This window comes from Myodes glareolus, chromosome 20 (genome assembly GCF_982192425.1).
Source record: "Myodes glareolus chromosome 20, mMyoGla1.1, whole genome shotgun sequence".
Taxonomy (NCBI): Eukaryota; Metazoa; Chordata; class Mammalia; order Rodentia; family Cricetidae; genus Myodes; species Myodes glareolus.
In genome coordinates this window covers 15,039,069-15,111,157 of record NC_142045.1, presented here as the reverse complement: position 1 = coordinate 15,111,157, position 72,089 = coordinate 15,039,069, and positions in this window count along the sequence as shown.

Below are 72,089 nucleotides of genomic sequence, written 5' to 3'. Positions count from 1 at the left end.
ATTTACTAACTTAGATATTACTCAAAATATATTAAACTCTCAGACCCAAAGCTTTCCTTCTAAAATGTGGCCATAACAATTTTCTCAAAATGTGTTTTAGATAAAAACTAAAAAGACATATACTATCACTTTGACTATTGTTATAGTAAATAAGACAAATCAGATAGAAAGATGAATAGATAGATAATATAGCTATAAATCAGTAATCAGTTTCTTCATTAATAGAATAACTAGTATTAATAAAATATATATTGCTTCTCGCAGAACTGTATAAACTAATGCTAAATGCATCTATGTATTGCTCCAATGCCATAGTCCTTGGGTCCAGAAGTCACCGAGGGATTCAAAATAAATTGATATATCTTACCAAGCTTCAATAAGACAATTGCCCTCACATCTCATATGTTCAATTATAATTAGCCATTGTCCTATCAATTTTTGTCCTTTCATCTACACATTAATCCCTAACTTCAATGCTATTAATGTTCTGGTTACTGGCTACAGAATTTGAAACTTTCTGCCTGATTTCCTGTGATATTTCTCTAACTGGTTCTTAAATTTTGACTGATACAACCTTTTAAAACGCATGAGAAAAGCAATGTAAAATTTAAATCCCATACTAAGAAACCTACATGGGTATCTACATTGAATCAAACGACATGGTGCCCTGCAGGGTAAACAACAATTGCTCATGACTCTAAGTAACATGACCGTGCCAACTGGCAGAGTGTCTCGCTTGAGGAACCACTCTAAAACTTGATGTGCCAGAGCCCATCAGAGACTGTTGGGATGGGCAAGGAGTAAAGAGTTTAAAAAGTTTAAGATCCAGGAGTCACTTTAAACTTTCAAACTCTAACATCTGGATGGCAATCCACACTGTTTTTTAGGATCATGTACTCATTATCTTGCTACTGACTCAAATGCCCATCTAGAACGTTGTTCCAGAACATGTAGTATTTAAATGGTTACTTGACTCAAACCAACCACGATGGTTTATGGTTAGTTACTTTGTTGTTTAAATAAGAGGACAGTTTTCGTTCACTAGGTTCATGTCTCAGGCAGGATTGTTTTTGTCCCCAGTAAGAGAATCGGGGGACAGAAACTCATACAAACAATTCCTCACTGTTGCGTCAGCCCATCCCTGCCCATTACATCCCTATTTTCACAGGTCCCTTATTTCTCATATTTCGTTTGTCTTTTATTTCGAGGCAAAATGTCTTTCCATGAAGTCTGATTTCTCTAAATTTTCTCTACGAAGTTGTCAGTAACTAAACGGACTTTTTCCAGGGACTGAAGATTCAGTGTTCTGATTAGAACAAAGCCACTGTTTTCCTGGTACTTAATCTTGGAAGTAGCATCTTTTTCATTTCTAATGTATTCTACTAAGTAGAAGTGAGCTGGTAAGCCTCATTTGAACACAAAAGATGAAGGTATCACTGAAGACATGGGTACTAGTAGCAGGGTCATTGGTGGCCATTGAACAAGCAGCGTTCCCTAGTGCTCTATTTCTTTAAGTGTACGCTATCTCCTTGAAATGCTTACTCTGAGTCACCTGGGGAACGGGGAGTGCACAGGACAAAATATGAATGCAAAAATCATGTTTTTAAACATATATTGAAGCTGCCCTGAAAGGCTCATACGAGGTAGGAGGAGAAATTCTTTAATCTTTAAGAAGTAAAAGTGAAAATAGGTTTTGGAAATGCTCCACATTTTAAAAGTGCACAGAGTGTGTAAAAGTTTCCAAGACACAACACCCTGAAGATAATGACGGCAATGTCCCTGAAATGTTTACGCTACATGAAGAAAACAGCATACACATCACATAGACCCATTAGGAGTTCATAAAAGGCAGCTAGAGAAAACCTATTGATTTTTCTTTCAAACTGGTAGGTCATATATGATATCTTGATTTCAGAAATAAAACCATGCTTGCAAAGATGCTCTGCTTCCTCCTATTCTTTTTCTCCTCTCCCTCCTCCCGTCGTCCGCCTTTTTGTCCTCTCATTTCTCTTCGTCTTCTTATTTTTTCCTCTCTCATCCTTCTCTTTTGTTCTTATTTGGTTACGGGGATATGTTATTAATAATAATACCATGATTTGTGTTATTAGTTATAACTACACTAAAGACTAATTAATAACATTAATTAAATAATTAATAAAATATGTGAAACATTAGTGACAAAAGTTGACGATTACCAATATACTGATATATTTTTCTTTTTTATTTTATATGTATGAATGTTTTACTAACATGTATTCCCACATATCAGATGTGTGCCTATTTCCCACAAAGGCCAGAAAGGGGTGTTATATCATCTGGGACTCGAGTTACAGACTACTGTGAGCCATCAAATAAGCACTGAGAATCAAATCTGGGTCATCTGAAAGAATAGCAAGTACTCTTATTTGTTGAGCCATTTCTTCATACACCTAAAAAATGCTCATATTAAAAGCATGGATCTACTTCAAATGCTTCACATTATATTTAAATTGTAGAAATTTTATTATAATAGGTCTTTTTTTTTTTTACATGGATATAGTTGACCACATTGGAGAACCAATTTGTTGTAGGGAGGTTGCTTGTTGATATCCTAGCTGCCCAGCAGCTCAGACCCCAAATAACTACACAGAAACTGTGTTAATTAAATCACTGCTTGGCCTATTAGCTCTATCTTCTTTTTGTCTAGTTCTTACATATTAAATTAACCAATCTCCATTAATCTGTGTATCACCATGAGACTGTGGCTTACTGGGTAAAGTTTCTTCATCTGTCTCTGGCAGGACTACATGGCTTCTCTGACTCCACCTCTTTTCTCCCAACATTCAGTTTCATTTTCTCCACCTATCTCTGTTATTCCCTGCTATATGTCCAAAGCAGTTACTTTCTTAACCAATGGTATTCACAGCATACAGAGGGGAATCCCACATCAGCTCAGTGCTATCAGAGTTTAGAAGAATAAGTTGAATACCCAGGGACCTGAGTTCTGGATTGCTTTGGAGCATTGTGTGGGTACTAAAAATTGAACCACAGTCCTCTGCAATAGCAAAAAGAGTTTCTAAGCAGTGGACCTCCTCTCCAGCCACCAGACCTTCTTTTTATTATGAATTTCAAGGAAAGAAATATTAAAAGTTTGAGAACACACCTACTTAATAATAGGTTTTTTTTACAACTTATGCTCACAGACATAATTTCTAGTGCTATTAATATTACATGTGCATTTGTCCTGATCATTATGCATATTTGGAAGTCTGGGGTGAGAGTATGCAAATTGTTCAACATGGCACTTGTTCCTACAGGAAAAGATTTTATCATTTGAAACAGGAAGTGAATTAATTGACTTGACCATGAACGCTCACCTATAGTAGAATGAATCTTTAATAAGTCTGCATTATAATGTAGAAACTTTTTATTTATGAGTCATACAACTTTCTCCTTTATTCAGAGTGCTCATCTTAACGTTCACATCCCTTAATTTTGTGCTTTATAATAGCGAGTCACAATTTTTAAAAATTATTTTATGACTTTCGCCCCTAAATTTCTTTCAGTTTTTCATTCAGTATTTTGAGGTTCTTTTTGATTTAAATGTGAATATGTTTCACAAAAAACCAAACAGATTTATAGTCAACAAGCTTGCAATCTTAGCCATTGGTGGATAAGTTAAAATCATATCACAAGAGAATTACCAGAGAACATAGAAAACATTGTCTAGTGAGGGTTGAGACAGAGAGAGCTCTGTCTATATACTGTTAGCTGCAGAAACATAAGGACATGAGTTTGATTCCTTTATTCCAAATTAAAAAATCATAAGCACTATAGTTTTTATCTCAGATAGGAGAGGGGGTCAGGGAGAATCCTGGGACTCATTGACATCTAAGCTTGCTGAATTGGTAAGTCCCAAGCAGATGGGAGACAATGTCTCAAAAATATTCAACATAGATCCTGGATAATGACTCTAGAGGCTGTCATCTGTTGTTAACACTTATCGGTGAGGCTGTTTTTTTGGTTCCAGACTGCCCTAATAGCTTAGACCCAAAATAATCACACTGAAACTATATTAATTAAATCACTGCTTGGTCCATTAGCCCTAAGTTTTGATTGGCTAACTTTTACATCTCATTTTAATCCACTTCTAGAGTAATCTGCATATCACCACTAAGACGTGGCCTACCAGCAGTTTCAGCAGTCCATCTCAAGTGGCAGATCCATGGTGTCTCTCTGACTCCACCCTTCTTTCTCCCAGCATTCAGCCTTGCTTTCCCTGACTACCTAAATTCTGACTTGCTCTAGGTACAAAGCAGTTTCTTTATTCATTGATGGTAATCCCAGCACACCAAGGGGACTCGCGCATCAAACACTCAAGAATACACACAGATGTACACAAGCTGACACACATGTGGGTGTACAGCCACAAAACAAACAACTGAAATATTTAGGTTTTGAGCTATTATAGAGATTATATTGAAACCTATATAAGTATTTAAAAGATGCAGCTGGGACCTTCTTGCAGGCATTAGAGCCATGAATATTTGTGAAAAAAATAATCATCTTTAATTTTCACAATCAATTTTCTCTGTGCTTTGGGTCTACCATGTTATTTATTTCTCACAATTAGTGTTTTGGATCTTAGTTTGTAATAGCAGGGTACCGAGGCAAAGAATACTTACTTAATTCTCAAGACTATGGCTTAGAACAGTGGAGAAGAGGATTCTCCAGGTGTCTGGTCTGATTCCAATACATATTTTACAAAAATTTTCTTTAAAAAATATAATGATAAAATGTGGTATTGCTGGGTAGAACTTATTTATTTCTTGTTAATAAAAAATGATTATTGAGTTTATTCTACTGTTATTTTAGGAATAGCAATCTTAACTCTGCTGGACTCTTTGCTGCAAAAAAGAAAGATTAGATATCACTGTTCCCCCACGGTGCCTCCCACTACTGTGATAAAGAGGCTGAGAATGCTCAACTTACAGAAGAAAACCTTCATTTTGTCTCATGATCTCATAGTACTAAGTCTATACTTGTTTGACTACCTACCTCATGGGCCTGGCATGAAGGACCATGCTATAGAATGAAGCTGTTGCCTCATGGTTGCCTAGAAGCAAAGGAGAAGAGGAAGAGATGAGAATCTCAGTAATGATTTCAAGAACATAAATCCCAGTTTTCCAACTACTCGCCTACCCTTGTTAATTCTTGTCTTAATTCCCACAGTGTTCAGCCAGGTAATAGAACTTTTAACAGACCAACCTCAAGAGATAACATCAGAACCAAACTGTGGAATTTGAAAAGTCACTACCAAGTTTCTTTAGTATTAGGTTAAATAAATATAAATGAAAATTAAACAAATTATGTGGAAACTATTTAAATCTTACAGTTAGCTATCCATGAACACCAAAACTACATCAATGAAGTGTTAAATGAAAGAACTTTTGCCCCGCAATGCTGCCCCTCTGAAACTCCTAGACAGTACATGTATTCTATTGCCATGTTAAGGTCTCAACCTATTTTTAAATATATTTAATTGTTGGAATATAACAGTGAAAGAACAAAGAGAAACACAAGAATGGTGAGAAAAAGAAAGAGGCATTGTGTAGCATATTAATAATTTATAAGTAAGCATTTGAGTATAAAATGTTCCAGTGGAGAAAATAAATGGCATAAGTCAATTCATTTATTGAGAAAAATACCCCAGCATGTCAAAAGAGTATATTAATAAATATGACTGAATAATGGGGAATGTGTCTGTATTAAGAATTTGAGAGAGGAAACTGAGGGCTAATAACTCATGCATTGTCAGTAACAAAAATGTCTTTTGTACTATAAGGTTTTTCATCAGATGTCCTACATTTATCTGGAAATAGCAACAGCATTGACTATTGTCACTCAAAACTATAATTTGAATAAATCAAAAAAGAAAATGAGTAGAATAAAGTTAAACCGTTCTTAGAAAAGAGAAATTCACTTTTATACAATGAAATCATTCATAAAACAATGTTATAATTGTTCAAGGACTCTTTTAAAGATCATGGCATTTGTTTCCTAACACCCTAACATGACATGCACAAGAGTTTCCAGAGGTATCTGGTGTACTTACATTTGTTGAATAGAAGTTGAACAATGTGTTTATAAATTGTGCTCATATAAATGACCTCCAAAGTTTTAAATTTATCTTCTCATAGAAAGAACCTATTAAAAAGTTTAAGAAAGTTTCAGAATAGACATTCCAATATGGCAGCACTAAACAGTTTCGGTGTATGAATATTGATAATGTCCTCATCTTACTTCACTAAGTAGTATGTTCCTTCACATATTACAGTTTCCAGATTAGTGGAGTTTTTTGTTTGTTTGTTTGTTTGTTTGTTTTTTTAATGGGATTCCTAAGTGTGCAAGCAAATGGTATTCTGATTCTTTTGCCTTCTCTGGGCTCTTTTGTGTCTCTTAGTTTGTCTTGCCAAGCTTCAGTGAGATAATTGTTGTTTTCTCTCACCCTATTTTCTTGTGTAATATTTTTTAAAAACTGAATAAATGAATATACGAAAAAATAAATCAATGAATAACAAGACACTGGGTAAACATTACTAACTGAGATGTGCTTATCTCTTCTGGGTGAGAGAAAGCCAGTTTTTTCCAATAGAGTGACACTGGTTATATCAAGACTCCAGGACAGGCCTCATGCTCAGCAGTACTCTTGGTAAGGAGTAGTGGACCAAAATTTATGGAAGTGATTTTGATTTTTTTTGTTTTGTTTTTGGCTTTTGGGGTAGTTGTACCTGTACAGGGTTTTTCTTTGAATTTTGAGAAAGAGTATATAGTTAGTTGGGTAAAGAGTTGGATAAGGTCTAGAGTGATTATGGGGAGGGAAAGATTATAATCAAAACATATTTGAGCATGACCTTAAGTGCCTTTTGGCCATTCGAAGTTCATCTGCTGTGAATTCTCTGTTCAGTTCAGTACCCCATTTTTTAATTGGGTTAATTAGAGTTTTAGTGTCTAGTTTCTTGAGTTCTTTGTATATTTTGGAGATCAGACCTTTGTCTGATGAGGGGTTTGTGAAGATTTTCTCCCAGTCGGAAGGTAGCTTTTTTGTCTTACTGACAGTGTCTTTTGCTTTGCAGAAGCTTCTCAGTTTCAGTAGGTCCCATTTATTCATTGTTTCTCTTATTGTCTGTGCTCCTGGGGTTCTACTTAGGAAGTGGTCTCCTTTGCCTATATCTTGTAGGCTACTTCCCACTTTCTCTTCTGTCAGGTTCAAAGTGATCAGATTAATGTTGATGTCTTTAATCCATTTGGACCTGAGTTTTGTGCATGGTGATAGATATGGATCTATTTTCATTCTTCTACAGGTTGACATCCAGTTATGCCAGCACCATTTGTTAAAGATGCTTTCCTTCTTCCATTGTATACCTTTAGCTCCCTTGTCGAAAATCAGGTGTTCATACGTTTGTGGGTTAATACCCGGGTCTTCTATTCAATTCCATAGGTCGACTTCTCTGTTGTTATGCCAATACCAAGCTGTTTTCAATACTGTTGCTCTGTAATAGAGTTTGAAGTCAGGGATGGTAATGCCTCCAGAAGTTCCTTTATTGTATAAGAATGTTTTGGCTATCCTGGGTTTTTTGTTTTTCCATATAAACTTGATTATTGTTCTCTCAAGGCACTTAAGGTCATGCTCAACCTCCTTAGTGATCAGGGAAATGCAAATCAAAACAACTTTGAGATATCATCTTACACCTGTCAGAATGGCCAAACTCAAAAACACCAATGATAGTCTATGCTGGAGAGGATGTGGAATGAGGGGAACACTCATCCATTGTTGGTGGGAATGCAAACTTGTGCAGCCACTGTGGAAATAAGTGTAGCGGTTTCTCAGGAAACTGGGAGTCAACCTCCCTCAGGACCCAGCAATTCCACTCTTGGGAATATACAAAAGAGATGCCCTAACATACCACAAAAGCATTTGTTCAAGTATGTTCATAGCAGCACTATTTGTAATAGCCAGAACATGGAAACAGCCTAGGTGCCCCTCAATAGAAGAATGGTTAAAAAAGGTGTGGAACATATACACATTAGAGTTTTACTCAGCGGTAAAACACAATAACATCTTGAATTTTGCATGCAAATGGATGGAAATAGAAAACGCTTTACTGAGTGAGGTAAGCCAGACCCAAAAAGAGGAATATGGTATGTATTCACTCATATGTGGATTCTAACCATAATTAAAGGTCTTTGAGCCTATTATTCATGATCCTAGAGAAGCTAAATAAGAAGGTGAACCTGATGAAAATCATGTAGCTATCTGCCTGGAGATTGGAAATAGACAAGAGTCCCAGAACCTTCATCTGGCGATGGATGGAGATAGAGACAGAGACCCACATTGGAACACTGGACTTAACTCCCTAGGTCCAAAGGAGAAGCAGAAGGAAAGAGAACGTGAACAAAGAAGGCAAGACCAGAGAGAACCTTCATCCGACGATGGATGGCGATACAGATGGAGACCCACATTGGAGCACCGGACTGAGCCCCCCAAGTTCCAAATGAGGAACAGAAGGATGAAGAAAATGAAAAAGGAAATAAGGACTGCGATCACCCACTGATACAAGGGGACGGATCTAATGAGAGTTTACCAAGGCCAGTAGGACTGGGACTGAATGAGCACGTGATCCAATCAGATTCTCTGAATGTGGCCGGATTCTCTGAATGTGGTTGGCCCGGTGTCTTTCTGAAAAGCCATTGACAATGACACTGGGACTTGTTTCCTCTGCATATACTGGATTTTGTGGATCCAGTCTGTCTGGACACTCAGCTTCCTGGACCTGGAGGGAGGGGGGAGGAACTTGACGTTCCCACAGGGCAGGAAACCCTGACTGCTCTTAGGGATGGAGAGGGAGGAGGAGAGGGAGTTGGGGGAGTGGGAGGGTGGTGGGAGGAGGGGCGGAAATGGAAACTTTTATAATTTAATAAAATTACTTTTAAAAAAACCATATTTGAATTTGAAAATTATTTTAAATAGTTAAAATTTAATAATAATTAAAAAATAAAATTTTGTCTGCAGTTATCTTTCCCCAAGAATGAATGTGTAACAAAAGAGTGAAACCACAAATACTTCTTAATTAGTTAAAACATTTATTGATAAAATAAAATCAAATCTTGATTATATAAGAATGCACTTTATTTCTTATAAATGGTTCTATATGTTTAAAATTTTGAAATTAATATATCTTTTTCTATTTTAGTGTAGTACTTAATTCAACTTAAATTTTGATAATGCAAACAAGTTGGAGACCTTTTATCTGAGGTATTAGACATAGAGGGGAAGAAAGGAGTGGAAACTCGGCTTCCATTTAAACTATGTAAAATGGAGATATTGCCTAAATGAATGGAGAGATTAGTAAATAAAAAGCAATGATGAAATCATGACAGAATTTTTAAAACTTACTTAGAAATACATGAAATATGTAAAAATATGAAATCAGATGATTATGGAGTAATAACAAATATTTAAGTAGAAGTATATTAAATGTCAAACTGAACAGAAGTCCAGACTGCTGAGTACACACACACATACACACACACACACACACACACACACACACACACATACACACACACACACACACACATACACACACACACACACAGATGGACAAGTGAGGATGCTTACAAAGATCTGAAAGCAATAATACATGATGTCTAGTGTATGAAAAGTTTTCAAAAGCAAGGTCTTATGTATTCCAGGCTGGCCTAAGGCTTACCAGGCAATTTAGAATGACAATGATCCAGATCCTCCTGCATCCCCCTCGTGAGTGCTGGTACTACACAGTGCTTACAATATTGCCAAGTTTATGTCTTGCTGAGGACTGAACCAAGGATTTTAGACATGGTAGGGCATGTTCTACAACTTGAATTCCATCCACAGCTTTTTAGGATTATCAATACAAAGACAAATCAGTAAGGATTTGTATCCAAATTTTAATATAAACTTTTAAACACTCTAACAATTTTTAAATTATTATTAAATATAAGAGTAATGTTATATAAGTATTTATTGCATCAAATGTATAAATTATTAGACATTAAAATAACTTTATCTGTTGCTTGTCATACAGGTAATATTAATTATAGAATATAAACTGTGGAAAGAAGGAAAAACCACTTCATTTAGCATATCATCAGAGGTACTTCACAGATACAGGTCGTGATGGAAGATACAAACACCATTAAAATTCTGCCATCAAATACAATGTTGCAAGAATTAATCATTTGTTATAGTAATGACGGTGAACAAGAGCCTGGAATGTGCCATACAGACTCATTCAGCATCATAATTGCACAATGTTTGAATGGAAAGTGAACACAAATTCAGAACAATGCATTTATAAAATGACTTTATATGGACAGAAACCAAGACTGAAATGTGTTAGAATGAACACATGTAGAAGACATGAAGGTATAGTCAGAATTGAAATCTCAACTAACCATTGCCAAACAGAATCTAGATGTGTTTGGTATGTAAGAAAACCAGACAAGTTATGTCTTTTTAAATTTACCAGTCAGAACTTTCTAATTGTTCATGATATGAAAAGTACACTACAGACTGGCATTTCAGGCTAATTCAGGGGAAAACATTAATGGAAATATACTTTATTTCTTAAGTAACAGCAAAAATCGTAATTATTATAAAATCAGTAATCTGTAAATTATAAGTGAAAACTATGCTCCATTAAATTGAAAAAAATCTAAATTAAATTGACAATCCCTTGATAGATACCACTTACCAAAATTAAATAAAGATCTGATAAACTTTTAAATAGACCTACAACAAAAATAGAAGTCCTTAAAAATTACCACCCCCCCCACTCCAAAAAAAGAAAGAAGAAAGAAGAAGAAGCTCACAGTCAGATGGTTTTAGGACCAAATTATATCAGACATTCAAATATAACTTAATACCAATATTCCTAAAATTATTATGCAAAACAGAAACAGAAGGAACATTGCCAAAATTATTTTATGAAGCCAGAGGCATCCTGATACACCACTAAACAAAGATTCAACAAAGAAAGAGAAAAACAGAACAATTTCCCTTGCGGAAATTGATGCAAAAATACCCAATAAAATACTCGAAAACTGGATCCAAAAAAGCATATGAGAGATCACACACTGTGGTCGAGTGGACTTCAGCACAGAGATGTAGGAATTGTTTAGCATACAAATCTGTCATTGTAATCCACCATATAAATAAACTGAAAGGCAAAACCACACAATCATCTCTAGATGAAGACAAAATCTGTGACAAAATCCAACACGCTTTCATGATAAAAAGTCTTAGTGAAATCAGAGACACTGGGGACCTATCTAAACATAATAAAGGCAACTTACAGCAAGCCTATAGCCAATATTAAAATAAATGAAGAGAAATTCAAAGTAAGTTCATTAAAATCAAGAACAAGATTTGCCTCCCTGTTCTCTGTCTGTATGTTCGATACTCTAGCTAGACTAATAAGACAACCAAAAGAGACCAAGGAGATACAAATTGGAAAGGACGACGTCAAAGCTTCATTATTTACAGATGGTACGTTAATATACATAAGTGATCACAAAAATTCTACCAGGAATTTCCTACAGCTGATAAATTCTTTCAGTCATGTGCATGGATACAAAGATTTAACACTGGACACTGGCTGGAAGGCCAGAACCAGTCTGGGTATCCCGGAGACCTAGGATAGAACCAAGCAAGACTGTAAAAAAAAAAAAAAAAAAAAAAAAAAAAAAAAAAAGCCAATGAAGTGATTCTTAGTGATACTCTGCTATACTTGTCGTCAGGAAGCTACCAAAAGCATCTTCAGAGAGGTTTCCTCCAGTAGCTGGAGCAGAAGCAGAAACCCACAGCCAAACTTTAGCAAGAGCTTGGGGAACACGGAGGAGGAGGGGAGAGAAGGGATTGTGTGACTTTTAGGAGTCAAGGATACCACACGAGAATGAGCCAAAGAATCATCCAATCAGGATTCACCAGGATTCACAGGGGCTCACAGAGTCTGAACTGACAACCAGGGAGCCAGTGCGGGTCTGACCTAGGAACTCTGCATAGATGCTGCAGTGGTGCAGACTGGTGTTTCTTTGGGACTCCTTACCGTGGGACCGGGCCTGTTTGATTCTTTTGTCTGCTTTGAGGATGCTTTTCTCCTACTGGATTGCCTCATCCAGCCTTAACATGACAGGATGTGCCTAGGCATCTTTTAACTTGACGCGGCATGCTTGGTTGATATCCCAGAGAGGTCTCAGGGAGTGGGAGAGGGGAGGTTGGAGGGAGGGGAAACTGCAGTTTGGATATAATATAAGAGAAAATAATTTTTAAAAAAGATAAAAAGCGAACCCCATATGTAAACAAATGTACACACCTCTGATAGCTCCAAGAGAAGCTACTTAAGACTTATATAATAACACTGATAAATTCTGTCACATAGATTGTCTATAAACACGCTTTAACAAGATATTTTTGCCTTGTTAAAATGTTATTTTGTTCATAGTTATGCCTGTTTAAATAGCACCTATTCACCTCATCTCCCACTAGGAAGCCATAGGATGTACTAATGGTTTGTTTGACTATATCTCTCCTTTCCATAGAAACTTTAAAACAAGGATCACTGACACAATATTGAGTACGCACTGCCATGGATTAGGAGATCTACCATCCTGAAATGAATAAACATGTGCTCTAAAAGCCTCACAAAATATTTAGTTTTTTGACCAGATGAAGTCTAGTTCTAGGTAAACTAGAACTAGAACGTGACTAACTCATCAGCTAATAGATTCGGCAAAGACTTTTGTTTATATAAAGACGGCATCCTTTGCTTTGTAGCCTGAGGTTTTTTTCTCTTGCTAGACCAAGAAAACACCTTCAGTTACTGTTCTTTTGTGTATTTTGTGTCATCATGCCTCCCGTCGTATGTTTTAAAGGTCACAAGCTTTAATAGATACATTTTGTACTTTAACATAATTGGACAGCAATTTCATAAGGAATATTAGGTACTCCAATTAATGACCCAACTACATGCTGTTGTACTCAGTTGGATGAGAAATATTTAGAAGTGCAGATTTTAGCATTGGTATTTTTTCCATTAGTATTGTTATTTTCATGCAGGTAAGTGAAGAACTACTTTTGAAAATCTTACGGAATACCCTAAGGAATTGTGAAGTAGTTGTCTTTTCTGTTTACTTTTCCACTAAAAAACATGAAGAAAATGCTTGTGTTTCAGTAACAGGTCAAGGCTGACTTAAGGCTGTCATTCTTTCTCTCTCCTCACCGCTACATATGTGCACATGTATGTTAGCAGTAAACATAAACACAGTTTTAAGTCTTACTGATATTTCACTATTTGTCTGTTTTATAAGCTTAAGGTAAAAGTATTACCTATACTTCCTTTTCAGGTAAATGTATGAATTGTTACTATTGCTCTTAAAGTTCTTTTCAGTTATGTTTTAATTTTCAGAATCTACTACAGCAACATACATGTTACAATTTTTTTTACTTTACTAGAGATTATAATACCATTTAGAAAAAAAAGTATTTCTGTATTTTCTTGGGGCGCAATGTCACACATTGTGGCATGATATTCTATGATGTCAATAATGATCTTATCGTAGGCTTATGAACTCCTAGGTCCTGCTACTCCTTATTGCAGGAACTGCATCATATATACACACTGAAATATTGCATTCACCTCATTATAAGAAGTACATATATATATATATATATATATATATATTTAAAACCATTGTTGATTTCAGTGAATCTAAGTCCTCATCAGAGGGATGTTGCAATCAGAACTTTGTGAATTAGGCCACAGCTTTTAAGCAGACCACAGTTTTGGTGACTGCTGCTGTTGTTGCTTTCAAGTTACAAAATATCTGGGATGCAGTCACTGTTGATTTTAGGTCCTGACCAAAATGTCCCTGCACTGTTTTTGCAGTTTATGTATTTTTTAACTGTGGTTCAATAGATTGATCTACAACTGGCAGTAATTGTGAGGAAAGACTAGCCAAGTTTAATTTTTCCAAATAAAGAAACAATGATTCTCCAACTGCAAGTTTATATCACCTACCAAAAGTGAAACGGTCTTTCTTTTTGGAGCTTACTTTTCCTTACATGACAACGAGACAGAGCATTCACACTTTGAAGAAAGGAAAGCCTGGATTTTGAATTTCTTTTATGTCTTTGTGCATTAAATTCCCTAATAACTCAAAGCCCTCTCTCTTCTGTGAATTAAACACAAAGTCTTTCTTTTAAGTCATTATGAATTAAAAGTCTGAAGAAATAAGGAAAATCCTAGTCCAGAACTGGCCTTGTTGCAGCTGTAGAAGATGAATGACTGGGTTTGATAGGCACTGGGAAGTTTCAGATAGGGTCTGTGCACAGATAGGATGATCTAATTCCATTTTGTTCATTTGTCCTAATTCCGGGCCCATGGTAAAAGTTATTGTCTCTACCATTGGCTCAAACATATCAGAAACTTGTCCATGATAGAAGCTACCTAGGCAAGTCTAAACATCCTTTTCAATGTTAAGAAATTATTAAATCAAACTAGAATTGAAAGAAGTTACTAAATCTAAACACAAACAAGATGGTTGCCATACATTATCAAGCTGATATATCTTCATTAAAATGTATATTACATTAATCAATTCTTTAATTCTAAAGAAACTTCAGCAATGTTCTGACATTGAAAGGATTTCCCCCCTTTTTTAATCTTCTTAAGAATGCCTTATTGAATGTTAACTAAAATGAAATAGTACTTTTTTTTCCAAAAGCTCAATTTGTTTGTTAAAGGGCACATTCTTGTATTCAGATTTCATTCAGACCAAATTTTTTAAAATCCTTCAAATATTAAAACAATGAATAAGGTTTAAAAACATATTCTAATGTCTTTAAGTAAGAGGGACAGTGAAGAAAAGCAAATTAATCAAAGAAGGAAAAATTTGAATAGAAAAATTCACACAGAATAAGCATGGTAAGAAGATATGCCTATAAATTATTTAATTTTTATTTATTTTATTACCTTACATTTACTATTTATATATATATACATTTACATTCATACATATACATACATTTATATATGTATATTCATACACATATACATATATTATATATACACAATGGCTTTCTATGTTATGATTTCATGGGATTTTGGTGTGTTGGAAAGTTTGTTTCTCTGTTGCTGTATGTATTTTTTGTGCCTTTCCTTTGTTTTTTTTCCTGTTCGTTTATTATATTCCAATGCTTGCATTTGTTTTATCTTACGTATTTTTTATTATTCTTTAGATTTCACACTGTTTCTAATGAGAGATAAAATTAGAGTCGATTAGGATGGAAAGAAAGATTGAGAAGATCCTGAGGAGCTGTGGGAGGGCAACTGTAGTCAGAATATATTGGATGAAAAAAATCTGTTTTCATAAAAATGACTAGAAAATAAGAAGAATCATTTTTGGCAGTTTCCTTTGTGTGACACAAGGATGAGGATCCTGAAAAGTGTCCTCCACAAGAATGATGTCACAGAGAACGTGAGTAGTGATTTTTCATTTAATAGTTTCCTCTATATATTTACAAAATCTTTCTGTGCTTTTTTTCTACTCCTGAAGTTTTCCAAGAAAATTTTGGTATGTTATTAGATTAGCTATTACTCCTTTGAAAGTCCTCAGGCAATCCATCAATCCTGCAGCCTCTTTAGGTCCTATAGAGTTGTTCTCTGGAATTGTCAGGGATATAAATTCTCTACAATTTTCCACACAGAGTGAGTCAGCTCTCTAATTACTACGCTCAAGCATAGCTCAGAAGGAACCCTAATATATTAGTATTAGAGAAAGGCCATCTTTTCTGTTAACATTGCCAAAGACCAGCCTTTGAGATTTTTCTTAAAGATATTCTCTTCATCCTTGTAAAGCAATTTTCTGTTGACATAGATATTGTTTTTTTTTATGTTAAACAATATTCATGGTCATGTTTCATGACCGCTCCAATAGTAAATTTTTAAGGGTAGGCTGAACCATATATATCCATGAAAAAAAATTTAATTTTATTTTTGAGACTCTAATAACATTTTTCTATTCTCTTACCTCCTTCCAAACCCTCCCATAGTGTCCCTCTCTAATCTCCTTCAAATGCCTAGGCTCTTTCTTCACTAATTCATATATATATATATGTGTGTGTGTGTGTGTGTGTGTGTGCGCGTGTGTGTATGTGTGTGTGTATTTGTATATATACACATTTAAATAATTTAAATGTGTATATGTACTTGTGTTTTTAACAAATGCAAGTATAATCTGCTCATTCTGGTCAATGTAACTTGTATGTATGCTTTCAAAGTTAAAAGTCATAATTAGTCATAATTTACTGTGGTGTAGCCCAGTGTCAGTAGTTACGTTTACAAAACCTGTTCATAACTAAAGTTCAGGGAAGCTGTTGAAAAGTGGACAGAGAGATTGTAAGAGCCAGCTAGGTATTACTAACTTTGCTGTTAGACTGTGTCCTCTAGTAATGTCAGAAGCTTCATACATTGTTACAGTTTCACCAACTTGACTTTCCAAAAGTGAGCTCTACAAGAATGGCACCGATCAACATGCCAAGTGGACAGATAAAATCCTAGGAGGTTTCAGCCATGTACAGAGAGGGTTCTCTTGGATTGTTTCCTGACGAGGCTGTTACTTCTTTTAGGGGGTGGGGTAAAGGTAGAAGTTGTTACTGATGCCTTTTATGTATCCTCTTTCTTCACAGTGAGTCTGTAGTGACTGATAGCACTGCAAAAGTGGCTTCCCTGCCTTTCCCAATTAGCAGAAACACAGATCACGGACTTGCAAACGGTATCTGGCAGCAGCAAAGGTCACAGACCCCCACACTTTAACAACAGGGAACTTTAATATTATAACAGGTGACAGAACAAATAAAAGTCAATTAAGCTTGAAATTTTTTATTTAATTCTTACATTCTTTTAAAATTATTTTACTTAGTGACCACAGTTTTTCCTCTCTCTCCTCCTCCTGCTTTCCCCCACATTCCTCCAATCCCATCCACTCCTCAGAGAAGATAAGGGCTCCCATGGGTAATCAACTAACCTAGCACATAGAGTTGAGGCAGACATAATGCCCTCTCCCACTGCATTAAGTCTGAACATAGTACCCCACCATAGGGAATGGGCTCCAAAAAACCAGTTCATACACCAGCGATACCACTTTCAGGAGTACCACAGATAGCCCAAGACATATAACTGTCACCCACATTCAGAGGTCCCATGGTAGGCCAAGACATACAACTGTCACCCACATTCAGAGGTCCCATGCATGCTCCCCAGCTGTCAGTCCAGAGTCCATGAACTCCTACTAGCTTGGGTCAACTGTCTCTGTGGGTTTCCCCATCATGATCTCGACTTGCTCATATAATCCTTCCTCCCACTCTTTGACTTGACTCCAGGAGCTAGGGCCAGTGGTTGACTGTTGTTTGTTGCTTTTGCATCCATTGGTTACTGGATGATGTTCTATAAAGACAACTAGCATAGTCATTAATCTGATTGTATGAGAAGGTCAGTTCAGGCACTCTCTACATTATTGCTAGGAGTCTTAGCTGGGGTCATCCTGTGGATTCTTGGGAAATTCCTAGCACCAGGTTTCTTCCTAACTCTATGATGGGTCCCTCTATCAAGATGCCTTTTTAATTGCTTGCCCTCTTTGTCCCTCTCCGAACTAAATTATCCTGTTCCCTCATGTTCTCATCCCTCATCTCCTCCCCACTTCCTCCTCACCCTTAATTTATCCAGGAGGTTTTATATTTACCCTTTCTAGGGCAATCCATGCGTGTCTCTCTTAGGGTCTTCCTTGTTACCTTGCATCTATTGGGCTAAAGACTGTAGCCTTATTAAAATGTACTTTACATCTAATATCCTCTTATGAGTGAGTACATAATGTGTTTGCCTTTCTGGGTCTGGGTTGCCTCACTCAGAATGACTTTTTCTAGCTCCCCAATTTTCCTGCAGTTTTTATGATGTCACTGTTTTTTTTACTGCTGAGTAATGTTCCATTGTGTAAATATACCTCATTTTCTTTATCCCTTCTTTGGTTGAGGGGCATTTAGGTTGTTTCCAGGTACTGTCTATTATGAACAATGCTGCTATGAACATAGCTAAACAAGTGTCCTTGTAGCATGATTGAGCATCCTTTGGGTATGTGCCCAAAAGTGGCATTGTTTGGTCTTGAGGTAAATTGATTTCCAGTTTTCTGAGAAACCGCCTTGCTGATTACCAAAGTGACTGTACAAATTTGGACTCCCACCAGCAGTAGAGAAGTGTTCCCCTTACTCCACATTCTCTCCAACATAAGCTGTCATCAGTGTTTTTGGTCTGGAAAGATGGTTCTGATGTTAGAGGCTAAGCTAACAACCAAAAATATAAGTTTGAAAATTGTTAACAAATGTTCTTGAAACTATCAGCATATTTGGTGACTTTTAGTTAAATTCTTATCGTAAGTACATAATGAAAATTCACTGTAAATGTATTAAGGATTAAGTTTTTAAAGAAACCAGTGAAAACTGTGAATAATAATAATACTATTAGTATGAGATTATAGAAGTTTGTAATTGGTGAATGAAAAAAATTGGAAGCTAGATGATAACCAAACAAAGTTAATAATTATATACCATGTAGCTATGAAAATTTTTATTATCCACTGCTTTTCTATAAAAATAAATTAATAAAAATAAAAAGGTAAAGAAAAACAAATAAAAAAGTGTGCATGGCCATTTAAATTATGGTACAAACTAATTAATAATTCAAAAACATCTTAAATATTTTAAGAAAAAGGCTATGTTGTTCATATGCTTTCTGCCCAACATTGAGGAATTGAGTTTAGATCCCTAGGACTCACATAAAAAGTCAAGTGCAGTAGCATGTGACTGGATTTCAGTGCTGTGTACAAAGACAAAATGATCTCTGGAGCACATTAAACAACCACTCTAATTGAGTCTATGACCCCTAGGTTCAGTGAGAGATCCTGTCTGAGAAACGAAATGAGAATATCTAAGGAATTTTGACCTCTTACCTCCACACACACAATTATAAACACAACATTTTGCACACACATTCATAGGCATAATCATACCCATACATATTTATGTATCCACCCACATACCCACCATCCTCATACACATATGTGTACATACCCATATGCATATCACACACACATGAATAAACAAGTAAGTGCAAATGTGAGAGAAACCCATCAAAAGGTAACCCAAAGAACAGGAAGTAAATACTGTAAGTGTGTGAAATAATTTATAGTCCCACCATTAATATTGTGCTTACATATCAAATCAGAAGAAAAGAATCTGAATTTCACTGTGTTTGAGAAAAGCAGTGTTAGCCTATTTCCATTTCAGTTTAGCAAAGTAGAAAGACATTGGTTGTCTGGGTAAGAAACAAATCTTATTATTCACAACAAAACGATTCTTCAGGGCAGTGTTTTGTGTCAGTTCTCATTGCCTTTGCAATAAGATGATTCCAAGAGGTAGAGACAGGAAAAACTATAGCATTCAGTGAGAACTGGTTACAGAGAGAGGTCCTGATTTAAGAAACCCTGACCTGGCAGAGAGTCTCCAGCAAATTTGTCCATCCTCTTCTGTTAAGACAGATATTCCTACCAGAATGTAAACAAATGCCTCATAGAGAAAAAGGAACATCCTTGATTTATGAAACTGAGAGTCCCTAAGAAAGGCATCTTTAAACTCTGAGGATGGGGGTCACTGCTATTACCTTTACTACCCAAATATGTGCCTGCTTTCACTCCAGAGGATTATTGGTTCTATCCACCGTATTTCAAAGTAATTGTAAAATCTTTGTATAAAGAATAATTTTAAAGCAGAAGGAAAAAGGTGTCTGTATTTATACTGAAATCATTGATAATGGAAGACTGTCTTTCAGAGTAAGTGACGGTGAAGACCAAGAAACTGTGACATTTCCATCATTTTATCCTCAAAGAAACATACACACACATTTGTACACTGGAGTACAATCACACAGATACCCACTATTGATATGTACTTAGGTTTCTTGCATGCGCATTGTATTCAGAAATTATTACAAATTTTGCTGATATCATGTTTAAAACATGAATAGATATCAGCACGATTAATATTATTTGAATTAGTAGGTTCATATAAATACAGGCTAAATAGAATGGTATTTAAAGTTTTATAAACCAAATTGTGCTACCGTTTTCCAGTGGTTATGTCATATTTAAAAGAACATCTTATATAAAGTAGGAATAATGATTAATACATTTATAATATCTACACAATAGAAACGATGAAGAAGTGTTGCCTAGTAAACAAGTTCTAAGACTATGTTAGTTCATGACTTGTACCAAATAAAGCTGGAAAATTCATAGATATAGGTATGTGTGAAGATACATATGTTTAAACACATAAAGACAAATACTGGTCTGTAACTAGAGTAATACGAGAGGAAGAAGTGTTATTAAAGGATTACACTCTTTTCCTGGTCAATCTTTGGCTAATCTCAAATACTAGGATTATAGGTATGAGCCACATCCAGTTGATTCTTCATTTTTATTTGAGAGAAAATAACTAGTCCAGACTAAACTTGAATTTATGGTCTTCTTTCCTCAGTCTCCAAAGTAATTCTGATTTCAGCTGGGCTACTAAGTTATGCTAAGGAATTAATTTTTATGATAATCTTTATTATTTGAAATTATAATTACATTATTTGTCACCCTTTCCTTTTGTCCCTCACTCTCTCCTATGCTGCCTTTCCCTTGCTTTTTATGAATCTCATTGTCTCTTTTTCATTGTGAACACACACACATACACACAAGAAAGAGGTGTGCCTAACTATGAAAAAAATTCTAAAGGAAATCAAAAATTAAAATGTGTTATATTTTAATCTGAAAGTATCCTACTGTTTTGGGTTTTCTTTACCTTGCACTTTGCACTCATTATGTGTTCATGTTCTGCAATGCAGGATATTGTAATTGGTTGCATATTTGTGTGCTGATTTTTTTGTTACAGTTTATTGATCAGGAATTTAGAAAACTAAACTACAGGAGATGTTTATACCCAACCTAACAACTTATTACAGCAAAGGACTTCACTCCACTTCTATGTTCAGTCACTCATAATGTTCCCTTTCTTGTGATAGTATTTAGTCAGATGATAAAAAAAACAAAACAAAACAAAACAAAGTCCCATTGTTCCTGTGGAGAGTAGCAGGAAGTTTAAAGTCTAAGGCCCTTCAGGTGAAAAGTAGAACCATTAGCCTTTAATCTTCTAGGAATCTCCACCCACTTTCTCTGCTCAGGTGGATGAACTTTGTTTATCACTCTGCCCACAGCATCTCTCATTTGGTGAGTGTTGTCATTTGATTACAGAACGTTTCCCGTATCCTCATGTGCTTGGCCGCTTGGCTTCCAGCTAGTGCTGCTGTTTGGGAAGGTTATTGAAGGAATAGGAGATGAAGCCTTGTGCTGAAGCCAGGACTTGGGGTTTAAGAGTCTGGCCGCGATTACTATTTGTCTTTTTCCTGACTTCAGAAGCAGTATAATCAACCGGGGCCCCACTCCTGCTGATTGGTTAACTTTGTCATGATGGATTGATCCCCTCAAAAGATAAGATAGAATATATCCTTCCTCCCTCCTTATCCAATTCTTGCACACAGCAATGAAAAAAGAAACCAGTACAATGAATAATTTTCTGTCCTTTTGAGAAAAATTTAAGAGTATAAATCTGGGCATCCACACCAATTTTGAATGGAGAAACTTGATTCCCTTCTCCATGTATTAAGTCAAAATTGGTTTCTAAGTAACCACTTTTTTGTGTGTCAGTTAGGTTTGCTTGCAACAAACAGAGGGAGTGCTCCTTTAAGAAATGGCTTCCAGTTCTATAGGCTGTCATTTTGTCTTGTTGATGATGCCCTTTGTTTTACAGAAGCTTCTCAGTTTCAGGAAGTCTCTTTTATTAATTGTTGCTGTCAGTGTCTGTGCTACTAGAGTTACATTTAGGAAGTGATCTCCTGTGGCAATGTGGTCAAGTGTACTTCCTATTTTCTCTTCTATGAGGTTCAGTGTGGCTGGCTTTATGTTGAGGTCCATGATCCATTTGGACTTGAGTATTGTGCATGGCGATAGATATGGAAATATTTTCATTCTTCTACCTCCTGATATCCAGGTATGACAGTACCATTTGTTGAATATGCTTTCTCTTTTCTAGTATATATATTTTTTGCTTCTTTATCAAAAATTAGGTGTTCATAGGTGTGTGGAATGACATCTGGATCTTCAATTCAATTTCGTTAGTTATACTTTTGTTTCCACAGGAAATGGGAGGTTTTGGATTCATTCTGGGCTAAGAAAAATTAGGTCTGATCAAGTAAGACCCTCTGAAAATCTCGTATGATAGCAGAACGCCCAGAAGATCCACCGTTACAAAATGTTTCTGATGCAGTTTCCTCTGAGTTCTACATCCAGAACAGCTTCAAGACTGCTGGCTGAGATAATCCAACCTCACAGAATTCTTTAGTCAGGACTTTACCATAATCCTGAATTTTATCAGGGCCCCACAAACATTACCAGCACCCCCAATCATTAGGAATTAGTAGAGAGAACTACACCTATATTCCCCTATTCCCAAAAGATGGATCATGGGTATTTATTATCATTTGAGGGCTTTCAGTTGGCACTCCTTAACATCTACCCCATCTGTGACCAACTGGGGTATGTGAAGGAATTGGTTCTGGAGAACTATATTCATAGTATCTCCATGACTGGAGCAACAACTGTATATGTATGTATATATATATATATATATATATATATATATATATATATATATATATATATATATGGGAAAGTATCAATTACGGTCATTGGTGTAATACCAGAAGTCACAAGCCTTGAACTTGACCAACAGCACATTGCACAATGAACATTTGCAGATGGAGCTGTGTGAGCAAAAGGATGTATTGAATGATGCACAGTATCTCCCAGTGCCACTAAGATAGATAAAGAGGTGATCGGAAAGATGGAGGAGCAGAGTTGTTTGTTTTTTGTTGTTGTTGTTGTTTCTGTTTTTTAATTAATATTCTTATTTGAATTTTTACTTATTTTAATTTAAATGTTATTATTTCTTTTTAAGTTTCCTTTTAGGCAGGCTGCAGGGGTGAGGGGAGGGTTGGATATGAAGGGACTAGGAGGTCTCAATGCATGAATTGGGATGCATGACTTGAAATTACCTGTGTCAAAAAGAAATGTTTTTGTTTTTTTTTAAATAAGGTGCTTCATAAACTAAGAAGAAAATGGAAGCCACTGTCTTAAATTACGTTTTCTCTCTCATTACTCAAAGAATACAGTAGCAGTAGCAAGTTCTATTATGCTTTATCTTTCAAATAGTTTCTTGTATCAGTTTCTTTTCCCCAACCACTAATGCCATCATACCTGTTCTGCCCATTTTCAACACCAACATAAATTAGTTTCAACTTCTGAAGTGGCCTCATATCTGAAAAAGGACGCTTAAAAGAAATTCCACACTGGCTCAGAATTGAATAAAATAGAGAGTTATTTATTTAGGGGTAGACTCACAGATCACAATCCTCTGCTGGAACAGGAAACATCAACTGAATCCCGCAGCCGGAAAAGAGGCCAGATGCATGCTTTACATGACATTTATGGTATAAGAGGCCACGCCCAAGTGGGCAGGTAACTTAAGAGCTATTGACGCTAGGAAATTCTATAGCACATATCTGCCCATCTTACCTCTCTCCTATTTCCTTAAGCACACTGTCGATTGAAAACCTTTTAAAATATCAAAACTCTTTTCCATTAAAGCAATAATGAGAATTCGCTTATTCACAGATTATAAGGTTTCAGTGTTTTATAAACATAGCTTCTGCTTCGCATGCTTTACTCCTCACCTCTCCTTCCTATTCACTTCTCCTGGTTCTTAAACTGCTTATCCCATCTACAAATTAGACACAGTACAGTGATTCCGGGTGATGTTCCATGTGCTTCAGGACTGGTTTGTGAAATATGAAATACTTCCAAACCCACTGGTGAGTTGCCCCTCTTCTGAAACCTTCTGGTGCTCAATTCTTGCTTCTGACCTTCTCATCAATTCTGATGCTTCTTCCTAGCATCTTCCCTGCTTTCTTCAATTAACAATTAAATAATTCATACTTATAGAAATAAAACTCTTCACGATTAGTATATTGTTCTCAACTAAAAGCTGATTTTATTAATATTCATAACAAATATACCACTTTATAGGTAATGCCATTGGTTAATTTTTTATTGATTTATATTGAGCTCTACATTTTTCTCTGCTCCCCTCTCTGCCTCTCCCCCTCTCCCCTTCAGCCCTCCCCCAAGTTCCCCATGCTCCCAATTTACTCGGGAGAACTTATGTTAATGACAGCTGAGATGGTAGTCTTTCAGCACCATAAATGCCACATATCACCTATAAATTCCCAACTGTGTGTCATAAAGATCTTTGACACATGTTTTCTATTATCCAGATGTTCCCTATATATGTATACTCAAACAGACTTCTCAATCACCACATGCAGCGTAGACGTATGCAGTGTTCCTCACTAGCGTAGTTCATTTGTTTCCACGATAGGTCGTTTGTAAAATCTGCTGTCACTACACTTATTTGTATTCTATATAAAATCATTCTTTTTCTGTATCTTTAAATTTCATGTTTACCTCTCTCCCATTGTTTCTTCCAGTACATGGCATGTGTATTAGATACTTTCAATGAGTTTAATCATCAGTTGATTATGCCATTGTATAAAACCATCCCATTTTGCTATCTTAATGCAAGAAACATTAGCAATATTATTACCCTCAGCAAAGAGTGGTGGGGGTGGTTGCACCACTCGTATTATTGAAGTTCAACTGAGAAAAGGAAGTGTTACTGGAGATTTTAAAGAGTGCAGCTTTCAAAAATTCAGTTTTATTCGATCCCTTTTCAATGGCTGGATTTTTCTACCAGTTTTGTTCTCCTACAGCAAATAAACATTCCATAAATGAGGAAGAGAGTGAACAACTTTTTTTTTCTTTGGAATCTGTGTACAATATCCATATTTTCTTATTCAATCACATTGGATTAAATAAGCAGAGAGAGTTGTTGTTTTTTTTTAAGAGAATGTGAGGTTCAGAAAGATGGCTCAACAGATAAAGGTACTTTCTGAAAAACCTGAAGATCTGAGTTCATTCCCAAAACACACATGACAAGAGAAAATTGATTTCCACAACTTGTCCTCTGATTTCTACATTCATGTCATAGAATATGAGTGCATGCACACATGTACCAACACACAATCAGTAAATAAAACATAATAAAAAGAAAATATATTTGTCTACCAATATCTACTCTTCTTGTAAAAAAAATCAAACTCAATTTGTTTGACTATATGTCTACTCAGAATATAAACTACCATTCCCTGTGTATATTATACAAATGTGTGATAATGTTTCAACTCTAACCAATGTGCATAAGGAGAAACTATATATGCCATTTACAGGTAGAGTAGATGCCAAAATTTAATGTGGAAACAAAAGCAGAAATAGTTATGGCTTGGTTCCTCTGTTTAAAGAGCTCAGATTTTTAAATGCAATTTGATACATCATTGTTTCACGCATGAAGTAAAGCTGAGACTCCAATAAAATTGGCAAAGAAAATTGTTTAATATTTTCCACCCACCGGTCCTAGTTGCACAGATCTGTTTGCCTGACAGTCAAGCAACTGCTGGGAGATAAATTGCAGCGTGCACATTCTATACCCAGTTACTTAGAGAGGTATTTACCGGAAGCTCTTTTGGTAAACTTTGATGGACACAGCACAAGTGACTGACATAAATTCAGCATTTAGGAGTCCTGCAATTCCTAGGAGTAAATCCACTGTGGCTAAACGATAATGGATCCAAGCAAAAACGGATTTGGTCCAAAACAAAAGCCACCTCTGACCTCATAATGACTGTCCTTGACTTGCCTTAGATATGACCACACCATGCTGTATTTGTGAACATGGTTAACTTCAACCTGTACTCAAGAGATTTTGTACTGGTAACGCAGATGGAAATAAATAACTTGAACAACTACTGGTTGTGTAACACTTTTGAATCCTCGGATAAAAGACGGGTGAAGGATGGTGACCAGTACTAGTAATGTGACGGGGCAGGAGAAAAACTTGCTGAGTAGAGCCAGGGACATCATATACAAATGTCTTTGCCTTCGTGCAATGAATCTAGCATGATATGTAACATTAGGCATCTCAAATGTGAAAATAGTATATTTGACAGAGACAAAATTGAAGGAAATGCCTATGCAACAATGTGTTAACAACTGGAATCTGGATTAGAGCAAAACAGCGACCAATAATAATTGAATGGGATGGCATATCAAGGGTATTGACTATATAGTGGCTTTCAAGGAAATGTCTGACGCCACCAGAGCATCAGAGAATCTCTAACTAAAATCCATATTCTGGAAACTGGTTAGCATGAGAAACTGGGAGTGTATCTGGGCAATATTAAAGAGTCTGTGACTTTAGGAGTACAAGTTGCTATACCCATCAATCAGGAAAACCTGCAAGACTCTTAGAGAGTTGTGTGCATAAAAAAAGAGGGGAGTTGAAATAATCATGTGGGGTTTGTGATTTGCATCAGTGAAATTAAGAGTCATTTAAATATAGACTTATCTTTAAGCAAAAATAAAATCTACCCACTACTTTAGAAATTTCAGTGCTTCCTTGATAATGTAGAAGAAATGAAGTTTGGTGAAGAAAACATTGAAGTAAATGTTATGTATTTTGAAATTTATTTTCTTCCAACTATAGCACAATGAAGTGAATAACTATAATACAAATGAATAACTATAATACAAAACAGTGTATTTAATGATTTATCAAAATATAAATATAAGTAATCATTAATCTGAGCCAAATTCAATTCCTTGAATTTTTTAATTAAAGAATAATTATAATAAAATATAAATATCTGAAAATTAAAATGAATCAATTATACAGTAAATCTAAGTATAATTTTGTATGTAAAGAACATACATAAATAGGACGCCACTCTAAACAATAGCAAAAGTTTACTGTCTTATCAAACAAAACACTATGCCTGATATTTTTAGTCTTGTTCCATGATAGTGAAGGGTATCCTCATAGCGTGGTGGCTTCTGAAGCAGGAATTGGAAAATCTCCAACTCATTAAGACTTTGCAACAAAGCAGTTACTAGAATTTTATTTCAAAGGAAGAAAAAAGGAAGGAAATAAAACAGTAATAAACCCTGTAGACTGTCTTTTTAACAGACTTATGCAACCTAGCTTTGATTGGGTCTAGTGGCTTTGAGACCTTGGGAATTTTTCTGATCTTGTCTCACAAAAGCCCATTACCTCTGAAAGGCAGATTGGCATCTTCTGAACTTTCCTTAAACTCTGATTGTAACAAGACCAACAGCTGCGCTCTGTAGGTGACGTCATCACTTATTCATGTAAAGGAAGAGTGTCATGGGAGCCGTCTTTCAAACTCAGCTTCCCACCTTGGACAGGCTTCTGGAATTTCACTAGTTTCAACAGATTTCCCCTGAAATAAAGGAACCATGGATTGTTCTTTTAAGATACCATTCCATCAGATCAATGAAATTCATCACTTTCTGCTCCTGATGGAGAACACAATATCCCACATCTATGCTTCCAATCTCACTCTATTTTATCCACTCATAATCATGTTAGTATACTCATATCTTGATATTTGTACATTCTTCTTCCCTTCTAGACTATACTCTAAGGGCTTTACAAATGACATAAAATGTTGATTTGGTGGGTCCTTATTTATTTGATTTGGTTCATACCACCATGCTATATTACTTCTTTTCTTATTTATTTCCCCTGAACCTAAGATTGTGGATATCACAAATATATATTTTTGTAAAAATGAGTGGACATCTTCTAATTTATCAAATACAAACAGCATAGAATATTGTATCCTTCTTTTCCTAATAAAATGAAAGAATTTTATTACCAAATGCCATGGACACAAATAAAGTATGTGAGAAATTATATAGATATGCATTACACTGCCTTATTTTAGAAACAAATGCCAGTATAGATACATGCATATATAAACTACAAACTAGAAAAAATGAAAACAAAATGAAACAAAACATATGCATATGAAGGAAAGATACTAACATTTAAATATAACACATTTTAATATAGTGCTTCAATAAATGCTTTGAGAATTTTATACATTCATGCAATGTATTTTGGTTACATTCACCTCCAATTCCTCCTCTCTTCTCCCTGGCCCATACTCCACCTCCCTACACTCTCCCAACTTTATGTCCTCCTTTTTAATAAACTACTGAATTAAATTTGTGCTACTTACATACTCATGGGTGTGTGGTCATCCAAACTAACCTGGGTGACTATGACAGGATCAGGATCAGATCACACTGTGATCATTGGTAATATCTTTGGTTTAGGGGGTGGAGCCAGCAACTAGTTGACAAGAATTAGCCATAAAGAATACAGAAGCCCCAGGGAGATGGATAGAGAGAAGAACAGGAGGGGCTAGGGAAGGACTTAGAGACTCACTGTCTATTTGGTCTGTGAACCCTGGACAGGTGCTCTTGTTGGGTCTCCAGTAAAATATCAGAAAATTTAATGGGTCACCTCTTCACCACTTCCTTCTTCTATGAGGTTTCACTCCAATATCAGACTCCTGAGGCAAAGGTAACGTATTAGGAACCATACCCTTAAATAAAGTTGAATCTTTACTCCAGAATTGAGGAAAAACATGATACGTCACCCTCTTCAACTTAGAATTTGAAACCCAATATGAACAAGTACAACAGAACCGCCATATTTGAGCTGCCCATGTATGCTACAGTATCATCAGGGCATAAATTTCATTTTTTTCTTTCCTCTACAAGGCATCAACTGTAAATATCTCCTTAGTTAAGGGTCAAGCTTGGTGAACCTCTTCATACTTAAGCTATGAATATGGACTTATGTATGCAGGACTTGTACACACAAACATCGTTGATGAGAGTTTAGCTCTCCTTTATATCCAGAAGACACTATTTCATTCAACTCCTCCATGACCTCTTGCTCTTACAATCTTTATGCTCACTCTTCTGCAGTGGTCTGAACCTTAAGGTAATAAGGTATGATATAGATGTTCTATTGGGACTGAACAATTCCCAGAAACTCCCTATACTTTGAACATTTATGAATTTGTCTATTAACTGACACTACTGCACACATACCCATACACACAAAACTTCTCAGAGTCTGAGAGCTGCATTAATCTTGGGTATAGAGATGTTAATTTAAAAGGATGTTTTATATTTCTGTGTAATAGTTTCCTCCACAATAGAAATCCAGACAGAAGGTCCTTAAGCAGGAAAGTAGTCAAATCAAAATAGCTTCAGTAAGTCCCTGTAACTTATTAGATTCATGAGACTCCTCTCTACTGGAGTAAGATGACTGCTGGGCATCATTCTCAGACAAACAGTGCTGTAAAGGATACTCTCTGATAGGCAAGCTGAAAAGAAGACTCTGAGACTAAGCCAGCAACCTGGAAGAGGTTCAGACCAAATAAGGCACCTTGAAAGGACACTCTCCAACATGTTCAGCTGCTTACAGACTGTGCAGTATGCTCCAGGTTCCCAGGTTTTGTGATCTGCCACCCACATTGGGTGGGCTTTGGTGATGCTGATGTCTCTGAGTCATTTATGATCTTGTGAGTAACTTCTTGCCCATAATCTTATAGTTCACTAAGTTGGATGATACCCATACTTTGGTTGGTCATAGGCTCCTTATCTGGGGCATATACAGATGCGTACACATACATACATGTATACACACACACATATGGAGAGAGAGAGAGAGAGAGAGACAGAGACAGAGACAGAGACAGAGACAGAGACAGAGAGAGAAAGAACAAAAAGTAATAAGCTTCCACAGGGCTTTTAAGACATTCTCAGTGTCAGCCTTCGTAGTGAGTGAGATGACCCAAATTCAGAAAAACAAAAGGCACAAATTTTTCTTTATGTGTTGAGAACAATTAATAAAAACTTAGGATCAGAAATTGGGGTTCACCCTGAAGATCCAAAAAGCAAATCAACCAGTCATTGGCTCTTATCTCAACCTCAGTCTGAAATAGTTATCTTGCCTGCAGGAATCTCAGAATGAGCCTGTACTTGAGAACTATCTTCCCCTTTCTTATATTCCTCTCTGGGGCTGGAAACAAAGGTGTACACCAGTGGAATTAAAAGACGTGCACCATGCAATTTCTATGGCAACTAGTGTGGCTACTGGGATTAAAGGTGTGTGTTACTATAACCTGTGCTGTAAGCTGACAACTGGGTCTGTTTTACTCTCAGATCTTCAGGCAGTCTTTATTTGAAATACATTTGAAATGCTACTACAATGTGTGACTCTACCATGGGTATATGTTTATCTTGTGATGCCTATAGTTTCCAAGAAACTAAATTCTGAAAGTGGGGAAGTCATTTTGCCTCAATTATAACAATGGTCAGTTGATATGATATGAGGAATGAAAGAAAATCACTCTTTTCAATAAATCTTTCTTTTTCTTTTCTTTATTTTTTTCTTTTTTTCAACTGTCTAAAATTTATTAAATTATAAAAGTTTCCATTTCCGCCCCTCCTCCCAACACCCTCCCACTCCCACCACTCCCCCTCCTCCTCCCTCTGCATTCCTAAGAGCAGTCAGGGTTTCCTGCCCTGTGGGAAGTTCAAGTTCCTCCCCCTCCCTCCAGGTCCAGGAAGGTGAGTATCCAAACAGACTGGATCCCAAAAATCCAGTATATGCAGAGGAAACAAGTCCCAGTGTCATTGTCAATGACTTTTCAGAAAAACTCCGGGTCAGCCACATTCAGAGAATCTGGTTGGATTACGTGCTAGTTCAGTCCCAGTCCTACTGGCCTTGGTGAACTCTCATTAGATCAGTCCCCTTGTATCAGTGGGTGATCGCAACCCCTCCCGGTCCTGATTTCCTTTTTCATGTTCTTCCTCCATCTGCTTCTCATTTGGACCTTGGGGGGCTAAGTCCAGTGCTCCAATGTGGGTCTCCGTCTATATCGCCATCCAACGGGGGATGAAGATTCCCTCTGGTCTTGCCTTCTTTGCTCACATTCTCTTTCCTTCTGCTTCTCGTTTGGACCTAGGGAGTTAAGTCCAGTGTTCCAATGTGGGTCTCTGTCTCTATCTCCATCCATCGCCAGATGAAGGTTCTGGGACTCTTGTCTATTTCCAATCTCCAGGAGGATAACTACATGATTTTCTTCAGGTTCACCTTCTTATTTAGCTTCTCTAGGATCTCGAATAATAGGCTCAAAGACCGTTAATTATGGCTAGAATCCACTTATGAGTGAATACATACCATATTCCTCTTTTTGGGTCTGGCTTACCTCACTCAGTAAAGCGTTTTCTATGTCCATCCATTTGCATGCAAAATTCAAGATGTCATTGTTTTTTTCCGCTGAGTAAAACTCTAGTGTATATATGTTCCACACCTTCTTTAACCATTCTTCTAATGAGGGGCACCTAGGTTGTTTCCAGGTTCTGGCTATTACAAATAGTGCAGCTATGAACATAGTTGAACAAATACTTTTGTGGTATGTTAGGGCATCTCTTGGGTATATTCCCAAGAGTGGAATTGCTGGGTCCTGAGGGAGGTTGACTCCCAGTTTCCTGAGAAACTGCCACACTTATTTCCACAGTGACTGCACAAGTTTGCATTCCCACCAACAATGGATGAGTGTTCCCCTCACTCCACATCCTCTCCAGCATAGGGTATCATTGGTGTTTTTGAGTTTAGCTATTCTGACAGGTGTAAGATGGTATCTCAAAGTGGTTTTGATTTGCATTTCCCTGATCACTAAGGAGGTTGAGCATGACCTTAAGTGCTTTTTAGCCATTCGAAGTTCATCTGTTGTGAATTCTCTGTTTAGTTCAGTACCCCATTTTTTAATTGGGTTATTTAGAGTTTTAGTGTCTAGTTTCTTGAGTTCTTTGTATATTTTGGAGATCAGACCTTTGTCTGATGAGGGGTTGGTGAAGATCTTCTCCCAGTCAGAAGGCAGCCTTTTTGTCTTACTGACAGTGTCCTTTGCTTTACAGAAGCTTCTCAGTTTCAGTAGGTCCCATTTATTCATTGTTTCTCTTATTGTCTGTGCTACTGGGGTTCTACTTAGGAAGTGGTCTCCTGTGCCTATGTCTTGTAGACTACTTCCCACTTTCTCTTCTATCAGGTTCAAAGTGGACAGATTAATGTTGATGTCTTTAACCCATTTGGACTTGAGTTTTGTGCATGGTGATAGATATGAATCTACTTTCATTCTTCTAGAGATTGACATCCTGTTATGCCAGCACCATTTGTTAAAGATGCTTTCCTTCTTCCATTGTATACCTTTAACTCCCTTGTCGAAAATTAGGTGTTCATAGGTTTGTGGGTTAATATCTGGGTCTTCTATTCGATTCCATAGGTCAAATTCTCTGCTCTTATGCCAATACCAAGCTGTTTTCAATACTGTAGCTCTGTAATAGAGTTTGAAGTCAGGGATGGTAATGCCTCCAAAAGTTCCTTTATTGTATAAGATCGTTTTGGCTATCCTGAGTTTTTTGTTTTGCCATATAAACTTAATTATTGTTCTTTCAAGGTCTGTGAAGAAGTTTGATGGGATTTTGATGGGGATTGCATTGAATTTATAGATTGCTTTTTGTAGAATTGCCACTTTTACTATGTTGATTCTCCCAATCCAAGAGCAGGGGAGGTCTTTCCATTTTCTGGTATCCTCTTCAATTTCTTTCTTCAAAGACTTAAAGTTCTTATCAAATAGGTCTTTCACTTCCTTGGTTAGAGTAACCCCAAGATATTTTATGCTATTTGTGGCTATCGTGAAAGGTGATGTTTCTCTGATTTCCCTCTCTGCTTCTTTATCCTTTGTGTATAGGAGGGCAACCGATTTTTTGGAGTTGATCTTGTATCCTGCCACATTATTAAAGGTGTTTATCAGCTGTAGGAGTTCTTTGGTGGAGTTTTTGGGGTCGCTTATGTACACTATCATATCATCTGCAAATAATGAGAGTTTAACTTCATCCTTTCCAATTCGAATCCCCTTGATCTCCTTATGTTGTCTTATTGCTATTGCTAGAACTTCAAGCACTACATTGAAGAGGTATGGAGAGAGTGGACAGCCTTGTCGCGTTCCTGATTTTAGTGGAAAGGCTTTGAGTTTCTCTCCATTCAGTTTGATGTTAGCTCTCGGCTTGCTGTATATTGCTTTTATTATATTTAGGGATGATCCTTGTATCCCCAGTCTCTCCAACACCTTTATCATAAATGGGTGTTGAATTTTGTCAAATGCTTTTTCAGCATCCAATGAAATGATCATATGGTTTTTTTCTTTCAGTTTATTTATATGATGGATTACATTGATAGATTTGCATATGTTGAACCAGCCCTGCATCTCTGGGATGAAGCCTACTTGACCATAATGGATAATTTTTCTAATGTGTTCTTGGATTCGGTTTGCCAGTATTTTATTGAGAATTTTCGCGTCGATGTTCATGAGTGAGATTGGCCTGTAATTCTCTTTCTTGGTTGTGTCTTTGTGTGGTTTTGGTATTAGGGTAACTGTAGCTTCATAAAAGGCGTTTGGCAATGACTCTTCTGTTTCTATACTGTGGAATACATTAAGGAGTATAGGTATTAGCTCTTCCTGGAAGTTCTGGTAGAATTCTGCATTGAAACCATCTGGTCCTGGGCTCTTTTTGGTAGGGAGATTTTTGATAACAGCTTCTAATTCTTCGCGACTAACAGGTCTATTTAGATTATTCACCTGTTCTTGGTTCAACTTTGGTATATGGTACTTATCTAAAAAAAAATGTCCATTTCTTTTACATTTTCCAACTTTGTGGTATATAAACTTTCGTAGTAAGATCTAATGTTTCTCTGAATTTCCTCTGTGTCTGTTGTTATGTCCCCCTTTTCTGATCCTATTAATTTGCGTGTTCTCTCTCTGCTGTTTGATTAGTTTTGATAGGGGTGTGTCGATCTTGTTGATTTTCTCCAAGAACCAGCTTTTTGTTTCATTGATTCTTTGGATTGTTTTCTGTGTTTCTATTTTGTTGATTTCAGCCCTCAGTTTGATTATTTCCAGTCTTCTACTCCTCCTGGGTGTATCAGCTTCTTTTTTTTCTAGAGCTTTCAAGTGTGCTGTTAAGTCTCCAATGTGGGCTTTCTCCGTTTTCTTTAATTGGGCACTTAGTGCTATGAACTTTCTTCTTAGCACTGCTTTCATAGTGTCCCATAGGTTTGAGTATGTTGTGTCTTTGTTTTCATTATATTCAAGGAAGACTTTAATTTCTTTCTTTATTTCTTCCTTGACCCAGGGGTGATTTAGTAGTTGACTGTTCAACTTCCATAATTTTGTTGGCTTCCTGGGGGTAGCATTGCAGTTGAATTCTAATTTTAATCCATTGTGATCTGACAAGACACAGGTGGTTACTAATATTTTTTTGTATCTGTGGAAGTTTGCTTTGTTACTGAGTATGTGGTCAATTTTCGAGAAGGTTCCATGAGCTGCAGAGAAGAAGGTATATTCTTTCCTATTTGGGTGGAGTGTTCTATAGATGTCTGTTAAGTCCATTTGATTCAATACCTCCAGTAATTCTCTTATTTCTCTGTTAGGTTTCTGTCTGATTGACCTTTCCATTGGTGAGAGAGGAGTGTTGAAGTCTCCTACTATTAGTGTCTGTGGTTTGATGACTGCCTTGAGTTCTAGAAGAGTTTCTTTTACATATGTGGGTGCCTTTATATTAGGGGCATAGATATTCAGGATTGAGACTTCTTCCTGTTATGAGTATGAAATGTCCATCTCCATCTCTTCTGATTGATTTTAGTTTGAAGTCGATTTTGTTAGATATTAGAATGGCCACACCCGCTTGTTTCTTAGGTCCATTTGCTTGGAAAGCCTTTTCCCAACCTTTTACTCTGAGTAGGTGTCTGTCTTTGTGGTTGAGGTGTGTTTCTTGTAAACAGCAGAATGCTGGATCCTGTTTTCGTATCCAATCTCTAAGTCTGTGCCTCTTTATAGGTGAATTGAGTCCATTGATATTAAGTGATATTAATGACCAGTGGTTGTTGACTCTGGTCATTTTTTTCGGGTAGTAGAGTGTATGTGTTTTTCTTCTTTGAGTTGTGCTTGTGAAGGGTCACTAGATGTTTGAGTTATTATAGGCAGTGTTGGGAATGTTGGATTCCTTGGGTTGTGATTTTCCTTCTAATATTCTCTGTAAGGCTGGATTAGTAGCTACGTATTGTTTAAATTTGTTTTTATCCTGGAATATTTTCTTCTATAATTTTGTTGAATATATTTTCTGGACCTTTGATCTGCAATTCTTCTCCTTCTTCTACTCCTATTATTCTTAGATTTGGTTTTTTATTATGTCCCATATTTCCTGAATGTTTTGTGATGAGAATTTGTTGGATTTGCTGTTTTCATTGGTCAGAGCGTTTATTTTCTCTATGGTGTCTTCATAATCTGAGATTGGTTCTTCTATCTCTTGTATTCTATTGGTTATGCTTGTTCCTGAAGTCTCTGTTTGTTTACCTAGATTTTCCATATCCAGCCGGCCCTCGGTTTGTGTTTCTTCATTGCCTCCATTTCAGTTTTCAATTCTTGAACTGATTCCATTACCTGTTTGATTGTTTTTTCTTGGTTTCCCAGGGTTTCATTTACGAATTTTCTCATTTCTTCAAACTTTTTGTTATATTTCTCTTCCATTACTTTACTCATTTCTTCCATCTTCTTCTTATATTTCTCTTCTATTTCTTTAAGTGAATTAATCATACCCTGTTTAAGAGACTCTATTGCTTTCATAATAACACTGTTCTCCACTTCTTCTGGAATAGGGTGTTCAAGTCCTTCTGTTGTAAGATCGCTGGGATCTGGTGTTTTCATGTTGTTTTTCAGATTGTTGGAGGAATTCTTGCCTTGGCGCCTGCCCATCTTTTCCTTCAGATGCTCTCCAATGGCTCTTCCCTCCGCTGGGTCTTCTGCTACTGGATTAGTACCCCTTGCTATCCAGGAATCACTTTGCCTGCAGTCCTACCTTGCTGCAGGCAGGCTATTAAGACAAAGGAACTCCCTCACATTTGCACTCACTGCCCTGTCCCGACAGTGCCCACACAGGCTGAGTTGAAGGATTTTAAGCCCCGAAAAAGGGAGAGAGGAAGGGTAGGGGTTCCAGGCAGAAAGCCGGGATGGGGTAGGAGGAGAGAGCTCTTTTCTTTATTTTTTGAGGAGGGACTCACTCTAGTGACAACTAAAGAGAAGCCTTAGGTTGGCCTCATTACCCAAACCCAGGAAAGAATGGATACTTTTCATGTAATTATTCACTAATAAAGTATATACCTGCTTACTCACTGTGGATGCAAATGACAGAGACATAGAGATATAGATGTTGGGGAATGACAAAGAGAAAAAGTGCAGCAGATCCCACACACTTTAGCTCCCATTTCCTGAGATATAAAAAGGTACCTATTCAAGAATATAGCACAGTATACGTGAAAACATTTTGTATGTAGAATTATATATATATTCATAATTATTATATATAAATAATAAATAATAAATACTAACTATACAAATAGCATTTATTATTTATATAAAAATGGCAATACAATACAGGATGAATGGGTCATATTTATACATTAGGCATATATATGTATAAATGTAACAGTAATTAAGAAAAAAGGTTGTGAATTTGGAAGAGATCTAGGGAAATGAATGGCAGGAGAGGGAGTAGGAGAAAGAAAAAAGGAAATGATGCAATTCAACTAAAATTTCTAAAGGTAACATATATATTTAAAATAAGTTGTAGGCATGATGGTAAGCAAAGATTATTGATCTCTGTCTTTAAATGTGAGAAACCTCCTTTCACTTGGTTACATGAAATCCATACCCATCTTAGATTCTCTTTGCATTTATGCTCATAGTTCACTAGTGAACCATGCGAGTTTTAAATCTAAACACATTACAAATGTACAATTGTTAACATTAACAGACTTAGATCGTCAAGGGCATTCTACGATATTTATGATACATGGATACTGATCAGCAAGTGTTTATTGAACAATTTATTTCAAAGTATGTATGCATTACTTTTAAGAAGACTATGTGATTATGTTACAATTTTATCCAAGTAGATATGTTGTCTGTTAATTTCTCATGTCAGTCTGTATGGTTTCAAACTGCATACTCTTTCCTGTTCAACAGTGAATCTTCTTTCTGATTGTAGAAAGTTTCCCATCCTTCAAAGTTTATTGAAACTATATCATCCTTTAAGAATTTGTTTCTTTGTTGAAATATGATTTCTCCATGTGTACAACCTTCATATGTGCACTCTACTTTTTTTTTTCTGCTGTGGAGCTTAAAACATTAACCTTATATTGGAAGTATTGTTCTAAATATGTTTTTTCACTGCCATAAACTCTTTGAAGACATATGGTTTTAAATCTTAAGATATGACTGTCTTTGTTCTCATGACAATACAGTTCAACTTCTCTGACTTCCCAAGATTTAATAAATCATCATGCTTACTCTTTTTTAAGCTAACATTTATCAAACACTCAGGTGCCATATTTACAGCCTGTATCACATTTCATTTTTATGTAGAGATCTCATTGTGAAATAGTTCAAGGTAATACCATGAGAGAATAAACACATTATTAAAGCTTAATAATTCCATGAAAAGTAGAACATTTCTAACTGTGTAAATTATTAAATGGTAAAAGAACATGTCCATGTTTTCAGTAGATGTATTTAAAATATTATACTCATATGTGGTAAAACAGAATATACAAAATGTGATTTTAGGCATTAATACTGATAATAACTCATTACCTGTGCATGCCACAATTGATTCTTTTAAAGCAAGAACGTTGTAATCACATTAACTCACTTCGGGGTGTTTAATGTAACAATACCATATCCTGCTGAGTCTCATTACTTAAGTGAAGCTACGATTTAGCTTTCCTGCTGACTATCTGATTATATTTCCTAGGCAAAACAGACAGTAAGTTATACAAATATTCCTTATTTAGCTAAAGAACACATTGATCAATACCATGTGATCTGAGGCCGGCTTTCTCATTTACCTCTAATCATAGATTTGAGAAAAAGCAAATAACCTGGTACTTTTACATACTGACTTAATACAATTACTGCACATCACTCCTCTTAAATATGCTATGTTGTGTTATGTTTGTTTTCATTGTCTTTATTTTTATATTAAAAATACATTTTCTTTCTAATGACATATTTTGATCAGGATTCCCCTCCCTTAATCTTAAGTTGTGTTGAATTTTGTTAAAAACCTAAAATGACATGTTTCCATAATTCTGAATTCCTGAATCTCTATAGCTCAGAATTTCAGTACTCTATGTGCACAGGTTGTCTTTCCTGACAACTCATCCACTCCAGGAAGTCGACTCTGGATGACCTTCGTATCCATCAGTACACAGCCCTCTGTATTCTCCCTCTCTTCTCTGACAATACTATCCCATGCAACAGCACAATCACACGCACCTGGCCAAAAATTTTTCTTTTGTCCAATGTTGTCCCATCACTAGATGACAACCTTCTCTAATACACACACACACACACACACACACACACTCACTCACACTTTAAGTGGCCGTTATGTCAGTAGATTTCTAGATATCTCCGGAAACTGTGGCATGGATTCCCATTGGCCTTCATCATTGCTATACACCTCTCTCATGGTCCATCTAAGGGCATCTGTGCATTAGCCTCAGCTTTTGCTTTGAACTTAACTTCCCCTCAAGGCCTTTCTTTTTATTTTTTATTTGACTTTATGACTTTATTTCAGCAGAAATACAGCCCAATACTTTAGGGCTTATTTATTTCCATTCCTCCACATCTAAAGTTACTTTACATGCCTAATTAGTCTTAATATTGTTAGTTTTTCCTTAGAAAATGTTTTCTGTCTTACTAAGAAGGTTTTATCCACATCCTAACTCCATTTTAATTTATGTTCGTTATAGTATGTCTTCATACTTATATCTCTGAACTTATCTTCCTTTTAAAAGTAAATGTCATATCTGTACAGCCTCAAGCACTTTTAACAAACCCTCTTCAGACTAAGGTTCCACTTCTTTAATCCCCTCTTCACTCCATTCTTTCATCTTCTGTCCTTTCCGTTCCCCTTTGGGAACAAGTAGTTATTTTGACACATTTCACTGCTACAAAGCCTCAGACCTAAGCCCTTCTCTCCTATGTCTTTTCTACTGTGCCTGTAAATATTGTCGGTCCGTTGTCTTTATGCTTGCATGTGAAACTGTACTGCCTTCATATGTAACTTGTTTATTATCCTATGTGAGTCCTCACAATATCTCAGATAGAACACACATCTTTGCATTCAGGACCTTTGGCTACCTTGATAAAATATACGTTTTCACTACCCCTGAAAAAAATCTGCAATTTTGTTTGGAGCACTGGTGACCACAAAGCCTAGAAATTTACATCACCTAAAAGATAAATGAAACAAGGTAGGGTGGAGGCAGATGTGTTTCCCACTTCCTGACGGGACACTTTTCAGGTTTGACTCCTGCTACCTGCCCCCAAGAAGTCACATCTGCTCTGTAGGAGAAAATTTGTGGCAGCTTAATCTTAATCTTAACTGGCATTTTTATTTTAGTAACATTAAACCTCCACATACACTCCCGATTTTGCTCAGGAATAATGCTTACATATCATTTTCACATGAACCATCAGTTTAAAGATTACTAAGCAAACTGAAAGAAAATGTGAGGAGTTGTTAGATGTCTACCCGTGCCAAACTAGGTGACTTGGATATTCTCTCTCTCTCTCTCTCTCTCTCTCTCTCTCTCTCTCTCTCTCTCTCTCTCCCTGTGTGTGTGTGTGTGTGTATGTGTGTGTGTGTGTGTGTGTGTGTGTGTGTGTGTGTGTGTGTATGTGTGTGTGTGTCCTTTGCTTTTTAAGATAATTTTAGCTGGACGATAGTGGCTCTTGCCACAGATGTCTATGAGATGGTGTCAGCCTGATCTACAGAGCGATTTCAAGGACACCCAGGGCTGCACAAAAACAAACAAACAAATATAATTTTAACTATATTTGTGTGTCTGTGGGGGGATATCTGTGTATGAGTGTGAGAGACATGGGTGCAGCGAAATAAATTAGGTACTCTGTAAGAACAATGTGTGTTATATGCCACTGAGACCCTTCTCCAGCTCCCTTATCTCTTGTTTTGCTATGAATGCTTTTGATGACAAGACATGAAAACAAATTAACTGAATATTTAAAAAATTAATGTGAGTTTTCTCTGGTTGAAAAACCAGATGGAGATGGATTAAGGCAAATCTGAATATTCTTTGGGCAATGGATACCTAGAAATGTTGGCCCAAATGGATACGGAGATAATAAAATGAATAACTGAGTGAAAAGATAAAAGTAAAAAGAAAGCTTAATACCTTTGTGAAAGAGTGGTGGGTTATTTCTTTTCACTACAGAGAAGCAGTTTAAATATTTTAAATGCATGGTAACAAAAAGATTTTGTAAAATAACATAAAAGGTATAATGGAATAAAATACTTGTTATCCATATATTGAATAAAAATTCAGAATAAAGATAAATGGGAAACTCCATTAAGTAAAAAAAAGTATGAAACTAAGAAATGCATATAAGCACATAGCTTTAGAGACAGACATTTAAATATCAAAATTCACATATGAAAATCAGTTAAGGACTAAGCATCTGTCTTAGCATGTAATGTATTTGAGGTACAACTGTGAAAACTTGAGTTTGGATTCATAAAACATGCAACATATGAACATGGAGGCAGAAGCATTTTAACCATGTCACTGTGAAGCAAGAAACAGGGCATCTCTGATGCTCTCAAAGCCTTCACTGTAGGGCCTGAGTCAGGGCATCTTTGATGCTCTTAATCCAGAAAGTTTTAACAATTGGTGAACTTCAGACCCAGTTAGAAATACACTCTTAAAACAACAGCAAAGATTAAGGGCAATGGAGAAACTCAATAGAGCACATATTTGCATGTAAGGATGATTGTGACCTCTCGCTTTGCCTCTGTCTGTCTCCATCTCTGTCTCTCTCTCTCTCTCTCACACACACACACATGGAGAGAAGTGTAAAAAGAGAAACAATGAAACAGAGAGACAAGGAGATATGGAGAGACAGAACCAAGTATGCAGAACTTCATTAAGTGTTGACACATGGGGCTAGAGAGATGGCTCAGTGGTTAAGAGTAATGACTGTTTTCCCAGAGGACCCAGGTTCAATTCCTAGTATACACATGGCTTCACACAACTGTAGGTAACTCCAGTTTCAGAAGACCAGACACCCATGGCAAAACGAAACAAAACAAAACAAAACAAAAGACTGGGCAATGGTGGCACATGCATTTAACCCCAATGCTTGGGAGGCAGGGGCAGGTAGATCTCAGTGAGTTCGAAGTCAGCCTGGTCTACAAAGTGAGTTCCAGGACAGCCAGGACTGGTGTTGCACATAAAAACCCTGTCATCGAAAAAACAAAAATAATAAAACAAACAACAACAACAAAAGATTTGGACACATAAAAATTAAAGCCATTATAAAATGTAATTTTTAAGCCTTCCAAAATTAGGTACCCATTCTGGAATATACAACATAAAGATCCATTTACTCCAGAGAAGAAGCTGTCATAAACCAAATAAACAATTGTTAACAGAGGCTTCTGTCTTGCCCGATCCTGCAGCCAAAGAAACACACAGAGGTCTACATTAATCATAAACTTGTTGGCCTATTATCTCAGTCTTCTTATTAACTCTTACATCTTAAATTAAACGATAATTTTTGTCTGTGTTAGACACATGGCTTGGTACCTTTCTTCAGTGAGGCATTCCCATTTTTCTTCCGCTGCATCTGGGATATGACTACAGACTTAGCCTTTGTTCTTCCCAGAATTCTCCTGTTCTCATTGCCCCACCAATACTTTCTGCCGGGTGCCTCCACCTATACTTCCTACCTGGCTACTGGCCAATTAGAATTTTATTAAAGCAATACAATTGACCAATCTTTACAGGGTATAAGACCATTGTCCCATAACAAACTATCATAACAAAGTTCAATGTGGCAAATCAGTAGGTTTACCGGGGTTACTTAAAGAAATGCTAACAAGAATTTGATTATTGAGCAGACCAAATCAAATGCAGCTGCAAGACCAGAGGACCCATTTCAGATGGATGAGAACTCCTATAAGCTGCAGCCCTATTGCTCTCTGCAGGACTTGCAGAGAGCTCAACCCCTTGGAGAATCTCTTTAAAGTAGCTTAGCAGGAGGGCCAGTCTCTTCCCCAACAGTCATTTACTGTTTGTGTAACCAAGGGTAGGGACCCTGCATATCTAGCCAGTTTCATGATTTTCTTTTTGAACTTGTAAATTGGTTGTATCCTGGGTCTTGCGTGCCTGCCCACTCCCTCTGGGATGGAATATTTCAAGTCTGAGCACATTACTATAAACACTTCAGTAAATGTAACTGTTAGTGAAGAGAGGATGAATACTGTTAGAGATAAGATAGAAGTTAGTATGACTTTTGAAAAACATATAATAAATGGGAAGTTGTGATTCATTTTGGCTCAGTGTTCTCATGCAACAAATAGTCTTTCATGCACACACGGATATCACTTAGAAACTTGTCTAGAGGGCTTTTTATAACAGTCACTGGAAGTAAAGTTTTTCTTGACAGAGAGATCTGCATAAGCAAACTGGAGGTCATATATTTAATTATATCTTATAAAATATGTAACTTACATTGATAAAAACAACTTCTATCAACATCAACATTCAACCTGAAAGTAACTTATAATGTAAGGAAGTAAAATAGGTATTTTACTGTAAGAGGTATGTATATGAATATATATATCCCAATAGTACACACACACACACACACACACAAACACACACATATAAACCCTCAGAAATAATTGATAACTTCTGATATTGGAAATATAATTAATAAGAACTCTTGCTAGAAACTGTCAGTCCTTATGCCTTCATCCTTCTTACGTATGGGATTTATGCTGCAATTCTTTTTAAATGCAAAGAATATGGCAATGCCATGTGATACCACTTTAGAGATTAAGTTACAAAATATGGATTGCTTTCCATGTTGAGTGTCCTATCTTGGACTCTTTCTTGTCTGTTTTCTGAGGAGACTAACTGGTTTATCAAGAGCTGCTCTGTGGAGAGATGTCTATGATCAGTGGATGAGAGGCCTCCAGCTAGCAATCAATGACTAATAAGAAACCGTATCCTGACAGTGACCATGTGATACCTCAAGTCTTTCTAACTGTAGTCCACGCATCCCATGAGACTATGGCATTAGATGACTCCTTTATGGCAGTGTTATAAGTGATCTTGATATAAAGATGTTTAGCAAGACGGTTCTGGGTTTCACTGAATCAATAAAATAATGGACATCTTCTGTTCTAAACCACTAATTTTGAGAGCAAATATTTAAGCATCAAAGTTAATTAATACAGTTTCAAAAAACCAGTACTAGCAGTAGGTATAAATCCTGGTTTCACTGCCAGTGGCCCCACAAACTATTCCAGCTATCACTCATATTCAGTGGGTCTAGTTTGTTTCTATGCTGGTTTCCTCACTGTCAGGCTGGAATCAGTGAACTCTGACTAGATCAGGCAAGCTGTTTCAGTGGGTATCCCTATCACGGTCTGGACATCTTTGTATTTTTCACTCACTCCTCCCACTCTTTGAATGGACTTTGGGAGCTCAGCACAGTGTTCCACTGTGGATCTCTGCATCTGCTTCCCTCAGTTGCTAGAAATAGATTGTATAATGACATTTAAGGTAGTCATCAATCTGACTACAGGAAAAGACCAGTTAAGCCACTCTCTCCACTATTGCTTAGGGTTTGAGCTGGGGTCATCTCTTTGGATTCCAGGAAATTTCTCTCCTGCCAGGCTTCTTTCTAGTCCCATAAAGGCTCCCTCAATCATAATACATTGTTCAGCCTACATATAGTGGGGAGAGCCTTGGTCCTGCCACAAAACAATATGTTTGATTTTGTTGCCTCCCCATGGAATGCCTTACCCTCTTTGAGATGTGAATGGGGAGGGGTATGATAAAGGGAAGGTGTCCGGAGTGGGAGGAGGGAAAGGGAACTGGGATTGGTATGTAAAATGAGAAAGATAGTATTTTTAAAAATAAATAAATAAATTTTTATAAAGGTAATGAATACAGGAAGGATGAACAACTAACAGAAACTACGTGGCACCAACAAAATCAGCCTGTTTTCACCAGTCACTCCGATTTCGTTGTCTCTAGATTGGCTTTGCTATGCTCTGTGGTTTAATCCTCCTGTTGGTAAGACGAAGCAGCTGGAAGCTGTATAAATTAGTCTCTCATATCTACCAAAGGCCCTTACAGGGAAATTGTAAAAGAAGTCACATATAGAAATCAATATTTTCCAAGCAGCATGTTTTAAAATGTGGATAGAATCAATGGAAATTCATTAGAAAAGTGTATTTAATTTATTCAAATATTTGAGACTTATTTCAGCCCTTAAGTACAACCAGTATAAAGCTAACATACATTGGTTTTTCCTTAATAAATATACACACAAATGCATATTTTATAAGATTGCAGTGAAGAAAGTAACTTCACATTTCAAACAAAACATGTACAGTGTTTTGTAAATATATTTGAAAGCTTTAAGTAGTAAGATTCAATGTTAAATTAAGAAACTTTCAAGTTCCATTTTAGACTTACCTGAAGTAGTCAAAAGTGACATGTGTCAAATGACCTCCATATTAAACAGTCTGACACCAGGCGACTCTTCTGAGAAAGAACTTCGGTTTATCCTCAGCTACCATCATTTTTCATCTACATTACTGCTTTTACCCTTTGTTCTGGGAGTCATAAAAGCATTTTGATAATGATCCCTACAGATGAACATGAAATTCCAATATAGAAAAGTGTTCAGCTCCCTGCATTCAATTTACCTCCAGCGTTTTAAAAACATCCCCTTCTCATCCTCAAGCCAGAGATCTGACAGACGAGGCAGGTGGTTTGTTTCAAGCTGGGGCTTTTCTCCGTTGTGGGGTAAAGTGATCAAAAACACAGGTGCCCCATGTCCCTACTTACCCATTCAGACAGGCCCTGGGATCTTTCAGGTGGACCTCAGCATTTGCTGTTTTTTCCCAGGTGATCCAATTGTATGCCGAAAAGGTAAACTCCTTACAAGAAGAAAAAAATAAAGACCAGCTCTATGAAAAAGAAAGAATGAATTGATACTAGGTAGACAACCATCACCCATGGATTCTCACTACCCTTCTGACTCTAACGTGTATGTATAAAACATATATAGAATACTTTCGCATCACCTACCATAGACGTGTATGTATACATATATATTATGCATGCAAGTGCATCTGTTCTGTGTTAGCGCTTTCATGTTGCACACTCTCCTGATAAGGTGTTATTCCTTGATTTATTTTTTATTACCTAATTCTTTTGTAACTAACTGTGTATTTTCTTATATTCTATTTTCCTTCATCTTGTGTTTTGACTATTATCTATACTGAGTGAATGCTAGTTCCACAGAAAAGAATCAACAACATTTTGCTTCTGGCATTTCAAGTGATCACTGAAAATAATTCTGATGTATTGTGTTGCTACTACCCTATGTGTCTTTTCTCATGAAGACTTGATACTCAAGGCTAATACAACTCTAGAGATTACTAAATGTTACAGTAGTGTAATTTATATCCAGCAAGATGACTAAAATTCTCAAATATATAAAAATATTGCTTGGTAAATTCAGAGCTTTCTAACTTAGTCTTGAAATACTAGTGCTATCAAAATGTCCTTAAATAATACATATCATATGGCAAAACCTGAGAATTTGTGCAAGGCAATGCAGCTTTTGTTGCAGCTTAAGAAAGTTCAAATTTTGGATTTTTTGATAGTTTTCTGGTTTATTGGTCCAGTTTTGGTTTACTTGTCCCAAGTTAGATTGCTAATGGCCATGAGCCAGCTCTACGTTAAGATGTGACCTCTCCTGCAGCTCTTTAATAGTCCCAGCAAGGTGGAAGGGCTTTCAAGGAATTAGTTAGAGAAAGATACTTATCATTTATCTCAGAGGAACAGACAGGACATTTATATGTGATTTTGTTAGAAAAAGTTGACAGTATGACCAATGTCAATTTTCCAGATTGAGTGCAGAGTCATTTCTCGAGTTGTTAGGTTATTTGTAAGATTACTCTGTAATAAAAGTATTTACATTCATTTCCTCTTAGATTTCACATTAGGATCCTATTTTTACTGCAATAAAAAGGAATTCAGGAGAAACATCTATGCTAAGTATATTACTAAAAATCACTATATTGAAACATTAAAAGCCTTCTTTGTTTCTATCTTAAAAAAGCATATAATTTTTTAGCTTGATGCTTATGAAAATGTTAAACCAGGGAAAATAATTTTTGTATTATAAAAATGTACAAAGGTACAATTGCTTTTATGAATGACTTTTAAATACAGAAAATACTCTTCTTTGTTTAAGTTAAAATGTTTTAAAGATATTTAGTAAGTAAGCCCAGGTCATGACTGGCACAGTCCAGTCTGTTCTGGGATTTAAGTCACTGTCACTTTTCCAGCACTCGACCTAGAGTCTCTGACTGCCATTGTGTGGTGTGAATAAGGGAGGGGAGGGAGTAGTTACAGAGAAGGAGGTAGAGGTATTTTCCTGCTGAAATTATTCCTAGTTCTTTAGAAATATATTTTCAAGTTTGTCATACGTGATCCAGAACAATCACTTATGATGGATGATATGGGTGTTCAAATCAATAGCAGGAAATTCCAGATATAGATTATCAGAATGGCCTTCCAGGTCTTATAATCAGAGCATTTACAAATTAAGGACAAAAATTGGAGGTAGTTTTGATTTGCATGGTCATGATGAATAAAAACATGAAACAATTTTATAAGTGTTTCTTGGTCATTTGTATTTCTTCTTTTGAGTCCTGGTTTGATCTGTACTCCCTTGTTAATTGGGTTATTTGTTTTCTTGCAGTCCAGGTTTTGGAGTTCATTATATATTTAGTGTATTAGCCCTCTATTAGGTGTTAATGATAAACGTTGCTTTTGTAGAATGACACTTTGAATGAATGATGGTGTCCGTTGTCATACAGTAGCTTTTCAGTTTCGTAAGGTCCCATTTTCATTATTTGCCTTAGAGCTATCACTGTTCTATTCAAAAAAGTCATTTTCTCTGACAATGAGTTAAAGATGATTTATCAGCTTTCTCTTTTATCAGATTCAATGGATCTAACCTTATGTTGAGTTTCTAGATCCGTCTGGAGTAGACTTTAGTATACCTTGATAAGTATAGATATATTTTCATTCTTCTGTATGCAGCCATCCAGTTTGACCAATCCCATTGGTTGATGCTACTACATTTTTTTTCTAGAGTGTTTTCTAGCTTCTTTGTTAAAAAAATAAACATGAGTCTATAGGTGTGTGGACTTATGGCTGTGTCGCTAATTCAATTATTTTGATCAACATATGTGTTTATATCAATGCCATTTCTGTTTGTATTATTATATCTCTGTAGTACAGTTGAGAACAGGGAATATGATACAGGCAAAACCAGCTAGTAATGTTCTGGCAAAGAAGGAGAGCAATACCATCACCTGTAGTGTCATTCCACTATAGTTATAGAGCAGTGTCTTCCACGTCCTTCCAGTATACTCACAGATTAGTGCCTTCCACAGCCATAGTCAAAGAAGCTTCCTCCTGCAGTAGGTGGAACAAATACAACAACATGCAACACTCAAAACTGCACAAGCTGAGAAGAATAAAGGACCTGGAGACATTTGGTCCTAAATGGGTATCTCCATCAAAACCCTCTCTCTGTGGAAGATGAGGGAGAAAGACGGTAAGCACCAATAGGAATACAAGACACCAAGGGAAGAGAAGCCTTCTAGTCATTCATAGCAGGATTGATGCACACATCAACTCGCAGAGACTATGGAAGAACGCCCAGAGTCTATGCATGTCTAAGTCAGATGGGACACAGCGCTGAGATGGAAGGGGATAAAAATCTCCATCTCTAACCTAGAAACTATCTCTAACTAATTACTAGTCTCATAGGAAAAAAAAAACTAAACAAACAAAAGCTAGTTTTCTTCGAGAGAGTCTCAGAGAATGTACAAACCACACTTAAAGGCAAGCCCCATGCCTAATGGTAAGAGGCCGGCACAATACAAACTTGATGGGTATTTTTGGAGGTTTGTTTGGACATTTTTATTGTTTTTAACCCTACAGGTTTTTTTTTTTTTGAGTTTGTGTTTGTCGTGTGCTGTCTATATGTGTTTCTTGTGGTTTTCCTTTGGCTCCTATTTCCCTTCTTTTGTTAAGTCTGTTTCTTACTACTCAGTTTTATTTCTGTTTTATGTTAGCTTCTTATTTATTTTTTTAAGATGCCTGTTTATTTTCTTATGAGATAGAGCAAGAAAAAGTATAAATTTGGAAAGATGGGAGCAAAGGAGTATCTCCAAAGAGTTAGGAAGAGATACTGTAATCAGAATATATTGAATTAAAAAATCTATTTTCCATAAAATAAACGTGAAAAAAATTGAACAGGGAAATATCAGAAATTCAAGTCACCTTTAGATGTTTGAGGCCAACCTGGATGACATGGCATCCTGTCTCCATCAAACAAAATGAAATGAAATGCAAAAAGATAGTGAATAAACAGATTGCCAGAAATATCTACTGTTTAATATTCACAAACTTTCTCTGAGAAATGCTGGTATCAGAAGAGACAATGAAACCTGCACAGCAGGTTCAATGACTAACCAGTCATTGTCTTTACTATAAATATGCATATTATTTATTTTTTACTGGAATATAGGTCTTCATAAGAGAATAATTAGCATAACAAACATAGAGCAGTGCCACACTGAAATATTCTGGGCACGAGATTCACTATGGACTAAGAAGCACAATGAAAGATTTGTAAAAGCTGGCTTCATGAAAATGCAGCTATTTATAGTCTGTAGTACAAACTGCTAGAGTTGAGTTTTAGACTCTGGCGTACAAGTAATGAGTTAGCCGGATTGGCTGATTAGCTCCTAGAGAATGTTGAGTAAAGAATAAAGCCAGTTTGATTTTGTCCTTCTGCAATTGCTATTTTCAGAAAAGCAAAACGCAGATAGATGCAGCTTTTGAGCAAGAGACTGATGTGTAATTGCTGAGTTAATTAACAGTTTTCACTAGACATTTTGGGTATTCGTTATATTAATAAGATTTTGGACATGTAAACAAAAGCAACAAATGAATCATCTTAATAATGGTAATTCTGAAAAGGTCAAGCAAGGAGGCTAAATGACTAATTGTCTTGCTGGTTCTATAATAATATGTAGTCTACTATAAGTAATTGTGTATTTGTTTCTTAAAATTGTATACTGTGAGGTGTTAATGTTTCATTTATTATTATCACTTTGAATGTAATTGTTATAAAAACAATAATTATCTGGAGTAAGTCATGTACCTTTTTTTTTTTTAACATAGTATCTTTCACTGCTTTGGAAATTATCAAGGAGGCTAGGTTGACCGAAGAGTGAGTCTAAGGGTATATCTCTCTGGAAATACTTTATCCTGTGTTCTCTAACCATTGCTATATTTTGTACGTCAATCATAAATATATACATGGAGTTATTAATCATATGTACAGAGTTATCATTCAAATTTGATATTCTAATAAATATCTAAAACTGTTCTAAAAATAGGAACAAATTTATACTTTCAAATTAAAGTATTTATACAAGTACCAGGCATCATTAGACTACAGATTACTAAAAGGTTAAGATTCAAAGACATCAGCTCCTTTTAAAGATATTTTTCTTCCTTATTCTTCTGAATTTTTCATGTATCTGTACATTAGCTCTACTCAATGGAATAGTTGGGAATGGATATCTAAATTGGCATCCTTTCATATATGTATTAAAAATGAAGTACCACTAAAATCCAGCTCATTAAGAAAGATGAATAATTAAGAGTAAAAATTATAAGAAATTCTACAAGGGAAATTTTTCCTTATATAATGTGAATGTTACTTTATCCGTTTTCCCTATAGGGTGTAGTTCAAGGAATTGTCAACTACCTTAATATTTTTTGATATTAGAAATATCTTTAATTAATTGATAATTTAGATGTAAGAAATCATATTATACTAGAATGAGTTCAGATAGAATATCAAAGCAATTTTAATTTACATTTTTTATCATTGAGAGTATTAAATATATTTCCAAGTATTTATTGGCCATTTATAGTGCTTTTTTTGCAAACTAATTATTCATTTTGTTAGTATATTTACTGATTAGATGTGTGTAAGGGGGTGTGTATGTATGTTTTGAAACTAAAATGATAACCAAGAAAAGTGAAAAATGATTTATATGTGTTGTGTCTGGTTTTTTTCTACTATTTGTATTTCACTTTCCTCAAAGGTTCTCTGTAATACATCTGTAGCATTGTAATTGGTTCATAAGTATATTTATATAAATTGTTACATGTCTTGTCTTTATTGCTAATTTGCTAATGATTTTGTAATTATGTTAACCACAATCTTTTTCTAAGGGTAAATAAAAATTTTGAGGATATATGAAATGTACATTATGTCGGTAAATTGTTATGCATTATTTTAACTCCCTTCAAAACTGACTTTGAATACATGGTTGACCCCTGTCGCCCAATCACCGAACCTCTATTTCAGACACTAGCATGTTTGTTTTAAAGTGTGCTCAAAGGCCTGGTCCCTAGTTCTATGACAGGAAGAGAACAGAAAACAATACAAGATTAAAAACATGTGCCTTTGAGAACAGCTGAAAAGAAAACTCTTTCCAACAGGTGTTGCTGTTGATTATCCCATAATACAAAAGCCCACTGGACAAGAAAAGCTGGATGCTCAGTCGTTGAGAGAATGTTTAAGTAGGAGCTACACTTTCCTGGCACTTCTTCCCAAGTAAGATTGCACATGCTTTCATGAACAAGCAAATAAGTGATTTCATCTCTATCTCATTATTTGTTCTTTTATTTCGAAACCTCACCCCAACAGAGGGAATTCTGCTGTGCCTGGATTCTAAATAGAAAAAACTCTAGTTGGCAGCCGTAATGGCCTTCTTTAGTGGGATTCTGAAGAGCCCTACCTGATTTCTTGATATTTTATTTTCCCACCATCTCTGCATTGCTTAAAACACTCACTCATTCAAAACAAAAACACATGGCTGTCATAGAGATTCTCCACACTACATGAAATAGCAAACCTAGGCGTTAATGAGGAAAAGTAAGCATCTAAAAAGGTTAGAATACAAACTTCAGTTAATATATGTACATGTGCATATATTAAATTTGACATTCTCTTCTTTTTTAAGTTACTATTTATTTTTTTAAGTTTTTATGAGCATTTCTATTTCTTTTGTTCAATGTCCACCCATCCACACTTTGATGACAAGACTTTTTAGATCATCGAATGGCCTTTTGTTTTAATATTCCATTTCATCCTGACCTGTTTGATTATAAATAAGTCAGCAAGTACATGTTTAGGGTGAAGCTTTAAGAGTCAAGAATTTCACAAATGATATTCCTTAGGCATGTCTGAACAAAATAATGAAAACAGCACTTGAACTTCCTGTGAAAATAATTATTTAAGCAACTTTGGACATTTTTGTTTAGTCAAGAACGCTCTTTGTGTTTTAGGTGAGTGAATCCATATGACGGTACTTGGTGTGAGTGTAGATGTTTTCATTTTCAGAACACACATGACACAGAGATGTCTGTCAGTTTTCACAAGTCACTCCTGGAGACAAGCCCAGCAGGAGGTCAGAGTTCACACAGTTAGGTCCTTTCTCAATAATTTACATTTCTTTTCAAATTATCTGAAACCTAGTATTTTGGGCCTTGAGGAATACAGCTTTATAGTAGTATAACGGATATAATTAAAGCTTGCACAAATCAATTTTACAACCTTCTAGATTCTGATACATATTTAACCTGTGAAGCTGTTTCCATTGTCAAGATAATGAATATCTAACACAGTACCTTCCTCCTACCCTCTCTAAGAGACAATAGCATTGGCTTCTACAATTTTAAGTTTGCTAGTTTATAGAAATGTTTATATCTGACAAAGTTTTTTCTCATTCTTTGGAGGCAGCATAGCAATTTTTCAAAGCATTATTTTTTATAATAATTGTATATTGAGAATCTAAAGAATTTACTAAGAAGTCACTGAAAATATAAGGATTAGCAAATTTATAAAATATGTTTAATATGCAAAATTAACTGACTCTACATACTAATAGTAAACAAACAGAAACACATTGAAGAGACAATGTTACTTTGGGGATTTTATTTTCAGTTTATTATTTGAAATCAATATAACTACACATTTCCCCTGATTTTCCTTTCTCTCAATTCTCCCAACTATCCCTCTGGGTTCTATTTCTCCCAAATTATTGCCTCTTGTTTTCAATAAAAATAATTATTGTTACATACATATGTTTGTAAGTATTTATAAACACATAAATATACCCTTCTCAGTCTGTATAGTGTTACTAATATGTATTGGATTCTGGGATGTTGCGCAAAGATGGGGGTAGACCACCAAAGTCTTATAAGCCAGAAGAAAACTTTATTCCAGAAACCAGAATGCAGGAAAAAATAAAATAAAAAAATAAAAAATCTCCATGGAGCACAAAAAGCTTATCAACTAGCTAAGACCATAGTCAGAGATGGATTTTGTTAGGGTTGTGGCAAAGGCTGGTTTCTGAACCCACATTTTTAGAGTAGGAGCACCAAGCATTAGGTCTGAAAAAAGGAATTTTTGTGGTCTTAAGATAAAACTTAGATACAGATTGCCTTACTTACAGTCTCCATTAACAGAGATGTTTTTTTTTGTTGTTTTTTTTTTGTTTTTTTTTTTCAGTTAAACTAGTGTTTGTACTAAATCTGTTGTCTTCCTTGGTACTTCCAGGTGGTGTTTACTGAAGCCCTGTGTTGTTCCCTTTGATGCTGCCAGTTTCATAGAGTAGGGATAATGCATAGCCCTAAGGTCATATATCTGTTTCCTAAAAGTTACTCAGCTTGTGTCTGTTGACTAGCTCTCAGTTTGCAGAGAGATGCTTTGGTCTTGTAAATAGAGGTATGGCTTGTAAAGCAAAATAACCCACTGTTAATAGTTAATCTCTAGCTGCTGAGAAAGTTACTGACAGTCTGTCCTCTTTCTTCTAGGCTTACAACTTTTTATTTCTTTATTTCTACATTCCTATTTCTGGAATCTACATTTTTATTTTCTTATTCCTGAACTCTTCAGTATGTATGTGTTTTCAAGGCTCATCATTTGGTACTGGATCACCAGCTGGTATGCTCTTCCGAGTGGAGGCCATATTTTTTTTTCCCCATTCTCAGTTACTTGCCAATAGTTACATTTGTTGGGTTGAGGTCACATGAGCTTTCCCCATTCTTGTAGCATAGTTATTGTTTTTATTCTTCTTCAGTTATTTTTTTCTTTTTTTTTAGAGAGAGTCATATTGGTGGTAGTATGACGATGTATCTCCTGACAGTACTAGGAGACACAATCTCTTAGTAAATGTCACTATCTTTTGCTTCTTAAACTCCTTTCTTCAACCTCAGTATCAGTTTGCACAAATCAGTAGTTTTTCTATATACCAGCAGCAAATATACAGAGAAACAAATTGTGGACAGACTCCCTTTCATAATAGACTCAAATAAAATAAAACCAGGAATAATCTTAACCAAGATAGTTAAGTCATCTATAATGAAGATATTAAGTTACTGAAGAGATAGAAAATGGCAATTCTCTTTACAACAGCAAGCAAAAAAACTTATATATTTAAATTTGACAAATATTTCTAAATGGTCTAATGTGACAATGATACCATAGAGTACAGCAAAGTTAAAGAAACCTAATATAAGGAATGGCCAGAGGAATCATTATTTATAAATGCTAATTATCTATTAATTGAGCTATGAATTAAGTTTAGTCTGTGTGAAAATTCTAATAATGCTTGCCTATGAAAATGGGTGTATAGATTATGAGATTTTTACAGAAATAGACAGATTCTTGAAAATGTGAAACAACTTTACCTAAGAATGAACTTGCCAAAATATCTAAAGTCATAAAAATATTAAATAATTTACTAAAGCATTGTGTTGGTTTAAAACTATCCTGTTCATCTTTGAATAGAATTGAAATGGCATTTTTCAAAATGTTCTCAGTTATAAATCCAAAATTTCATGACGTTAAATGTCAAAGTTATATTTAAATGTGTAAAATAAAATAAAGAATCTTTCACTTGTGACTTACCAAAGTGAAAACCAGGTGTGACACATGACTGTTGCCTCACGATTTAAAGTTGATAGACTTAAGAGTAAAGATTAGTTTAGGCTATATAGTGTTGTCAAGCTGGGTGATATGTGACCTTGTTTTAGAAAGCTCTTAAACACACACACACACACACACACACACACACACACACACACACACAATCTACCGAAACTTAGAATAAATTTGAAAGTGGTTCTACTTTAGTTTGCGAATTGTTACAAAATTTATAAAAATAAAGCTGGGTCTTTAAGGACATGCTTCATGACAAGTGAATACATAGATCAATTAATCAGAATAAAATTTGGGAAGAGATACAAATATTTACTGTCTTAGTCCAATTTTATTATTGCAACAACATAGCATAGACTGGAAAATTAATAAAATACACATAAACACATATATATATATATATATGTATATATGTGCATTGTATAAATGTATTTCTATGTCTATATAAGATTACACACACACACACACACACAAAAAAAAAAATCTTTCACAAAATGGAAGTCCAGGTAATCTGACAGGAAAATGCTTAGGAGTGTTAAGGGTTTGTTTCATGGTTTATAGATGGTTTACATGATACCCTCCCACTGTATCCTCAGGATGAGGGAAGGAACCACTTAGAGCCTCTGTTAGCACGAATCATAAAGATCCCATCTCCATGGCCAATCACCTTTCAGAAGCAGCACCGCTTAATACAGTTTATTTGGAAAACAGGTTTTGTTATATGAATATTGAGAGGACACAACTTTCAGTTCTCACATTTTATTTCAACTAATGTGTGTAGGAAGTACTGTAGATCACAGAAAAACATTCAAAATTATAGTGTCAGCACAATTGGAATGTTTTTACATCTCTGTGGTAGAATATGTTACAGAACAACTTGAGGGAGGAAGAATTTATTTTGAACAAAGGTCATAGTTCATCATAGTGGTGATAGTGTAAAGTAATTCAATTAGAAGCACAGACTGTAAGAGAAATACATCTTTTCCTCCCCAAGTTGCTTTTGTTCAGAGTGTTAATTACAGCATTATAAAACCAAGTAAAACAATATGTTTCTTTTTTAAAAAAAATCGAGAAAAATCCAAGATGGCACAAAACTGATAAGTAATTAACAAAGAAAGTCAGAGGATTAGGTAAGAGCGGGAAGCAAAATGTTTCCCAAAAATAAGTGTGTAAAATTATGGTGATGTTCATTCTATCAACTGTTGACATATCTTCACAAGAATATAAACAAATAAAAATCTACAAAAATAGGAGGATTTTATCTATGCATAGTTAACTGAATGTCATTTGTGAGTCATTGTGATGGTTTCAATAATAACGGACCCCACGAACTTATATTTGAATGGTTAGGGAGTGACTTTAAGAGTTGTGTCCTTTTTGAAGTAGAAGTGGCCTTGTTGGATGAACTGTGTCATTGGGGGTGGACTTTGGGTTTTCAAATGCCTAAGCCATGCCAGCGATACTCTCTTCCTTTCTGTGCCTGTGTCTCCACATGCAGAACTCTCAGCTACCTCTCCATCACCATTTCTGTCTGCACACTGCCATGCTCCCTGCCATGATGTCAATGGACTAAATTTCTAAAGCAGTGGTTCGCAACCTTCTGAATATTGTGGCTCTTTAACACAGTTCTTCCTTTGTATTGTGGTGACATCCAAGAAAAATTACCGTTGTTGTTCTTCATACAATAAAAAAATACATATTTGTCAGGTATAAAGAATTGATTCTTACAACTCCTTTTTTAAATCAATTAATTTATTTATTTATTAAAAAGTTCCACCTCCTCCCCGCCTCCCTTTTCCCTCCCTCTCCCCACCTCACCCTCCCTCTCTAGACCTTGGAGCAGTCAGGGTTCCCTGCCCTAAGGGAAGTCCAAGGTCCTCCTCTCTCCCTCCAGGTTTATAAATGTGAACATCCAAACAAACCAGGTTTCCACAAAGTCAGTCCATGCAGTAGAATCAAAATCCAGTGCCATTGTCTGGCTTCTCAGTCAGCCTTCATTGCCAGCCACATTTAGAGGGTCCAGTTTGATCACATGCTCCATCACTCCCTGTCCAGCTGGCCTTGGTGAGCTCCCATTAGATCAGTCCCACTGTCTCAGTGGGTGGACGCACCCCTCGTGGTCCCGACTTTCTTGCTCACGTTCTCCCTCCTTCTACTCCTCATTTGGACCTTGGGAGCTCAGTCCAGTGCACCAGTGTGGGTCTCTGTCTCTATCTCCATCCATCGCCAGATGAAGGTTCTATGGTGATATGAAAGATATTCATCAGTGTGGCTATAGCCACACTTACAAATTCTTTTAGAAACTTATTTTGCAATATGCTGACAGCAATAAATTAGCAGAAATTTTAAATGCATATATAAATATATGTTCACACGTGTATGTATGTATGTGGTGATGTGTGTGTGTCCTTTCTTTCAATGAGAGCCATAAATTCTGTATCTATCATTCTGCAACAGGGCTAAGAACTGATGAATTATACAAGGAATATGTCCATTCCCAGATGATCTTAAGTAGGAACCTACAAGGGAAGAGTGCCATCACTGTTTATCAAAGAATACTACTCTTACATTATTATTAGTTATAAATATTAATATACTAGGTGGGCACCATAAAAATGAAGGTTGCAAATGGAAATATGAATTACGTCAATAAAGATTTTTTCAAATAAAAAATTTTAAACTTGCAAAATCACTAGGCACGATATTCCAAATTTTTCTTATATTTAATGGAATGGTGTGATTGATTCAGTTACATATTAATTTAAAAAGATGTTTCTTTCACCAAAATAAAACCTTTTGGAGAAAGAGAGTAGCCCTTTAAAATTATTTCTTGCTATAATTAGAAATATTTGAAATTGTTTTAATCTGTCATTCCTGTTCTAAGGCGACCTTACTTACATGTAGAACATTACTTTCTGTAATGGGACTATTAAATTAATAGTAATTTAATTACTTAGGGTATGATCTTCAGAGAAAGAAGTTCATTTTCAAAGGAAAATGATAAACACCAATTAACCATTTACATTGATGCAGATTAAAGAAAATTGTTGTTATTTTATTGCTGGATCATTGTCATAGCTTTTAGGGAAAGAAGTCTATATAATTTATATCCTGAAAATCCAGATGGCCAAATAACAAGAAAGCAATTCAAGTGTAAATCCAATATTTGTTCTTATGAGGTGTATTTGAAAATATGTCCATAGTAAATTGATAATCATATCTGAAGATAACACGATTATCATCTAAAATATTGACGACCTGAATACTTGACTCTTGGAAGTTAATCCATATCTACTTTAAGAGAAAGCAGAGTATTATTTCATTATGAGAATGATTAAAGTTTTCTTGGAGTTGAATTCTCTTGCAAGTACTATTCTTGTAACAGCTGAAGGGAAAATCCTCAGAGACGATTTACTGAGGATGGTTGTGTAACAGGCTAGGAGCTCGGGTATTTTCCTCTTTCCTAAAGTTGGAGTGGAGACCTCAGTGACACAGGCCATATTTTATGCTCGGGGCAGAGTAAAAGGTTACCACCTCTTACCAACCGTCTTAGCTATTTGTGTTCCGGTTCTTGGAGCAAAAAATGCAGGGCTCATTTCACAAGCTGCTTCAAGCTGTGTTCTTTAACTTTTTTTAATCCTGGTCCTGCACTCCAGCCAAACCAAAGTTAACTCCAAATTTTGTTACATGCCATTTTAAGATCCCAGGCAAAATCTATAAGGTGATGGTATTCTTTTTTTTTTTTTTTTTTTAAGGTGCTAAGTCCACATCTGCAGGAATGCTTTATCTCCTGGCATCATGGGAGTCTTGGGCACAGAACTCAGGTTCCAGGCTTGGCAGCAAGCGCTTTAACATGCTGAGCCACCTCACCAACCCCATACGATGGAGCTCTGAAAACCTCACCGGTACAAATGAAACAGAGGATGACTGGAAAGCTAAAGTAAATTGTCTGTTTCTGATGCTATCTATTTTGAATTAAATGCTTGAGATTAATTTACTTGTGTCCCTTGGGGATTCATAAAATATTTAGTTAGTGGACTCTGACATTTTTTTACCCTAAAGTGCTAGTTCCCCAACCAATAATCCATTTAACTTCCAATTCCATTTTGTTTAAGACGAGGCTTTATCTTTTCCTCGCTTGATAAATTAGAAAATTTTTCTATAGTCACTGCTTAATTTGGTTTCAAACTCTTAAATATTTTTAAATTACAACATTAAATCGTTTGTGAGCAAATTTCCTAGCAGTAGTGCCTGCAGACAAGGAGGTAATCTACAAATGAAAGGCCCCACTGTGCTGGGTTCACCAGGAGACATTTACTGCCAAGAATATATTGTTACTCTGACCTCGGAGCTCTTGCTGCATAAGGGAGATTCACAAATTCCCTACATCAAGCTTAAACAGACCGGGCCAAAAACCAAATGAAAGAGAGAATCTACTCCATTTTCTTTACTTAGAATTTCTTTTCTATTTGTAGCAAATCTACCCAGAGCTAGCAGTTCTGTTAATGTTAAGAATCACTTTTTTTTTGAAAGAAAATGATTTTTAAAAAATGAAAAGAGAGTAATATAAAGAATGGCTATTTCCCGACACAGGAAAATTCTTCTCATCCTGTAAATCTGCTACTGTATGTCTTCTGCGGAGACAGAGAGAGCTAGGAAAGGGCCTCTTCCCCCTGTTTCCCAAAGACCCATTGAAGACTGGGAGAATGGAGTGAATGCAACCATTTAAGACTGTTTTTGAAAATGAAAAACCATGCTTCATAATTTCTTTTACTTTAAAAGAACTTTAAAAATTGTTTTAAAATAGCTATTGAGAATGTGAAATGTAATACTTTAAAATCTTTAGTCATCAATTGATTTGTATGTATATTTTGTGACATTGTATTTATCTGAAGTTTTTCATGGACGAACACTTGCATCTTTCAGGCCTTTTATTATCTCAGTCTCTGTCCCCCTGATTGGATTCAAATGCTTCCTAACTGTTGCTCTCTGTCTTCATTAAACCTGTCTGGTTAAGTTTGAGCTCTGATCCCATTACATCCCGTTACTTCCCTGTCTGTGCTGGGTGAAACAGAGGAGAGCCCTCCTTGAACTATGAATACCAGTTAATACCCATGTCATTTCCACACAAGACAACCATGGGCAAGAAATCAATGCAGGTGAAATCATCCGAACTCTACGGTGCTAGTCCAGGACAGATCTGTCACCTGGTTGAATTGATCCAGCTGATGATTTGTCAAGCATAAAGTGTCAGTGTTGCTCTTCCTCAGGAGCTTATGCAAATGATGTAGGATTCTGAGAAGTTTGTTGGAAGGTGTCTGCAGTAGTGTCATGCTGCAGTGGCCTCTATAACATCTCAGGAGGACAAACACAGAGTTTGTACAATATCAAAAGAGGTTTTCAGCTGAATTCTCTGTGCTAGAGAAAAGATTGATAGAGTGTGTGGATGAGTAAGCCAGCAAATACAAGGCAGAATCCTCTGGCTTCAGAGTCAGTTCAGGAAACCTTTCTAAAATCTGATTATTCATAATTTCTTCTGTAACAATAGGTGCATTTTCCATCAGTTTTGAAATAAGCTTCATTTTTGCCAGCCTCATGACGTATTTCAATCTAAGGTTGTTGCTCCTGCTAGAGTGTGAAGGGATACTGGCGGGCCTGGACATGACAAACACGGATCTGGCAGGCCATGCCCATCTTCCCATTCCCTCTGCCTTACTAAAACCCAGCTAGATTCTGTTTCTAAAGCTAGCCTCCATTTGGCCACTTCCTCCTCCAAAGGTTGACTATGAAGGCCCAATGACCAAAGTATTGAAGCTCAGCTTTCAAAAACCCCTTTGGTTAACATAATTAACATGCCCTGTTAAAATTAAACACCTCATCCAAATATGGGGTTCCCCCTTTCACCTTTATAAACTGCCATTGTCCTATGATCCATGTCTGTGTCTTCTCTGTTCAGAGGCAGTCTTTGTCCCCCTGGAACAAACAACCTACCTAACCTCTGTTGTTTCCTTCCCCTTCTTCATGTCCTCTATCTCTTTGTTTATTATTCCCTGCCCTTAATCCATCTGAGGCAAGCAGATCTCTCTTGTACTGAAAGCTTGGTTTTGGGGGATTTGGGCCAATACCTATCTCTTGTATCTTCAAATGTTTAAACTCACTTTTTTGGGCCAAAATTATCTCAGGGGCTATACCTCGAGGCCTATAGGACAGAGAAAAGGCCGGCCCAAGTTTTTCCTCACTGTTTCTGTAATTTCTACTATTTTAGACCAGACTTTCATCTTCCTAAATCCCATTTGCCCTGGAGATGACAATTTAGGAAAGAAGAAATATATTCTGTGAAATCTCTCACCTAAAGTGGTCGATAGCATCCCATTGTAGGATACAGAATCATCCTGAGTCAAAATGTCTACTAACACAACTGGTGGAAAAACTCAAACTTTGTTTCCTTCTTGTTTTGGTGAGTGTAGCCAATTCCCACTGTTAAAGAAATTAACATTCCTTCTATAAAGAAAAAATTCCAAGTAGTGATCAGTGAATGAACAATAAAATCTTCAAGAACCTGAATGTTGATATTGGATCAAAGAGGTGTAATATGCTTTGTGTGTGTTTGAAGGATTGCAGAAGGCTTCATAGCTGTACTGGAAAATAATACATAAAATTGTATCACAATTTCTAAACAATATGAAGTACGTAAATAGGAATTTCTTTTTAAATTATTGTTGTACACTTAACCAATAAAATTATATACAGTTTGTTGTAAAAATTGATAATATAGTGTCCTTACGTATTTAAATACTCGCATCATAATTAGTTTTTTAATGAACTTATTAATTCATAAATTTAGTTTGGTGTTGCTGTTTCTTCTTACTTTTAATTTGGCTACTGCCATAAATACTTACAGTCTACCTTCATAGAATTTTCATGTATACTGTAAAATATCATTACTATTTAAGATATATTCTCAAAATTTGTTCTTGAAGATAAAATTTATTTCTTTGTAGTATATTCAATTTGAATAACATACTATTGTTGTTGGAGGCTTCCCAGACCAGAAATATATATTATTTGCAATACTGTTGGACCAATTGCTTATACATATTTCTAGCTAGCTCTTATATCTTAAACTAACCCATCTCCATTAATCTGTGCATCACCATGAGGTCTTGGCCTACTGGCAAAATTTCAGCATGCTCTGGTAGAGGCATCTGTCTCATGCTCGTAGCTACATGGCTTCTCTCTGACTCTGCCTTCTCTCTATATATCTCCTTCAGCCTGGTGTTACTCTGTTAAGCCATTGGCCAAAAGCAGCTTCTTTATTAACCAATGACAATAAAACATATTCACAACATATATCACCTCCTACATCATACTATGCTGTGGTATAGTGATCTTGTACTCTGTAAAGTTTTATCAGTTGTATTGCTTTAATGAAACACAGTTTGGTCAGTAACCAGGCAGGAAGTATGGATGGAGCAAACAGGCAGGTAGTATAGGTGAGGCAATGAGAACAGGAGATATCTGGGGAAAGGAAAGGTTCGGTCTGCAGTCACAACCCAGGTGCAGAGGAAGCAAGTTGAGAACGACTTGCTGATAAAAGGTAACAAGCCACATGGCTGACACAGACAAGAATTATGGGTTAATGTAGTTATAAGAGTTAATAAGAAGCCTGAGCTAATAGACCAACCAACTTATGATTAATGTAGACCTCTGTGTGATTTTTTTTTTGGAACTGTAGGACTTTGGGATCAGGCGGGACAGAAACTTCTGTCAACAATACTATGCTTATTGTGACCTGTAAAATCCGTTCCTTCTTTTACCTAAAATTTTCTGTCCCTGACGAGCATTGCTGTAGGTCTACATTTCCATATGGTATAGCAGCCAGGCTCTCAAGCCATAGTTCACACCTGAGGCAGCCTTCCAGCCAGGCTGTCCCTTCCCTAACAAAGGTCACGATGTTGCTCTGCTCCTTCTGTGTAATTTGGAGGATGCCTGAAAAGAGGTGTTAATTTAGCCTATGTGAGTGAGCTAGCATACAGAGCAAAGAGATGTGACAGCAGGCACAGGTAGATGTGGTCGTGACTAAAAGCCATTCATATGACTACCTCAGAAACCGAATGCTAATGAATTTACCCCTCAGTTTACATTTTGTTAAGACTATTTGGAAAATAAACAAGGGGAATTTCTCAGGAAGTGAACTCAGCATATTTGTATTAACTAAATATGTTAAATATGTAAATTCCCTATGTTAGTAATTATACTGATTTACTGAGATATGACATTATCTGGAGAATGGAGAATTTCCCATTGCTTTATGGGAAATAACTATTGTGAAGCTAAAGGAGGGAAAGTTGAAAATTTTCAATGTAATTATAAGCCAAATGCAGGCAAGATGACTTGAATACAATAATTAATTCAAATGATTGGATAGAACTTAACTATTTTCCATTCATAAAGCTTCAGTGCAGGAAGTATGAAATCACACTGATCCCGATGCCCTGCAGCAGACATTCTTTGCCTACATATACAGCCACTGGTTTGTTGTGAATACAGTGACCTTTTGGTGATGATGACATTTTGTGCATCTTCCTCAGGAGCCATCCTTGTACTGAGAGTCTTACATCTATAGACTAGTGTCACCTTTAACCTGCGCTCTTTAAATTCTTTCTAGTCAAAGACATTGAAAGTTTGTTAGTTATTCTGAACTCATGGTAACTGTACCCCAAGATATTTTAATTTTCTTTCTGTGGTAAAATACATACTATATTCTAATCAACAAATAAGCAAGGCTAATTAAAACCAAGTATCTACAAAGTAACTTCTGAATCTAAAACATATTATCTCAGTGCAGAGTAAAAGTTTTCACATTCTCTCTCTCTTTCTCTATTTATATATGTGTGCATATATACATATATGTATCTGTGTGTACACACACACACACAAATATATAAAATTATCTGTAAAAATATAGATATTTTATTTCTTAATCAGTATATGCTTATTTAGTATGTACTTTTTACTTTCATTTTAAATTCATTCTTATTATGTTTTTTTCTCTGGATATAGATTTAAGCAAGCCATAGAAATTACTTCTTTTCTGTTGGTGGAGTTTTCTTGTTGGTTCCCGGTCCACTAGGCTAGCTTAGACCTAAAATAATAACACAGAAAGTGTATTAATTAAATCACTGATTGGCCCATTAGCTCTAACTTCTTATTGGCTAATCCTTACATCTTAATTTAACCCATTTCTATTAATCTGTGTATTGCCCCATGAAAGTGACTTACTGGCTAATGTTTGCAGTGCCAGTCTCAGGCTGCTCCATTGCTTCTCTCTGACTCTGCCCTTTTTTCTTGCATTCAGCCCAGCTTTCCTGCCTACTTCTGGTCCATCCTGCCCTGATCTGTTATAGGCTCAAAGCGGTTCTTTATTCAGTAAGCAAAAAAAGCAACACATAGACAAAATGACCTCCCATACTCTTTCCCCTTTTCTGCTTAAACAAAAAAAAGGCTTTAACATTAAAATAGTAGAATTACATATAACAAAACGGGTATCAAGCAAGAATTACATTTACAATATTTATATCTATTTTATTTTTTATCATAACTAAGGAAAACAATAACTATAATTATAAATTCTTCAAATCCATCAAAGACTCCAGAAGGAAATAATACTACTTAACTAAACAGGAAGTGAATTGTAAACAACTTCCACAACTCTAGAATTGACAGAGACAACTTGCTGCCTGGACAGTCACCCAAAGTTCTTCTGTATCATTGGGGCATCCATCTTCAGCCTACTGGCCAAAAGTATCCGGCAGATATTTTCATGATGCAGAAAATTTCAAAGACAGTTCCACCTATATCAGCAGTTTGTCAGTCACTTTTTTCTGTGTCCTGCAGAATGTCTAGCAGATTCTTTCATGAAGCAGGAACCCTGAAAGATTGTCTCACCTTTAAGCAAGTTCATCAGTCATTTCTCTGTGGGTACTTCATGTTCAGTTTATGCAACTGTACAGGCAAGAGCAGTTTCTTACCCAAATGTCTAACCAACTTCATAAAGAGGCTCTTCAATGCCCATCTTCCTCTTGAAGTAGACTGGTGCAGCCAGGAGCATATGTGTCTCACTGTCATGAAAATTCCTAACTTCTTAAAACATTTTAAATGGCATATCCTGAAGGTCTCTAAAAGATTTGAAGAATCCTTATCTAATTGAGATATATCTCTATATATCTAGAAAACATAACTAAAATAACTATAAGCTTTATTGTTATAGATGATTATTTATTAACCTAAATTTCTTTATTATCGATTGCATTTTTAAATGAGATGTACAAACACAATACCTTAATCAAGAACAGAAATATATATATATATATATACTCAGTATAACAAAACTGAACTTAAATTTGTATCAATTAACCAAGATCCATACCAATGCAAATCTCTGTAGCACTTTTCCTCACCAGCATCTTTTATGATCCCTGATAAAAATACAGACATAGTTCTATATCTGTCATTTCACAGAAATATGACACTTGTGACAGACTGTATGCTCAGGAAACAGGATTCATGGTGATATTCAAACAGCATCTGCCTTGACCTTTCTCTCTGCACAGCTGTCTCTCTCCTGCTTTTTCACCCTAGACTTGATCCATTAGCTATTCATGTCAAATCAATATATTTTTGTCCTAAAAATAGTCTCATTTTTCTTTCCTGAGACACATTATCTAGAAAATACATTTTCATCTCTTGTTTTTAGAAGAATCTCCCTTCTGCTACTTAACATATGCCTTTCTTCTTGCTTTGGGGAGACGAAAGGACTAAGTGTTTTATGTAGATTTCTTCAGTTTCATTTCTCTAATCAATAGTACACCTTCAGAAACAGAATGAAAAAAATCATTACTTTCAATATTTTATTTCTTATATTTGTTTTATGACAATACACACACACACACACACACACACACACACACACACACACATATATATATATATATATATATATATATATATATATATACATACACACATATATGGCCCATTCTGATTGCTTGTTCTTCTACATTCCCCTAGCTGCTTCTCATCTGTCTCAAGCCTCCTCCGTACCATTATCTTTCCCAGATTCATGACTTTTGGCTTGGTTTTGTGACATATTTAGTTATTTACTCAGGGAGATCCATATGACCACTGCTTTGGGTTATTTATTGGATTCTGGTACGGTCTCTAGTGGGCGAATCGCCCTCTTTGAAGATTTCAGTAGCAAGTAGTTCAGTAGTTAAGGGTAGGGCTCCTTTGGCCCCTCCTCAGTCTATGCCTGACTGTTGACAGGAGTATTCTTCTACAGTGAAATTCAGTCATCTGCAGTAGTTATCAGTTCACTACTGCAATGGCTGGGGCTTGCCTAGAGGATGGAGTTGCTAAACCAGTCTCTGTATTTTCCATGTTCACATTCTTTAATCTTGGAAAGGATGTTAGGAATTTTTTTTCTTTTTGAATAAGACCTCATCATCACTTAGTCTCAGAATCTTGTGCAGCTCCCAGTCTATGCACTCATCTGTTTTCCACTGGAAAGAAGCTTCTCTGGCTACGAGTACTTTGTCTATGAGTATAAACACCAATATTTAGCAGGCAGTTTGACACTATACCAGTATAGCTGAAGGACAACATTCAGTATCCCCCTAGGAACATGACCTCTGCCCCCTATGCTTACACTCATGAGCTTTTGACCATATTTACAATACAATAAGGCTTTTAACTGTTAAAGAACTTTGTTAATACATTCTTGAACTTCATTGTGGCTATTTTAAAAATGACCTTTAAAGTATTGAAAGTTATGTTGGGTAGATAACTCATTGAGTAAAATGCTTAATACATAAACATGAGGACCTGTGCTTGGATCTATAACATTTACACTACAAATCAGACATATTGGAGCTGGGAACATGGAGTCAACAGGACCCCTGAGCCTTGCTGACCAGCAATTTACAATAAAGCAAAGGAACACATTCTGGAGAAGCGTTGTCTCAGAAATTAAGAGTAAAGTCAAGAGGAAGATGCTTTTTCTCTATAAGCATATGTGCATGCATGCACACACACATATACACACACAAATATTAAAGGTTAAGAAAGTTTCAATCTTTTGTTAAGACAGAGATATTCTAGAAAGCATAAAATAACCTGTAATTAACAGAGAAAAACATTTAATAACCATAGAATAAGTTACATAGTATAAAAGCAAAACATTCCTTTTATTTACTTTTTATTTTAGATGTATAAAGACAAAAAGAAAATATAAAATACTAATAAAATTTTAAGCACTCAGAGTAATAACAATGCTTTGTTGTTTTGAGTTTCTTTGCAATAACTTTCACTTTATTTTAAGTTGCTTCCATTTTAAATTGGTATTTGAAATCTCATTAATAAAAAATATGTAATATACATTAATTGATTATGATGGTTTATGCCTATAATCTTACTTTAATTAATTTTTATCCTCTTGTGGTATGTGTGTGTGTGTTGGACTTAAAGGCAATGCCTTTCACACAGCTCTTTGCAGGGAGTCCAACCACAGACGCCATGCTTGCTGAGCAAACATTTTACCTATCTATTAAGCATCTACTTAGCTTCTGGAAATATATTATTAACAAGAAGTATTTAAACAATTTTGATTTTATTGGAAGTTTAAATGTTGCCTTATGAAAGGATGAAGTTAATTTCTAAGGTAAAAACAAGAGTAGCTATTCTATATTACTAATGCTATTTATTTTTACCGAGCTGATGATTGAAGACAGAACCTCACACATTAAAATTAAACAGGTGTTATACCATTGAATTGCATCTGAGCCCTCTAATATGACTTTAAAAACAAATCTCTTGCTTGCATGGTTTTTATGTTGGTTCTTTGTAGAAATTAGATATGGTAATTCACTCCACAGCCTTATAAAGAAATTATGATTCCGGTATGCTACAATTTAGGCATATTCGATTTCTTGGAGACATACTCTCTTGAAAGCTACAGGCTTTGCTGAATTATACAGTAAGTCATTTGTTGCATTACAAGACTTCCATCAGTACGTTAGGACTTAATAAATTGTGAGTGCAGTGGTGACTTCCAGGCTTTTATTTTCGTGATTAGAGTACAGGAATAAAAATAGCTAATTTAAAGTAATCCATTCATAGACTCATTTGAATGTCTTTAGTAGGAAACAGAAAAACAAGTAGTTGCATGGAAACAATCTTAATGGTGAAGAACTGAACCATGAAATAAGCAGTTTTCTAACATTTTGCTATGTGGTGTATAGTGTGAAATCTAATCTTCCATCAGCACAGTTTCTTCAGTGAATATTTCAAGTCTTAGTGAAGTTACATACATTTTTAACAACTGGAATTTAGTGAGCTTTTGTTCTAAACCAAAAGCATGAACATACTAATTCTCTAATGTTTCTCTCAGGACTATTTTGCCCCAATTTTATTTTGGGAGGCAGCTTTATTGTGAGCTTTATTAATTTCTTTGAGATGAGTAGGGATATGTGATAGAGGCCCTGTTGTTCTGGAGATGACAGCCTTGATTGACATACTACTGGTTATTCTGACAACAAGATCTCCTTACATGATCTCATGTGGACTGTTAAAGATCCTTTCAAAGATGACCAAACTGAAGAGTAAGGTGACCAAAAGCACAAAATGACTTTGTCAATATAAGGAAGAGTCCAAAGTTAATCATATTCACTTCATTTTTTAAATGTCTGAAATTTGTTTTTAGTTCAGTCTTAAAAGGGCATCCGAAAGGTAAAACTCAATATGATTTTGATCTGACTGACTTACCATGGCTTAATTCATATATTTAATTTATTCTCTGATATAGTCTCTTTTTTTCCTTTAATAAAATTTTCCTTACAGGATTTACATAGCTTTATTTTTGTCCTGCAATAAAACAAGCTGTTTATTGGCCCTCAGTGCTTGTGAGAAAGCCAAATCATGGAATGTAGGTGAAGGCTTCTGGCAGTCCTCATTATACACATATGTTTCTCAGCACCAGGATTGCCAACTTAGCCTCCTTTTTCCACTTTATGCAGGACAGTGTTGAGAGCTTCAAAAGCAAGCTTAATCCAGGAGCACTATGATGTGACGAGTTTACAGATGAGGTTTTGGAATAACCTAGTCAGACAAAAGACATCAAAACAATAATTATGAAGAAAAATACAGACCATAAAACCCATTGAACAGCATGAAATGAGACAATTTTGTACTTAGAATGTTCCGGAAGAAGAGAATCACAGGCAACATAATCAATGAAGTAATTGCTGAAAATCTCTCTTATCTTATCGAAGAGATAGATATTCATGCCCAGAATATTCAATTATTATTAATAGAGTCAACCAAATGAGACTCTCGGCAGTATATGACGCTCAAGTTGTCAAAAGCAAAAGTCAAAATGAAAATTATGACAAAAAAAACCCAGACATATATAAGGGAATATTTCAAAGAAATTACCACCAGCAGCTTGTTAAGCAGAAACTTTAAAAGCCAGACAAGAAATGTCTTTAAATACTTCTTCCACATATTTCACTTCTACTTTACTTTTTCCTACCTTGGTTTAACCTTTCCTGTTCTAATTTCCCCCTTTTACTCCTTAAGAAAAAACATTTTTCTTACATTATGTTCTGATCACCATTTCTCCTCCCCCCCAACTTCTCCCTGATACTCACCCAAGTCCATATCCCTCCCTCCCCCACCTCTCTCTCTGACACACTCATACACACGCACGCGCGCGCGCGCATAGACACACAGTGTTCCATTTTCATTTTCATGACAGCTCATTGCCCTTGGTAATTTCCTGACCTCATAGTATCTTACTATTTCTTGATTTAGCAGCCCCACATATCTAAAACTTCAAAGATTCAACTCTTAACCCAAGTGAGAGAAAGCATTCATTGTCGAGCTGATCAATCGGCAATAATAACTGTCCTGGTTAGGCATGCCATTAACTGTAACACAAATATTGTGAGTACAAATACTCATCACTTTCTGATGGTAGGTAAGGGCGTTTTCCCAGGTTAAAACACAAAGCTATAACTATGTTACCAGGAGCAAAGCTTGTGTCAAGGCAGGTCTTGGCCCTAGGACAGAATCTGCCACTATTATCTTGCCAAATGAACATAGTTGTAAACTGACTCCTTATGATTATTATCATTTTCACAAAGTATAACTCCATGGTGTGAAAATGCAATTATCTAATAAGATACTAAAAAGAAAAAATGTGTTTGACATCTTTTGTTTTAATTTTTTGTTATACTATCTTTGAACTAAAGAAAATAGTTCATGAAGTTTAAAGAAAGTCTAGCACAAGGTTATGAAACCAATAAAATTTGAAAATCTTTCTAAAACTCTGGGATTTATCATTCTTCCTTTATAAATAGTCTTAAACATGATTCTAATTTAATCATTGTCACAGATGACTTGATATTTTATAGATGTATAAACAATACATAAGCTATATAAATTAAACATCAACATAGCTGTTAAATTATACATTAAGGCATTTAATTCTGGGTAGTTAGCTCCTTTTTAATTTTATTTTTGAGATAGTAAGTCAGTTACAATATAGTTCCCTTCCCCTTCCTGCTTTCAAACCCTGGCATAAACCCCTCCCCACTTTCCTTCAAGTTCATGGCCTAATTCTTCATTAACTGCTATCACATGCATCTATGACTATGAAATGCGTGTATATTCTGAAATATAGCATTTCAGTCTGTATATTGCTACAGGTATTTATATTTTCATGTTCTTGTCAGTATGTTTTGACACTGGACAACTAATTGGTGTGGTATTCCTAAAGGAAAACCCCTTTTTCTCCTCAGAACTTTCCTCGGTCTGCCGTTCTTTTGTGTAGGGTTCAAGCTTTGTAGAAGTTTTCCTGTACAGCTTGGCATGTCTTTTGGTGTTGTCCTTTTTCATCTCACGTGTGGGCAGGCATGTTGATGAAATTTTATGCATGTAACTTCTGACATTAATAGAATAATTCTCACAGCATATTCCATGGTCCTCTGGCTCTTAGAATCTTTTCCCCCCTCGGCCACAGTGCTTTGAGCCTGGGTATCGGAATGTTTTATAACTGTTTTCCTTGGAACTGGACTCCACAAATCTGCGTTTTGATTGGGTGTCGTTTCCTGTACTGTTAGTTCAGCTAGTTAATGTAGACCAAATATCCTGAATTTTCAGCAGCTAAATTATAACACAAAGTTTACTTTGTGCTTGATACAAATGTTCAGGAAAGCTAATGGCAGATTTTCTGCCATGGTGTTTTGTAATTGAGTCTTCGGAAGTCACTACCGGGGTAAAGGGAAAGCTGTGAAGTCTAGGATGGGTGACGTCTTTAGTCAGAAGGTCAGGTGCAGAGTTCCTACCTCCAAGGCACAGTCAGGTGGAGCTACTTGGCTTTCTGTCAGTCACTTCAGGTGGAAGAGGAGGAATACTATGAAGTCTGTAGCTCTACTCAAACAAACAAACAAGCAAACAAACAAGATAGCTATGAATCCAAGGCTAGGGAAATGAATCAGTAGTGCAGCAATTGCATGGTGTGTCTGGAATAAAACTTTCCAGCCACAGAATTTGCCTACCTGTCTTTCTCTTTCTTTATCTCTGTTTCTGTCTCTGAACACTTGAACACACGTGAAGGAAAACAGGAACATAGACAAATATCTGCACACAGGCACACACACACACACACACACACACACACACACACACACACACACACACTCTAACACAGAAACTACTCTTGCTCAACTCCTCCCCAGCTACAATGATTACTAACTTTGGGGCGGAAGGCAGTAAAATCATTTATATATTTGCGATTTTATCCTTAAAATAAATAATTATTTAATTATTTTCTTTCTTTTCAATCTAACCCTTATAGAAAACTTTGATAAAACTTATATTGAAAATTAAATGAGTCTAAACCATGGTTTGGAAAGAGTTAAAGGAGGAGACAGGGGCTTGTTTATGTAACCTGCGAGTGTGTTTGTGTACAGTTTTTATTCTTAGTTTGCTTTGTTAGATGTAGTTAAACATAAAAATACCAAGCATGCTAAGAATTCTATGCATAGGTGCCCAAAATAATGTGCGCTCATAAATTTCAAGCTCCTTTATTTTAAAGATACACATGCATCAGAGAAAGTGATATCACTGAGTGATATAAGTAAAAACAAAAAGTCACTAACAATTTTCTTGGCGATAAGAATTTCATAGTTGTCACCTCATTGTCTTCAGGATTCATTCTGCATCATCATGGCTCTGGAGAACATAGAAATATTACTGTGGAATATCACTTTTCTGTTTTATTTCTGTACCCATTTCAAAATATCTTCATACAATATATTTAATTCTTCATACATACACACATAATTCTGAGTCACCTTTTCTTAATGTGAGCCTTTATATCCCAAAAAATTCACCTGTTTTCATTATTTAAGAGAATATGCCCACGATTTTGCTTTTTTAACCAACACATTTTTATTCTTTTTCCTT